The following is a 72,089-nucleotide window of genomic DNA, read 5'->3' as shown; positions in this document are numbered from 1 at the left end:
AAAATTACTAGATGAATTTTAATTAAGCGTTGTGTTATTAAGGCTGTTTTTACTCAAATGGGTAAATGGATACGAAACCAATGGTGTTATGACCCGACTCAACTGAATGCAATGATAATGCAATCCTTTCAATTCGATGAATCCTAACTAGAGTAAGGAGAGAGTTTCCATTCACTTCCAACAATGCAAAAATTGATCACTAAGAGAAAATATAACAAATTCTCTAATGCACTAATTTCATCAAGAAAAACTAATGCAAATCAATTCCAAACCATTTTTTTTATTTTTATTTTTGTGTAAATTCAAATCAAAGAAAATTGATCTAAATCTACGATTGATTTTTCAGAATGTAAACTATGCAATGGTAATCTAAGCGCAATTCACTTGAAAAGTATGCAAATGTAATCTATGCACATTTTTCATTCATATTCTGAAAATGAGAATTCTAGTTATGCAAATGTGATCTATGCAAGAGAATTCTCAAACACAAGACGATTCTAATGTAATCTAAGAACCAATCAAGTGCAAGTCGAGAAAATTGGGTGAGAGTTCCAAAGATCAAAAAATAAAAACACTCAAAGGCGATTAACACTCATACATAATTTAGCCCCCCCCCCCCCCCGGCGAATGAGGGGGAATGTTTTTTGCAAAAACAAAAGCAAAAAGATGCAAAATTGTGAAAAGACTGAGACAAACCTCCAAGTAATGACCAAAGGAAATCAAATTAAGAATTTCTCAAAAAAGAGACTCAAAACACCCAATTGATGAAAGCTTAGAGTAGGAATGCTAATTAAACAAGCTTAGGTGAAGATTTATGGCAGGTAACCAGTGGATCTGGGCAGTAAAAACAAATTAACAACAAAAACTAAGAGGCAAAAAAGGAGAAAATTGAAATTTTCTTAGTTTTGACAGGGTACGCAGGCGACCTGTTTGCACAGGTGCGGGTACGCTCTATGCACAAAGCGACAGTGCGTACAGGTACGCACTGTGCTCCACTCAGAGGCTGCGTACTTCTAGCAAAACAAAGAAAAACTAAAATCTAATTTAACCCTAAGCTAGCCCACCCAAATACACAGTCAGACAGCCAAAAACCAGAAAACAAATAACTTTTCTCAGATCAAAAGTTCATACAAAGGAAAAAACATTCACATTAATGGATTCCCCAGTGGAGTCGCCATTTTGTCATACGGAAACAGTCGTTAGTGCGGACACAACCGACCTCCCTAGAAGACTAAGACTTTCTAGTGACAAACAAGACAAATAAGAGCAATCCTTCACTAAATATGCCTTTACAATATGAGAAATCAAGTGTTTAGATCCTACCTGTAACCCAACGCTGTTGTAGTAGTCCAGCTTCGTTGATCCGAATGAGCTCCTCCTTCCCTTCGAAACCTGCATTCACTAACAATAAAACGATTAAATAGCACCTGAATATCACATAAAATAAAACATATTTAACATATAGACCAAGGAGTATATGAAACAACTCATAAATAACAAATTGCTGAGAAGAATGGACTAATTTGTATTAAAAGGTAACAAAAAGAACCATTACAACCTGAGCCTTGGTGTTGTGCAAGTCCCTCCAGGGTCCACAAGAGTTCTCCTTTACTCTGATCAGCTCACCCACTTCCAAATGAAACAAGCAAAGATGGTAATCTCTCCTCACAAGCTTCTACAAGGAAGTCCTAATTCCAGCAGCATCTACCCTTAGGAATGTTCAGCTTTCAACCTCCCTCCCTTTGGCCCAATGGCTGTATTTATAGTGCTCTAGAGGAAGTTATTCAGGTCCACCATCAATGGGATAAGCCCCTCTTTGGATGGGATAGCTCCCCTCTTGATGGGATAAGTTCCTCTTTGGTAGGGATACATGAACCATCTGGAGGCGCTCCATACACGTCAAACAAGCTTCTAGAAGGCTCTAGAAATGACCACAAGTAACTTTTTTGGAGTGAAACTTGCGCCTTTTGACCTTTACAGGAGTACGCACCCATTGCTTTACATACAGAGCGTATAAGTACGCAGGTATTGTGAACTTGGAGTGCGTACACGCAGGTAAGGCTAAGAGAAACTGCGTACCCAAAGATATATAGATTTTTAATGACTTTCTCTCTTTCTTGAAGTTTGACATGGAGAGCAGAGGTATGAGGCTTGCCAAGGAGGATAGTATGACAGTTGATGGAGCCATACTAACTGCAAATAGTCATGGTGACAAATTTTAGTGTAACAGATAGTGTTATGTTGCTTTGATTCCACAGGTGCTCTTTGAAGCTGGCTAGACGAGGAAGCAAGTGGCAAAGATTTATCAGAAGGGAGAGGAATCAAGCAAGGAACCAAGCGCAAGACAGAGGTTGGTCTCCTTTGTTCCCCTCTTATCTACTTCTCATAAAGGAAAAGGAAAGTAGTTTTATTTTGTTTGTTTCTAAGATAGCTACCAGTCTTAGTGGGACTAGCAGATCCGAGTGGACACTAGATTTCCCGATAACACTCATGCGCTCAGGAAAGTAAAGGGGATGAATGGTGCACTCCTGAAGGATGAATGGTGAGGATTAATTCCTTCAGAGTGCACTCACGCACTCAAGAGACCAAGGAGGGTGCATGGCATAAGTACGATGGTTGAAGGAGGAAGCTTCATGCCTTCAGACTGCGCTCATGGGCTAAAGGATGGTGCATTCCTCGTGTCAAAGGAGTGCTCTCAAGGAGGGAGATTTCCTTCAAGTTGAAGGAGTGTGCTCAAAGAGGACACATTCCTTTAGGTTGAAGGAGCATGCTCAAGGAGGGCACATTCCTTCAGGTCAAAGGAGTGTGCTCAAGGAGAGCACATTCTTTTAGGTCAGAGGATTGTGCTCAAAGGAAGCTTGGTTTTTGAAGGGTGCAATGTGGAGCAAGGAAGGGGAAATATGAATTAAGGAGTGCTATTTTTGCTCTTGGAGGGCACATGACATAATTTGGAACAACGAAGGATCCCAGATCAAGGCTTCAGAGTGTACTCATGCACTCTCAACCTCAATGGGTTTTCTTTGAATCAAAGATTTGTCTAAGTCTGCGATATAGGAAAAGAGGTGAACATGATGATTTTTAGACATAAAAATATGTGTGGCACATACCAAATCATTGAGAAAACTTTGAAAATATTGAACAATGATAATTATACATCAAAATACCATTTCACATGCATTCCCCAAGTAAGACGAGTGAACTGTGTGTGACTGCGACCCAAAAGTGTTGTTTTACAACAACAAAGATGTTTTGACCATGAAAAGCACCTAAATATGTTCTAATAAATACAATGACACTTCAGACCACTCAAGAAAACTTGACACACATAGGATAGCATGAGACAACATTTGATGATCAAGGTGACACATTAGATACAACAATTATAGTAGGCTCCAAAATTCGAATATATCAAAATTTTTGGAGGGTATTATAGCAACAATAACAAAAAGGAAATGAATGAAATAATTATACAAGTAAGAGAGACTAGAGCCTATTGGTTGGGCCCTAACTCAAGGGAAATCATCCCTCTGAACAAACACAGTTGTCAATCAACAATAGGCTTCTCATTAATGCGAAATAGTGCTCAAATACATCAAAAATGGAAATAACAAGTTCTTAGCTCCTAATAGTCTCTATCCTCCTACAACAATTTGAATCATATTGAGCCCTTAGGTTTTCTTATTTATAAAATACTAACTATAAGGAAGTCTCCTCAGAAATAGGGCTACTTCCCTCCAAATGTATTAAAAAGATGGATCTTTCTCCCTATGGTCCTCAAGTTCATTAATTGCTAGTGGATCTTCGAACTGAAAGTGAGTAAATGTAAAGAGTAGGTTGAGATGTGGTTGAGTAAATGTAGGAGACATTCCTCCTACAACTTCTCCAACATCCTTCCAATTTATCTCTACATAGTAAATGCATTATAATGCACTCCTTTCTTGCACATTAACCACATTGGGCCACAAGATATGATAATGGTCTTCTAGTCTTCATAATGACCACATAATAGTCAAAACGATGTAATTAAATGTGAATAAATAAGCAAATATAGACTATATGGACCCTATTATTTACCTATAAACAAGGCCCATCTCTCTCTCTCTCTCTCTCTCTCTCTCTCTCTCTCTCTCTCTCTCTATATATATATATATATATATATATATATATAATTTGAAATAGAGGAAAATTTTTGGATTTTTGGAATATCAAGAACCAAGTTCGTGCTTAGACACTAAGTACCAATCAAATAAGGTAGGAAACAATAAAATTTGCATGACTAATATACACAAGTATAATTAGGGATATAACTTCTTGTTGTGAAAAAAATGTAAATAGGAAGAAAAGCTTGCAATATATGATAAAGTTTAAGGTATTGACCTTTTTTAATGTCATTTTTGTTTTAGAAACACCAAACTGCATTTTCTAGTTGTAAAAACTCAGATTGGTAAGGTTTCGTGATAAGCTCTAATTGTGATGAAAATTTAATATTTAGAAGCATGATGTATAAACTTTGCTCCATGTGGTTTTCACACAATAAGTGGCTCTAATTACGAATTTGTCTCGCATCTAGCTCTAAAAAAGTTCCCTATTTGACTCAGATACACAAATTGTTTATATCCAATTTATAACACCATGAGAAAATTGCATTAAATTGACATTTAAATGAAGTCTTTTGTAAAGAATAAAAAAGTTATATTTTGTAAATGGAAGGATCCTTATAGGACATGGAATTTTTGTTTTTTAAACAAGGGAATAAATTTTATCGATCCTGGAGAAGTTTTCGATATCAATGCTATAATAGTGAGGAAAAACAAAGGTGTGGAATGTAGAATTATTACTAAGTTTATTTATGACTTCAGTAACTTAGAAGCCTCTAAGAGGCAATAATAAGTCAAGTTGGTCTGGTTACAGTTTTCATTTCTTGATATTTGATGGGAATTCTATCTATGAAAAATTTCCTTAATTTAGTTTAGAAGTTTAGATGAACAACATAGGCATTATGAGAATGCATAACATAAATGTTTATATGGTAATAAAACTTAAAATAAGCAATAAAAGATCATGCATAATATAGGAGTTTTTGAAAAAGAGAGAATCAAATATGAAAATGGAAGTGAAGAAAACAAAATGTCAATAAGCAAGGACATGCACTAATATTTTGTAGCTATTGGCAGACAAACAATATGCTGAATGCAAAATTTTATTGTTACATCTTACGGTACAAAATGGAATGAATTAATAACCAAGTGAAATTAATAGGTCTTTCCACACCTCGTCTATAAAGCAATTTTCCATTTTCAAACAACCAAGAAACTGATGATGGGAAGACAATAGGACCATATTTCTTAACTATTGTATGCATTTTATTGAGCTTGGGGAAGCCGATGGAACAAATTAAAGACAACATAAAAAAAATATTATTTAAAATATTTTTAAACATTAAAAACTAATATATTTTATTTTTATCTTTGAATAGATTTATGTATAATAAATTTAAGTTAATAGTTAAATTAGTATACTGAATGATAATTTACATATGAAATATACATTTCTAAAATTAAGATGAATTAATCGATAATTAATTATTATATAAAGATATTTACTTTAACCATGGATTTAAATAATTAATTTTTTTTGAAAAATGACGACATAAGAGAGATATTGATGGTCTATTTACATTAGTATTTTGAAATCACTTTATAAATTAAAAATATATAAAGTTAATGTATAAGGGAAAATTTGTTTTTTCAAATAAAATAATTATTTTATATTTTTCTCATTCACAAGGTTTATTATATTATGTTTATAAAAAAATAAATGTAGAGTTCAAATCCTTCTCCTTGTTTTTAAAATGATATTGTGAATACCAAATGTTTATACAAAATCTTCCTGATCGATAAGAACTTACCTTGTAAAAAAATGAAAATGCTAAACAATTTTATGAAATTTCCAAACAGGGTAATGATAGCAATGCAATCCAATAATTATAATTTAAATGGGGCCTGTAGGTTGACACAAGATCTTTTGAAGTCCTCTTCTGAGTGTGTGTATTGACAAAGTATCTACCACATATCATAAAATACAAATCTTTGAAGTCATAACAGTAAGACAAAGTATCCATTAAGCTAATTCTATATATAATTATATAACTCTTTGCATCATTTTCATCTTCCACATTGTTATGTGTTAGTAAATCATCAGTTGACTATAAATATAGGTCTCGTGTCTTCTTGAAATGAGTGTAGGCTGCACCAACAAATCAAAATGGCATATGGCATTTTTTTTTTTTTAATTAATTTTGAGGGTAGGTTCAACAAGTCCTCTATAACAACTATTACAAGTTTAGGACTCATGCATTCTACCATCCACAAAATTTGATCCCTAGTGTTCTTGGTAGAGAAATTCTCATCAGAAATGTGATGCAAAAGGAAGGCAAAGTTGACTTCCAATGCCTCACCTGGCCTATAATATAACATATATGGCTGCACATCTGCTCCCTTCTGAGAAGTGATATGGAATTCTAGATGGACATCCACTTCAACTGCAGTTTCTCTTAGTCGTTCCGGTAACATATAGAAATCCCTAACAGATCTTGAGATTGAATGAGGATCATCCATCACTATTATCTGTAATTTTGGAGGTCCACAAAATTTTTCTCTAAGTTTGTGGATTAAGGTGACATATTAGCTTCCCTCCCCAATTTAAAAATATATGATATGGGTAGAATTTATATAGTAATTGAGTTGTAGACAATATATCTCTGGTGGGAGTTTCTTTCCATTTCAAAGTATTATACACACATTGGGATGATAGGCCGATGCATGCAACAAGACCATCAACCATATATGTTGTGATTCATTGCATTGTATCCCCATATACCAAGATCACTTGCATAAGATTCATGATCATGGTCAATGCACTGTCATTATCTCCCTCAGGTATGGAAGTTGCACACTTCACTAATAGCTTTCTGGAAGAGCTCACTGCATCAATACAAGACTATGTTGTTCATGTTTTTGGCTCTTGCTGTGATGAAAATGAAAGAATTTGATATTCTAGCTAAGATATACTAGCTTGACTTGTTGGATTTTCCTCATTGTTGTTATGGTAACACTATGATTCACTTGAAATGGTTGAATGGAGAAAAAATTCCTCTGATAGAATATTTTGTATGGTATCAACCCACTCACAATCAAGGTGTCTTCTTTGCTTAAGGCTAAGAGCACTCACAAATGAAAGCATCATCATTATCACTGAGTAGCTCTCTCTCCAACTCATGCATTTTGTGTTGAATCCCTTCTTGGTATTCATCCATTTTAGAATTATCTATGGATACTTTGTGAGAATCTAGTGATTTCAGTTTTGGTATAATGAAATCATGCTTATTTGCAAAATTCTAGTTTGATGCAAGCTTCTGAAGAACAACAAAATTTTATAAATATAGCAAACTAAGAATCTTGTCCACATTGAAGTCTGAGATAGTTGGCAATGATGCAAGATTACAAATAGTGACTTGGTTATAAGAAGGACTAATTCTCAACTGGTGTATATGGCAGGGATATGAGTTCACACTTGAGAAAGAGAAGTTGAAGAGTGAGATAACACAATAGAATCAAAAGACCCCAAAGGTTATATTGGTTTACTATTTTTCATTTGTCTCATTGTCCTAAATAGAGTCTTCCTTTCAAAATCATATAGTGAATGCTTGGACAATAACTCCCTTGTTTGTCTATGAATTTTAGATGTAAGTGGGCAAGTTGAACTCTAGGATTTGATCTCACATCGTTAAATTATAGTTTGCAGTGTATTTTCATCACATTTGATGGGTTTATTGATGGAGTTGTTCTAACTCTGTTGTTTCCACCAACATTAAGGCAACCTTCACTGCCTGAAATCCTAGAAGATTCTAAGGGCATGAGGATAGATATGATCTCCACCCACTAGGTGCCAAATATTTTTCTATCTTCAAATTACTTATATTGACCCATCTACGCATTAACAAGGACACTGAACTCCTACATTCTTGACCATGCAATTTGGGCACTGATACTTGGCACCACAAACTTTTACATTTGTAGAAGGAAATCCTTAATATTGTCAGGACAATAACAATTAAATTCATAGGTAAGGGGCTTTAAATTGAGTTGAAGCAATATAAAACGATTCAAAAATCACATATTGACCAACTACTGTGATCTAATATTGTTAGTTTCCATCTAATTTTCTGTAACAGGCCTACCTATATATTAGCAAAGTATACTTGCACACTAAGTAATTTCTACAATCTAGATTCTCCAAAAAAGAGAACCGTAAGAAGAAAAATGAATCATTACAAGTGGAGTATCCACGAATATCTAAATTCATTTAATTCTACTTTTGGATTTTTGTAAGAGATCAGTAATAAAGACAATCTCAGTCATTTTGTTGGCATCTTTTTAAGTCTAATGACACCTTTGATTTACAACACACCCATAAATCATTTTTAAAACTACTAACTAACATTTAGTTTAGGGTGGAGAGGGGAGGGGAGTGAGGGAGCCGACGGTTAATTTTTTTATTGTTTTTTATTTTTAATTGGTTTTAATTGTTTTTTTTTTTTTTAATTATTAATTTTTTAATTTCAATTTAAGTTTTTTTTTTTTTAATTTAAATATTTTAATTTTTTTTTTTTTTTTTTTTTTTTTAATTTTAATCTTATAATATAATTGTTTTTATTTATTTTTTTGAAAATTTTAAATTTAAATATCTTTTTTATTTTTTTTTTAAATTTAATTTTTTTATTTTTTTGAATTTTTTTCATTTTGAATTTTTTTTTTGGTAATTATTTAACATGTTGTCATGAATTGTCCCCTTGCCACCCCTAGTTGGTTGGGCCTCGGGGTGGTCTAGGGATTTTTTTTTAAATTTATTTATTTATTTTAATATTGTATTTTATTTTCGTAATTTTTTTTTTTATTTTTAATTTTTAATTTTTTATTTGGTTTTTATTTTATTTTACTTTTGTTTTTTATAACTTTACATGGTATGGTTAATTTCTTTTTACATTTTGTAGTTTTTTTGTCTTTTTTCTTCCCAAGGAAAAATCGTAACTTTCCATTAATTTGAAAAATTACATGTAGTAGATGCCCTTGGCACATACATATCTGCTGGTTGAAGCCATTCAAGTAGTGATAAAAAATAAGTTAAGGCTGAGACCATTCAAAAAGAGCTAGTGTTGTACATAACTTACCATGCAGGGGATACTTGATAAGTCTAGTAACAGAAATGATAAATATATATACATAAGTTAGTATAGTGAAACTGTAAATTGTTGATAATAACCAAAAAATTTAGGGCTTGTCTGCCTTAGGATATGCCCTATCAATGTAGGGCTGGTGATAGTCTTGATATTGTTCTTCACCAAACTGTTCCTGTGTCATCCACAGGCCTTTGGGATGTGTCGTAGCCTCCTTGGATAATTTGTCAGCAACGAAGTTACGTTCCCTGTAAATATGTTGATAGGTAACAGAGTTAAATTGTGCTTTTAAAACTTGTATTTCATCCAAAATGTTTTTGAGTGAATGTGCATGACAAGTATTAATGTTATTGAACCAATTTATGATGATTTTAGATTCATCCAAAATCTGTAATTTATTGCATGAGTGAGCCAATGCAAAATGCAAAAGATGGTTGAGGGTGATCAGTTCAGCATAATTGTTTATTCCCTCTCCCAATCCCATTTGAATTTTGTAGTGATGGTGTTCAGATAGATGGATTAAAATTCCACTGCCACACCCTTGTGCTTGGGTTGCGCCATCGAAATAAGCCCAAGGAATGGTGAAATAAATCGTTTCAAGGGATAAAATTTGATTTGTAGGAGAGTGTACCTCATCCAGAATCTCATGATAGGTAGCAATGATTTTTGCAGTTGCATGCAGCCATCTAGCCTCTTTACCGTTGAATATAATCCTGTTTCTAATCAGCTAGATCGACCAATAGATAAGGAGAGGTAGACAATGAGTTTTTGAGTCATTGGTTGTAGCTCTCCAGTGATCCTAATCCTCAAATATCGATTGACCCTGCCATATGGTAGTTTTGGAGAGCATAACTAAGACTTGTATCCATAGCTGAATAATCATCAGGTAGTGTGAGAATAGATGATCATTGGTTTCCCCGGCCTATTTACATAGCACACACCAATGTGGGCCATAACAATATTGATGCATGAGATTTTCTCCTATTGGGGTTTTGTTCCTGAGCACGTTCCACATGAATAATTTCGTTCTTGGTGGTGCTTTAAGTTTCCGTAGCTTTCCCCACCAGTCTAGGAGTGCCAGTGGCTTGCGCGCTGAGTGTAGGATGGGGTAGCCATATTTAGGAGAGCATAATCCATGCTCAGCCAAAGTCCAAATGAGATCGTCAGGGCCTTCTTTGATGTGCACATGGGATTCATTCAGGGCATTGATATACCCTTCCCAATACTACTGCCAATGTTCGGGGATTTCCAATTGTAGTGCTGATAACCAAGCCTATTCAAAGATGGAGTTGTTCTCAAAGTCAGCAACCTGTGCGATTACTTTGATATTCCACTAATTTAGAAATAGGATGAGGTCAGGGGGTAAACGATACATATTCCCACCTCCCGTCCATGGGTCCATGCCTATATGGACCAAAGTGACATCATTTCTTCACCAAGATAGCCCCTCTCTGATAGAAGGCAAGGTATGTAATAATGCTTTCTAGACCATTGATATCCTAGATCGAGGCCAGGAGGGTAGTCGAATCCAGTCCATGAGATGATGTGGCCATATATATTTATGGTAGGAGACTTCAGTCCAGAGGTTTTGTGATGTCAGCAGGATCCATCCCATCTTGGCAGTAAGAGAATGTGCAAATATTGATGTCCTTTAGTCCCCATCCACCCCATTTCTTAGGGAGGGAAATGTGCTTCCATCCCACCCAAGAAAAGGGTTTGCCCTCCTTATACCTGTTCCAAAGGAATCTGCAGCAAATCTTCTGAATTCAAAAAAGGATTCCTTTAGGGATCCAAGCCAACGACATCCAGTAGATTGGAGTAGCCTTTAAGACAGATTTTATGAGGACTAACCGACTAGCTCTGGATAGGAATCTATGGTTCCAGTTTTGTAAACATTTCCCAATTTTAACCACAAGCAAGATCCAATCAGCTATCCTGTAGCAATGAGGATTGATCCAGAATCCTAGGCATTTAAGGCCATCCTCCAGTTGATGGCTCTGAAAACAAAATTTCTATTGTGTGAACCTTGTTCTTATGGAGATGCATTGGAAAGAGTAATGGTAGACTTTCAGTGGTTTTCTTCCATACCAGTAACAAAGGAAAATAGGGTGATAATTTCATTGAAAGTATTGGAGTACCTCATGCTTCCATTTAGGAAGATGAGCACATCATCTATGAAAATTATATGAGTGAGGAAGAAATGGTCAGACATTTTAAGCCCTTGTATCGCCCTTGCCGCTTGGCAGATGCGATGAGTCTCCTGAGGCCTTCCATGAAAATAAAAAAGAAGAGTGGGGAGAGTGGGCATCCTTTGTCGAAGTCCTCTCTAATCATGGAAGAAGTGTGATGTGGAGCCATTTATGATTACATTGAAGGTCACCGAGGTGATACAACACATAATCCAATCGATGAAGGGGGGTGGGAATCCCAGGTGTGTAAGGATCATCTTAATGTATAGCCAACTGACCCGATCAAATACTTTAGCAAGGTCAATCTTAAGAATAGCCCCTTTTAGCTTCTTTTTTTCAGGGAGTGTAGGGCTTCTGTGCTATGCTAATAGCTTCAAGGATTTGTCTATTATGGAGAAAATAAAATCTCTCAGGGGAAATGTGACAGGATAGGATGGGCCTGAGATGATTGGCAATAATGTTGGAAATGATTTTATAGAGGAAATTACATAGCAAAATAGGTCAAAATTCATTGTGTCAGGCCAGGGTAACTCCAGAATGAGCGAGAGAGAAAACTGATAATATTATTCCTTAGCTAACTTATATTTATATACATAAATACAACGGATTAGTTCATCTTCTAGATGACTGTCCAGTTCACCCATCCGTTTCGGATTAGGTGTCAACATTCCCCCCCTTAATCTGAAGGGATGTTAGTGAGTCCAAGCATCATTATGAATCTTTCAAGCTTTTCTCTTCCAAGCGCTTTGGTGAAGATGTCTGCAATTTGCTCGTTTGTGGAACAATGACGGAGATGGATTGTTTTGGCCTCAACATGATGTCGGATCAGATGATATTTAGTATTGATGTGCTTAGTACGATCATGGAACTTTGGGTTCTTTGCCAACTTTATTGCAGATGTGTTATCAATCATGAGTGGAGTTGATTGTATTTGTTTTACCTGCAAATCTTCAAGAATTTTCCTGAGCCACACAATTTCTTTCGTTGCTTCAGCTGCTGCCACATATTCTGCTTCTGTTGTGTAATCTGCTGGTACTGATTGTTTGCGTGATCTCCAGGAGATAGCTCCCGATCCAAGACTCATAGCATATCCTGAAGTAGATACCCCAGTTTCTTTGTCTCCATCGAAGTCTGAATCAGAGTATCCAATCAATTTGAAGTCGTCCACCTGTGTATACTTGATTCCAAGGTCTTGAGTTCCCTTCAAGTACCTTAGAACTCTTTTTGCAGTAGACCAATGTCCCTCACAAGGCTTTTGCATAAACCTGGAGAGGATTCCAACAACAAATGAAATGTCTGGTCTGGTAGTAGTGAGGTAGATGAGACTTCCTACAAGCTGTCTATACTTTGTTGCATCCTCAAATTCCTTTCCTTCAATAGATGTGAGCTTCAAGTTTTGTTCCATTGGAGTAGAAAGGGGATTGCACTCTGTCATGCCAAATCTGTTTAACAAATCTCCAATGTATTTCTCTTGAGAAAGAAATATGGACTTTGGATGTTGGGTTACTTCAATGCCAAGATAGTAATGAACATAGCCCAAATCAGTCATTTCAAAAAATTTTCCTAATTCTTTCTTTATGGATGCAATATAGCTTTCATTGTTCCCTGTCATTAAAAGATCATCTACATATACCACAAGATATACAACTGTTTTGCCAACTTTCTTGACAAATAAAGTTGCATCATCAAGATCAAAATGATTGAAGTTGAGTTTCAGAAGATGCTCAGTTAGTTTTTCATACCAGGCTCGTGGTGCTTGTTTGAGGCCATACAAGGACTTCACAAGTTTGCATACTTTGTGTTCATGTCCTTTCACAACAAATCCTTCAGGCTGGGACATAAAAACATTCTCTTTTAGATCTCCATTCAAGAATGTAGTTTTTACATCCATTTGATGGACTTTCCAACCATTCTGAGCAGCTAGTGCAAAGAGTGTCCGGATGGTGGCCCATTTTGCTGTGGGAGCAAAAGTTTCCTCATAATCGACCCCTTCCTTCTGTGCAAAACCTTTTGCCACAAGCCTAGCTTTGTGCTTGTCAAGTGAGCCATCAGCTTTGTACTTGTTCTTGTAGACCCACTTGCAGCCAATTGGTTTTGTTCCAAATGGAGGATCAACCAGCTTCCAAGTGCCATTCTTTATGAGGGCATCATACTCCTTCTGCATCGCTTCTTTCCATTCATCATGAGAAGCAGCTTCTTTGAAGGAAGTTGGTTCAAAATCTGTAGACAAGTTCAATTCACAATCATAAGTAACATCCATATCAATAGGTGAATTAGAGTTATCTACATCACCTCCATCTTGTCGGTTTGTATTTCTGGTTCCTATTTTTCCAATTTCATCAGGATGAACACTCTCAAGTGTCTTTGTCAGCCACTTTGGGGGACCTTTCTGAGATGGTCCAGGCTGCTCTGTTGATTGAGTTGGGTCTGAATCAAGATTGAGTCTCCCAATTCTATCAATTACATCACTTAAAGCATCATCCGTTGTTGGAGTGTCATGCAGGGGAGATTGTTCTTCAGAAGAAGATTCCACATGTTGATCTAGTATAGGAATCCCCCCTTCAAGATGTGGAATCTGATTATCAAACTCTTGAAATGATTTCGGTTTTGTGAATCTATCCAAGCGATCAAGTTGCCGCTCAACAACACTGCCAGATTTGGATGATTCAAGAAAAATGACATCTCTAGATAAAACAAACTTTTTATTTACTTCATCATAGAGGCGGTATGCTTTAGATGTGTTTGAATACCCCAGGAAGATACACTTACGACTTCTAGCACCAAGTTTGTTTCTATGTACCTTTGGTATTAAAGCATAACAGGTGGAACCAAAAATCCTGAGATGTTTTACCGAAGGAACATGTCCATACCATAATTCATAAGGAGTCTTGTTTCTTATAGCACTAGATGGACATCTATTCTTTATATATGCAACACATAGAACAGCATCAGCCCAAAACATTGTCTTTACATTTTTGAAGAAAAGCATGGATCGTACCATATTCAAAATTGTTCTGTTCATTCTTTCAGCTACACCATTCTGTTGAGGATTATAAGGCACAGTTGTTTGATGTTTAATCCCATGTTGGCGAAGATAGTGTTCAAATTCATTTGATGTATATTCTTTTCCATTATCAGTGCGAATAGGTCCAATATGAGATTGTGCATCATTTTCAATCCACTTATGAAAATTCTTGAATGTTTGAAAAGCATCAGATTTGTTCTTCAATAAGTAAACCCAACACATTCTGGTGTAATCATCAATAAATGTCATGATATATTTATTTCCATTTGTAGAAGGAACAGGCATTGGACCACATAAATCTGAATGAATAAGTTCAAGCTTCCTATGTGCTCTTGAATGTGAATCATGAAAAGACTGTTTGCTATGCTTTCCTAGAATGCAAGCATCACATTGTTTATGTTTTCTAGGAATTGTAGGCAAACCAGCAACACCATTTTTCTTCAACAAGCGGAGACTATCATAGTTTAAATGTCCAAATATAGCATGCCATAATAAACTTGATGGAAGTGTACCTTCTTCATGATGAGAAATATATGAAAAATGTTGTGCATGAGCAGAGGTTCCTTGCAGTTTAAGAAGTCTTTCTTCTTCTATACCCCTCATGACAAGTGAATGGTCAGATGCCTTTCTTACCTCAAGCTTTCCATCAAACATATGAATGGAGTGACCTTGCTGGTGGATGTGGACCAGGGACAACAAGTTTCTCTTGAGCTGTGGGAGATATAGAACATGATCCAGAAGAAAGTCTGGAAGACCAGGCAGTTTAAGCCTGATTGTGCCAAGCCCTGATGGCTTGATTTTTGACTGATCTGCAAAGTATACTGCTCCATCAACATTATCAGTGAAATCTTCAAAAAAATCTTTCCTATGAGTCATATGACAGGTTGCTCCTGAATCAAGCAACCAGTCATTTTTCGAAGAAGTAAGTGAAGCATTAAACAAATCTTCATTTACTCTAATGTTACATTGTGCCTCAATATAGTGAGCAGATTCAGGTGCTTTACCTTTGTCTGTGTCATTAGTTTTACCTTTCTGCTGATTTCTTCTCTGCTCAATCTTCTCCCATGGTAGCTTGCATGTAGAAGCATCATGTGATCCATTTCGTTTGCAGCGAATGCAATGCAGATCTGCCTTTTCTGCTTGAGGATGTCTGCCCCCCCTACCTCTGAAGTATCTTCCTCTTCCTTTTCGTCCACCTCTTCCTCTTGTAGAATCTTGAGCAGGATGCTTTTCTTTATGAGCAAGGCAAACAGTCTCTTCAGAAGATTCAGGGATTGTTTTCTTTCCAAAGGCTTTCTCTCTTTCAGCAAACTTTTTCACAAGAGAGTCAAAGGTTATATCTTTAAGTTTTCCATTTGCTTGTAAAGACTCAAGATAATTGGAGTAGGTAGGATAGAGTGCTTTGAGAAAGGCAATAAGAGAGATATCCAGCTCAACCTTAGTGGATTTAATATCATGCATTATAGACTTTATTTCAGATGCAAGAGCAAGAGGATCATTATTTTTCAGTTCAAGAGTGAAGAGTTTAATCATGAGCTGAACAACTTCTAGTGCAGAAAGTGTATCATAGAGTTCTTTCAGCTTTTGTAAAGCTTCAAAGGCAGTGGAATAGGATGAAATATGACGACTTACTTCTTCATTTACAGATGCTGCGATCAATGCATAGGCTTTGCTGTTCTTGTTTTCCCAAATGGCGAGTTCTTTATCTGATGTAGGCTGCACAGGGTCTTTGTCTTCTTCTCCGACACACACTCCTTTCCACAACTCATTGTAGATGAGGGTGTGTTTTACCATCCGAGACCATTTTGAATATTTCTCCTTGCCAGTGAGAACTATTCCTACCATAGAAATGATTGAATGCATTCTGTAAAAAAAATATCTCTGCTAAAAAAAACTTCTGTTGATAAAATACTTCTGCTGAAAAAAAATTCTTATGCCACAGCCTTATGCACTTTATTTTCTTCTAACGTTTGCATCAACATTTCTTATATCATTGCAATATTACTATGTTTTGAATGTATTCACTTCAAAACGCATAAAGGATATATTACTTCAATATATATCAAGCAATACTACAAAATATTCTGGAAACACAACAATGCTTTGAATCATATAAACTGTGTATATCATGAATACAACAAACTGCTCAACCACTATACAAAAAACGCATCTCCACCCTATACAAAAAATGGCATACGAAGTTTAAAAAATCAATTGCATAATACCAACGCCCTTGCAGTCTTTGTAATACCCAGCGTTACTGGCGACCGTTGAGGCTTCTGGTTAACATTCTTCACAGCAATCGCTCAATTACTTACTGACAACAATCCCTCAATTCCCTTTGTAACAGCCCCTCAACTCGGAATAGCTTGATTTCAAAGTCCATTTGAATTCAGAAAACCAGTGAACGTGGCTCTTTTTTTAAATGCAGCGACACACACCTGCATACAAGCATGGCCGATATCAACAAACACGACGTTCAACGGATCATTTTCAGGCAGATCAGTCTTGTAAATGCCGTAAGCCAAGGCAGTGGCTTTGGTCTCGTGCATCAAGCGGAGAGGATTTAGGCGCAATCTCTGACTGGCTCGAACATTAGTTGGCACGTCTATCTGATATTGCTCCTTGAATTTATCAGCAAAATGCCTGGAGCAATGAAAAAAATGGGAAGCAGAAGTGTATGCGATACGGCGGTATGTAACATACAACACAACATGGAATACAACCAACCAAACTAGGAGCGGGATATGGATGCGGAGTATGGGAATAAACCACAGTCAATGCAGCCACGAACAAACTCAAGCCCACTCAAAACAATGACAAACCATTCCAGGCCAGCTAAACAAAATTGAATTGCGTTTTGGGTATATCAATCGGTGTTTGGGCAAAATCAGAGGTTTGGAGACAGTGAGGGAAAAAAACGTTTATCATGCAGATGCGCAGGACAATCAATGAGAGGCAGCGGTGGAGAGGCAGCGAAACAGATGAAACGCAGGACAGAGGCAATCAATGCGCAGAGAGAATCAATGTTAGACCATGTCAGCCCAGGCAGAGGCAGAGAAACGCAGGACAGAGCAGCGCATTGCTCAGGGCAGAGGCAGGAGTTACAACTAATTTTAGATCCTGGGACCTGTGCTCTGATACCATGTCAGGCCAGGGTAACTCCAGAATGAGCGAGAGAGAAAACTGATAATATTATTCCTTAGCTAAATTATATTTATATACATAAATACAACGGATCAGTTCATCTTCGAGATGACTGTCCAGTTCACCCATCCGTTTCGGATTAGGTGTCAACACATTGAAAGATGAAGGAGAGTAGGGTTTAGGGATCAAAGAAATGAAAGTGGTGTTGATGGCCTCATACATATGACCAAAAGTCTTGCATTCCTCCACCACCTTGAGTAGGTCCCTACCAATGATCTCATAAAAAGCAAGGTAGAATTCAATTGTCCAACCATCCGGTCCTGGACTTTTATATTTTTTGAACCATTTCAGTGTACTTTCCAGTTTCGCCTGAGTGACAGGGGAATTGAGGTTCTCGGCCTCTTCCACGTCCACAAATCTGGGGAAGTGGCCTGCAATTTAGACAATTTCAGCTAGGGAGGCACTGGGAGGGCCTTATAAAGATTTTAGAAGTGAGAATTCCCAAGACGAGAGAGCTGGTTATAAGTTGTTGATGTGCGCCCATCCTCCATGGGCATATTCCAAATGGTATTTGACTTTCCTTCCCTTGGAAAAATTTTGAAAGAATTTTGTGTTCTCATCTCCTGCTTTTAGCCAAATAGCTCGACTCCAAAGTTGCCAGGTTTCTTCCCTCTCCCTTAGGATTTTTACCTTTATTCTTCCAAATTGATGAGATGAGTCTTTGCCTCTGTCGAGGTGAACCCTCGTCCCTATTCATCTAGTAGAGTGGCCAAAGTCTATTCAATAGCTCTAAGGGTTTGGTCATCCCACTCTCTTTTATCCTTATCCCAAATAATGGAACGTCTCTTAATCATAGTGAGATTGGTACATAAACCTTCTGCCAAGTTTCTCCTCGAGGATGGTGGATTTGATAATGAGAAATTATAGACTAGATAAATATAAAAGGGGTATGATAGCCAAGTGGTGTTGAATTGATAAGGAGCCCTTGGTTTCTAAGAGGGGTCAGTGATCTCCAAGTAAATTGGGGAGTGATATGATAATCCTCTAGAACCAACCAATTGTTTGAATAATGATAGTCTTTGGACTAGTGTGTCCTTGATGAGGAAGCGATCTAAACACCTGGCCAGGGCAACCTCCCCAATTCTACGGTTGCGCTAGGTGGGAAGAGGCTTTATCACAGGGATATCCGTCAAATGATGTTGTTCAAGCAGCGGCTCTATAACATTTGAAAGTAGATCCACCTGAGCATTTGTCCCCCATGATTCCCCATATCGAATGGAGAATTTCAGGTTGCCACCCAAAATGATATTTTCAAAATTTGTGAGGGATAGATTAAGGAGGTGGTTCCAAAAGGCCTCTCTATTTTGACATGGGCCATATACATTGAATATCTGGAGATCCATGCCCAAGTTCGATGAGAAAATATCCATTCCAATGAAACCAGCACCAGGCAAGGAGACCTTGAGGTAAATAGATCGAGGGTTATATCCCAGGGCCAATCCACCTTATCGTCCCTTGACATCAAGGGATTGGAAAGTCCAACCAGTTTTCAGGGAGCAAAGTATACAAGAGATATGTTCAACCGCACCCAAAGTTTCTTGTAGGAAGATAATGTCTACAGTCTCAGATTCAAACAATCGTCTGAGGGCTAGATTTTTGGGAAAGCTAGCCAGACCCTTGTAGTTAAAAGAGAGCCACTTCATGGGGGAGATTTAGGAAGGGCGTTCAGAGCTCTAAGTACCTAGTCAAGTGATGATTTTCTTCCCAAATCCACTTGCACCGTCACTAATTGAATGACCTTTGATAAATGGGATTTGCGTCCTCTGGTGGATTTGAGGGCACTTGTAGGGTGTGTCAATCCCAAACCAGTGGATTCAGAGTAGACCATTGAGAGTGGGAAATTTGGGCGGAGATTGTAAGGGTGGGAGGGGGGGGGGGGACCGGGAGGGAAGATGATGATTCGATAGTAGAGGATAGAACTGTGGGAGGGAAGGATGGAGGTGTAGTTGAGGGGACTAGAAGATGAGAGACGAGGGGGCAGGGGATGGAGGTCAAGTTGAAATCCTGAACCGATGCAGATGCACTGTGCAAATGAAATGTAGAACAAGAAGGAGAAGATTCAAATACAAAGTTAAGGAGAGGAGGAGTACCCAAGGAATGAGCAGTCTCAACAGCAGCCCTCGATTGGGTCATCGACGGGGAGGGTGGATGAGGAGCGCTCGAATTCAGCATTTGATTTGGTGTCCCCTTCTTGGTCATCGGTGAAGAAGCTAGAGGAGTCTGCACTAGAGCAGATGCAGGTGCCCTAGCAGCCTCACCTTCTTGTACCTTAGTAGAGTCCAAGTCCTTGCGAACCAAGGGACATTCCTTGAAAATGTTCCCTACCCTGTGGTACCTGTGACATCTGAACGAGACTCCTTCATAGTCTAGGATTTGGATCCTAGTGAAATTCTTCCATTTCTGGGTGATTTTCTCCTCTAAGCCCTCTCTTGTGTCAAGGTGGACCAAAATGTAAGCCAGAGACTAGTTTCCCAATTTGCTATAAGTCCTATCGTAGTCCAAATAGGTGCCCAACACATTCCCAATATGAACAAAAACATCCTTGGACCAGTATTGTAGAGGGAGCCTGACAACCTCAACCATAACAGTCTAGCATCGATCTGTTCTTTCTCTGGGTCAAATAGCGGGCTACAACATTTAAGCATGCCCGAAGCCATTTAAATGTGCCAATATCTAGCAAGTGCCTAGTTTGTATACTCCTCTTGCAAGAAATGGAGCGCAAACCATACATGAGCCAGAGTCTGCACCTCAGGAAGATCTGTAAAAATGTTGCCCCAAATCTCCTTGATCGAGAGTCTGAGCTGCTCGGCTGAATAGGCATGAACCCTAACCCTACCCACTAGTACCTTACCAGTCGTAGTGAAAACTTCAACCATGTTCAAACCTTCCCAAAATTTGAGGGTGAGGTCCTTACTAGAGGCCTTCACACACTTAATCTTTCTCTGTCCCGATCTAGGCGCAGTCAGGTGGTCCCGCGAGGGTCTGGAGAGCACTGATTCTTCGGTTGTTGATTATGCGTAGAGTTCTGGACCTTAATGACCGGGGGCTCAAAGCAGCTGGATGGGATGGTGGAGGCTGTCACTGTAGCATAGGTGGAAGGAGCTATAGGCTTAGGTAGGATCTGCCTAGGCTCAGAGATGTGACCAGCCTTAGAGGAGAGCTCGAAGGGTGGTGAGTGTGATAAATCTCTGGAAGATGAGGGTTTGAAAGAAGGGGATGATGGTGAGCATGCAGTAAGCAGGTGGAGGGTCATTGGCGAGAGCAGAGGGAAATCAAGCTCTAGGGAATCAATGGAGAGGGTGGTGAAGGGGAGGTCAGATGAATATGGTCCAAGGAGAGTAATGGTGGGACGTGAGACAAATAGGAGTAGTTCAGAAGGATCCGGGTGAGCAGGAGAGAAAAACCGGCATAAGGTTAGGGCTACAAGAAAGAGGGACATAGGGGTTAGGGTTAGCGGAATAATCCACCTCTTCTAACTCCATGTTTGACATAATGCAATAGTCCCAGTGAAAATGAAAGGCAACAGTGACAACAGGAAGCATAGACTGCAGCCAACAGATGATAGAGAGTGGTAGGGTGCACCTGCAGAGGTCAAACGGTTAACAGTGAAAACAGAGCAAAGATATTTGTAATCCTTGTTCGGAATGACCACCTGTGTTAGGGTTTCCTCCATCCCTCCCTCCCCCCTTAACCAATTTTTTCATAGGCCCTGAGGGCCACGTGGCACCTCCTGATTGGCCAAACCAAAAAATCAACAACCAATGAAATTCTACCACCTAAACCTATATGACTTGCGACATGTCAACACGAGATTGGATTGTATGACCACTGTACCTGACTAGTCATCCTGCTAATGTCAACATCGCATCACTATATGGTTTGCCCAGTCAACAACCTAGTCAATCTTACCATTTGAATTTTTATTTGTTTGCCAAAAACTTCAGAACGTGATAAATTTCACATACAGTGTCAGATTGAGGTGATTTGAACATCATTGGAATTAGAAAGATGAGGTATATGATTTGGCATTGGTTTCAAGAGATTTTGAGCACTTTTATTTTGAGCATATTTTTGATCCCCTAGATCATTCCTCCCCACTAAAAGCTTTTAGACCACCAAAAGTCTATTATTACACAACAAGTAAGTGAGGGTACAAATCCCTCACTTTCCTAATCTCAATCCACCTTGATTTACTTAGATTGGTACCTTTGAGCCCCACTTAAGGATACTCTACATTGCCTCTACGTAAAGTCCTAATTCTCTTGTCAAGGATTATGTCTTCCTATAAGTCATGTAAATATTCAGGAGAAAAATATTTAATGTATGGAATTTGAACATTCTGGTCATGATCATAAATCACTGGAGGCTGATATAATCTCAAGTTTTCCACATTCAAAACATAATAAATTTGCATATAAGGTGACAATTCTAATTTGAAAGCATTGTTACCATTCATCTCCAAAATTTCGAAAGGACCATATTTAATTGGATTGAGCTTTTTACCTTCACCTTGAAGTCTTTCCTTGCTGATATATAACCAAACTTGATCTCCCACATGGAAATCATGATCAATTCGATGCTTTTCATGCCCTGATTTGTACTTTTCTTTGCTTTTGTCAAGATGTTCTCATAGTCTTTGATGAACTCGTTGAATTTCTTCAACGAAATTCTTGACTTTTTCCACATCACTATGTCCATCTACTGCAATATCTTTACCAAACATAAAATCCATAGGATACTTTTTAAAATAAGCCAAACAAGCTTCAAATGGAGATACTTGCATAGAGGAGTGCTTGAAATGATTGTAGGCATGCTAGATGTAATGAAAATGCCCATCCCAAACTTTAGGATGCTTACCACAATATAGATGAAGGAGATGCACTACTATTCTGTTTACCACTTTTGTTAGGCCATCAATTTGTGGATGAAACATTGTGCTCATCTTCAACTTAGTGTCCATAAGTTCTCATAAACTTGACCAAAACTTATCGACAAATTGAGAATCTCGATAAAACATTATAGAAGTGGGAAACCCAAAGTTAATCCATACATTTTGGAAGAACATATTTGTGGTCTTTTCAACTGTAACATGTTTCTTGCATGGCATCAACACACATTTTTCTAAAATGATCCACAACAACATGTAGATAATCATGACTTTTTCTTGACATTGGTAGTCATTCTACAAATATAAATACTTTCCCAAGGCCCAGAAGTGGGAAACCCAAAGTTAATCCATACATTTTGGAAGAACATATTTGTGGTCTTTTCAACTGTAACATGTTTCTTGCATGGCATCAACACACATTTTTCTAAAATGATCCACAACAACATGTAGATAATCATGACTTTTTCTTGACATTGGTAGTCATTCTACAAATATAAATACTTTCCCAAGGCCCAGAAGGAATTGGAAGTGGAGTGTACAAACCCAATTTCCTATTGCTAGGCTTGCTAGTAGCACACATGGAACATCCTTTTACATCTCTTGAAATAGTTTCATTGATGAGAGGCCAATAATAATACCTATGAGATTGTGCAATTGTTTTTCCTACACCAAAGTGACCACCAACAAGAGGAGTGTGGGCTTCCATTATGATATTGACTCTTTCACCTTGTGCAACTCATAACTTTCCAAGATGATACAAAACTTGTTATGAACATGATAATCCAACTCTTCAACATGATTTTCTTGAATCAAAGTTGCATAAACATCTTTAAAATAGTCATCTTGAGCATATTGTTCAATAAAACTTTGATGCATGATTGAGTTATGTTTAACAATGATAGATGAATTAATAATAGGCCTTGATAACATATCAACAAATTTGTTGTATATACGTTTCTTCTACCTAATTACAAAATCAAATTTTAGTAGGAATCCCATCCACCTTAAATGTCTAGCTTGTTGTAGTTTGGTTTGCGATTGTAAATATTGCGAAGGTTGATGTTCAATAGGAATAACCGTTTCTTTACCCATCAAATAATGCTTCCATTTCTTCACGATTTGTACCAAAACATATAACTCTTTATCATAAATTGGATAGTTAATTGTTGCATTGGTAAAGGTTTCAAAACGATAAAAAATAGGTTTACCATGCTGCATCAAAATTGCTCCCATGGCGTAATCTCTTGTATCAGTTTGAATCTCAAATGGTTGCTTAAGATCTGGAAGTGTTAGAACTGGTGTTGTACTGATTTTCTCTTTCAATGTGTCGAAGGCTCTCTGCTACTTTCCTTCCCATTGAAAGACCTGTCCCACACTTTTCAAAGCATGTAATTGTGCAAAAATAAGTGAGAAGTTAGCTATAAATTTTCTCAAATATTGGGTTGCTCCCAAAAAGCTCCTAACTTTTGTTACATTGTTCGGTTTAGGCCAATTCACGATGGCTTCAACTTTTGAGGGATAAATATTCAATTCACGTTTAGGTGCTTATAATACTAGTGTAGCCTCATATTGTTATTATTAGTGTATCTCCCTTATTGTTATTGTTGTGCTCTTACATTATTATTGTTATGTAGGCTTTAATTATATTGTGACCCCATAGTATCCTATATATAGAAATGAGGTATTGTCTTTTATATCATCCAAGAATTGTTCATTCATGTAATGTAAAGGAGGTTTACCCCTTGAAAATGATAAATTTTAAGTTGTCGATCCATATTTTTATGAGTTGGTTGCATAACATTTGGTATCAGAGCTTTGGATTCTAGGGTTTCGCTTCTCCAAAGAGGTCATCTTGGAATTTTCACTATAACGTTTTTTCTACAAGGATTCTAAAGAGGAAATTTGGACCATGTATAACAAAAATCTTGGTGAACTTTGTGTAAAAATTTCATATCTTGGTTCACTATATTATCAAAGATATGATGTGAGGAAGTTAGGGTTTTTGTAGGCTCCAGAATTCAGTGTCAAACATGTGACCTAGGTAAAACTGTCATAAATTTCTTTCTGAGTACTGGATTTTAATTTTGTAAAAATTAATTAAAAGGGAACAAATTGTAGTTTTTCGTATATCATTTTCATAACTGAAGGTCAAAGAAATGACACATGGAATTTTGTACAATTTCCCTCTACTGAACCAATCTATAATTAGGCCATCATGGGATATTAGGTATGACTCTTTCTTGAGGACTCCAATATTAGGCTGACTTGTGAGATTGGAAATAAGACTTAGAGGGATACCAAAGGATGATATTTTAGACCTTGGAGATCTAACATTATAGAGCTACAATAAATTCAATATTGAGCTCCTACAACGCAAGAAAAAGGTGTGTATTTGTTTTAAATTTGCATAGGTTTTTTTTGAAAAATCAGTTTCAAGTGATTCAAGGGGCATAATGAAGTATAAAGATCATTGTTTGATTCCGAAATGTCTTGAAACAAGAAAACGGAAACACCTAGTTAGAAACCAGAATCTCTACTATGACGCATGAAGAAGAGGAAGAAATTCAACATGATATATCAAAATTACGAGACCAAGTGCAACAAATTTCGCTCTCACAAAGAGTAACCAAAAATGAAATGGAAGATAAGATGGATGGTTTGGATAATGGTTTAAAATCAGACATGGAAGTTGTGAAGGATGGATTAAAAGCACACATGGATGTAAAATGGAAGGTTTGAAGGAAGGTTTGACAAAGTTGCTACAAGAAATGCTTAGGAATGATGAAAGGTATTTGATGAAACTAATGATGAGAACAAAATGAACATTAATCATGATTTTAGAGATTCCAAATTTGGATTAAAGGCCCACCATATTCGAAATATTTCTATGAGGAAGTTTGATGGCAAGGATTTGGTAACATGGATATACATATGGAGTAATATTTTGATCTCCATAATGTGAAACAGATATTGTAGTTTTATATTTAGAGGCCAATCAATTTGTATGGTATTGATGGATTTTTTCGTAAACCACTTATCACTTGGTAAATTTTTATGGAGGAAATGATAGAACATTATGAGGATACAAAGAGCAACACCTTCTTTATCTAATTAATAAATCTCAAAGAAAAGGGTTCAATGGTGGAGCACATTGATGACTTCCAAAAAATGAATATCGGGGTAAATGATAGTCCATAGGATCATAGGATTGATGCCTTCATAGGGACTCTAAAGGATAACATCCAACATGATGTTCACGTTTTAGAACCTGATTCATCGTAGAAGGCACTTAGGGTGGAAAGAAAAATTGAAAGCAAAATTATGGCAACAAGGAAGTCTACCACTCACAACTATAAATATGGAAGTGTTTCTACTCCTAGCCTTCCACAACCTATAAGGTTGAAACCACAAAAATTGGAATAAAAAAGAGAAAAAGGGATTTGTTATAGTTGTGATAAAAAATACACTAAAGGTTAGAAGTGTGCTGAGAAGAAATTATTTTAAATAGATTGTGAAGAGGAGGAACAAAAGGAACAAGAAATGTCAAAAGAAGAGGATATACACCAGGAACCAACCCCAGAGAAATAAGAAATGAATTCATATGGAAATATATTTTTAATTGGGATATTATAACATATAACCTTCTTTAAGCATGAAACATGGTAAAATGAGTGCATTGGGAAGATCTAGGAAGCTCCAATTTGTAGGCCATAGTACTAATATTTTGCAACACCATGTAAGGACCATAGTAATTTGGTGATAATTTACTATCCTTCTTAGCTTGCTTGAGGAACATTTGTTTGTATGGTTATAGCCCTAAAAATACCCAGTCACCTACAACAAAAATTATTTCACTGTGATGCTAATATGCCTATTGTTTCATTTGATTCTACGCCAAAGTGAGTTTATCCTTTAAGAGTTGGAGAACTTGTTGTTGATGCTCGAGGTGGTCTTCCACTGCTTGAACCTTAGAATTTTCTCTTAAATATGATGTGATGGACAATGGATGATATCCATAAAGTGCCATAATATCAAGCTAACCATGGGGGAATATGAGTTGAATAGTCCAATGCTTTCCATTCCAATAGGTGGTGTTGATGTTGTACTAGGAGTCTAATGTTCAGAATCTTCAGGGATGATAACTTTTAACTTTCAAGAACTTTAATTGAAATTTTTTTGGGAAGGAAAGGAAGTTGACTTAAGGGGTATTGTATGGAAACCAAGAAAGATAATCAACTCTAATGTCATGATAGCTTCTAAAGAAAGAACAATGAGGCATAACTGCATAATTATGCTCACTAGAGGTTCAAACATTTAAATTGTGTGTTTTTCTAAATCTCCAAAAAGTCTTGGACAATCATTCCAAGGTATTTGAGACTCCCAAAGGCCTCCCATCTATTTGTGATCATGATCATGCTATTCATTTGATTCCATGAAGTGTTCCTCCAAACATCAGGCCTTACATATATCCCTATGCCCAAAAGAGTGAAATTGAACGTATGGTTGCAGAATGATAGAGGTCGGTATAATTCAAACTCATTAAAGTTCTTTTTCTGCTTCAATAGTATTGGTGCACAAGAAGGATGGATCATGGGGTATGAGTATGGATTATAGGGAGCTCAACAAGCTCACTATTAAATATAAATTTCCCATTCTTGTCATTGATGAATTGTTGGATTAATTAAACAGAGTAATTTACTTCATGAATTTCGATCTTTTTTCAGGATCTCATCAAATTAGAATGAAGGCTGAAGAAATTTCAAAAACAACATTTAGAACTTGTGAGGGTCATTATGAATTTTTGGTTTAGCCTTACCAATGCACCTTCCACATTTAAAGGTTTGATGAATTCCACTTTCAAACCCTTCATTAGAAAATTTGTGTTAGTATTTTTTGATGATATACTAATCTACAACAAGTCTTGGAAGGATCATGTTCAACTTGTTGATAGGGTGCTAAAAATATTGGAGGAGAAACAATTATATACAAAACTTTCCAAATTTTTATTTGGAGTACAGGAGGTGGGATATCTAGGTCATCTTGTATCTTATGAGGGTGTTAAGGTAGACCCTAACAAAATTAAATCCATTAAGAAATGGAAAATCCCCACAACCATATATCATCTTCAAGGATTTCTTGGGTTGAAATGTTATTAGTGCAAGTTTGTTAAGAAATATGGGAGAACAAAAGCACCTCTAAAAACATTACTGAAGAAAGATGAATTTTCTTGGACTCCAGAAGAAATGAAGGTCTTTGAACATCTTAAAGAAGCGATGTTCCAAGAACCAGCCTTAACTACACTAGAGTTTAGAAAAACATTTATTGTGCAATATGATGCCTCAAGAAATGGAATTGGTGCTATTTTAATGCAAGAATGAAGGCCCATTACTTTTGAAAGTTGTCTGATCAAAGAAAAGTATTTACAAAAACCTATTTATGAGAAGGAAATGTTGGCAATACTACATGCACTAAAGCAATGGCAACCTTACCGAATGGGAAAACACATCAAGGTAAAAACAGATCATGATAGTCTTAAATACTTTTTGGAACAAACGTTACATTTAGAAGAGCAACGAAAATGGGCCACAAAGATGTTGGGTTATGACTTCGAAATCATCTACAAAGAAGGGAAGAAAAAAGTTGTTGTAGATGCACTCTCAAAAAAGGATGAGGATGTGGAAGCATTGCTTTGTGCCATTTATATTATCCAACTTGATTGGATAACCAAAGCAAGGAATGATTTGAAGAATGAATAAAAAGTGTGGACACTCATTCAAAAGTTACAACAAGATCTCAGTACATATGATGCATTTAGCTGGAAAAATGAATCATTATGGTATAAAGATCGCTTGTATATTTGTAATAATTCCCAACTCAAACAAAAGAATCTTTTGGAATTGCACACCTCTCCCTTAGGGGGCACTTAGGATTTTTATAAACTTACCATAGGGTCAAGAATGAATATTTTTTTGGATGACCTTAAATCTGATATTAAAAATTTTGTGGCAGAATGTTTGGTTTTCCAACAAAATAAAGTTGAGAGAATTAAGATCCCAGGTCTATTACAACCTTTAGCCATTCCAAGTCAATGTTGGGAGGAGGTCTTAATGGATTTTATCATAGGTTTACCCAAGTCCAAAAGAAAGAGTGTCATCATGGTGGTAGTTGATAGACTTACCATGTATGCACACTTTTGTGCATTATCTCATCCATTTAAATCCAGTACAATTGCTATTGCATTTATGGAAACAATTCAAAAGCTACATGGAAACCCAAATATTATTGTAAGCAACATAGATCCCATTTTCACTAGAAATTTTTGAACGAAATTATTTTCTTGTCTGGGTACTCAATTAAATCATAGCTTATCTTATCATCCTCAATCTGATGGGAAAACTGAGATAATGGACAAATGTTTGGAAGGATATATTTTCTTCTTTGTACTAGATAAACAAACACAATGGGTCAAGTGGCTAGCTCTCACTGAATGGTGGTATAACGCTTCCTTCCATACCATAGCAAAAATGACCCAATTCATGGCACTTAATGGATATCATCCACCGCCCATCACATCATCTTTAAGAGAAAATTCTATGGTTCAAGAAGTGGAAGATCACATCTAGAATCAACAACAAGTTCTCCAATTCTTAAAGGATAATGTCACTTTGGCGCATAATTGAATGAAACAACAGGAAGATCAACATCATAGTGAAATAAGTTTTGATGTAGGTGATTGGGTATTTTTATGACTACAACCATACAAACAAATGTCCCTCAAACAAGCTAAGAAGGATAATAAATTATCACCAAAGTACTATGGTCGTTGCAAGGTGTTGGAAAATATTGGTACTATGGCATACAAATTGGAGCTTCTTGCATCTTCCTGAGTGCACACAGTTTTCCATGTTTCATGATTAAATAAGTTTATAGGTGACAAGAACTTGACGAGGAAGGAAAAAAATAATTGGAACCTGAAGCATTCATGGAAACAATAACCCGATAGGACAACACTTTTTTGAAGTAGTGGGGAATGTTAGGTCCCTATAATACTAGTGTATCACCTTATTGTTATTTTTAGTGTAGCACCCTTATTATTATTGTTGTGCCCATGTAGTCCCCATATTGTTATTATTGTGCCCCATAGAAGCCCACTATTGTTATTATTGTGCCATTGCATTATTATTGTTATGTAGGATCTGATTATATTGTGACCCCTTATACTGCTATATATAGAAAGGAGGTCTTGTCATTTGTATCATCCAAGAATTTTTTATTTATTTAATGTAAAGGAGGTTTCCCCCTCGAAGAGGATAATCTTTAAGTCGTTGATCCATATTTTTGTGAGTTGTTTGAATACAATTCACCTCGTCGAATATGACCCAAATAAACCAAAGCGTTTTTCCCAAATTCACACATATGCATCTTCAAATATAATTTATCTTTCTTCAAGACATATAAGACTTGTTTCACATGCTTGACATGCTCTTCATGAGTCTTACTGAAAATTAGAATATCATCTAAGTATACCAATAAAAAATCATCAAAGAATGGTCTCAACACATCATTCATAACTCTCATGAATGTTGCAGGTGCATTGCAAAGCCTAAATTACATAACTGGCCATTAAAACAAATATTTTTTTGACTTGAAAGTATTTTTCCAAATGTCATCTTCAAAAATCCTTATCTGATGATAACCACTTCTCAAATATAACTTAGTAAAGTAAACAACATCCTTTAACTAACCTAGCAAATCATCAATGTGAGGAAGATGATAGTGATTCTTTACTGTAATTTTGTTCAAAGCTTTAAAATCCACACACATGTGCCATGTACCATCCTTCTTTGGAAACGAAACAATAGGAGACCCAAAAGGAGATGTGTTAGGCCTGATGACCCAATTTTCAAGCATCTCTTGAATTTTCTTCTTGATTTTTGGAATCTCCAACATTTACATTCTATACATGCCAATGTTTGGAAGTGATGCATCCTACTACAAACAAATCTCATGTTGGATTCCTCTCTTAGGAGGAAACCCTTAAGGTTCCTGAAAATTCTTGTCATGTGTATTAAAAAATTCAACCAAATCATTCTTGAGTAAAAAATCACTTCCTTTGAAAGCTTCAGATTCAACATTATCTTTAACTTTAACCATCAAAAATACAAAATTCTTACTAGAATTTACAAGTCTTTTCATCTGACTAGCACTTACAAGAGAAAAGTTCATCTTCTTGCAATGTTCTCTAACAATATACTCAACTCCATATTTAAAAAGATAATATTTGTTCTCGTGACAATAGAATATGTCTTTCTAGTCATATAAGTATGGACTCCCTAAAACAATTCTTCATATGTCAAGTGGTCCAACGTCAAGCTTTACCTCATCTATAAAGTTTGTAGTGATGGTGAATTTGCATTCACATTTTCTTGTCACTTGAAATTTGGCATCTTCACATACCCAACCCAAAGGGTAAGGTTTAGTATGAGGTATAGTTTCTAAGTTTATTTTCCAGACAATAGCTTTAGAAATAAGATTGACTTGGGATCCACTATCAAACAAAGCATCAACTTTTGTATGTTTTTATAATGACCCTAATATGAAAAAGATAAGTTCTTTCTTTATCATTTTGAGACTCAAAAGGCTTACTAGAAGAACTAGTACTTGCATTAGAAGCTTTATATTTTAATCCCACAACTATGATATTGGTTTCATCTCCTAAATCAGATCCTATAATTTGTTGAGTTGTTGCAACAGTCTTTTGTTTCCCCTTGTTATTGAACTTCTTTGGTCCCATTTTTGGATGTAGTTTCCAACAATGGTCTTCATCATGGCCTTATTTTGAGCAATGTTTATAAGCAATTTTCTCTCCCTCTTTCTTGACTATAGAATTATTTTTTCCTTTTCCTTTAAACTTCCCATTTGCTTTATCTCCATATTTGGATGATTTCTTGTTAGTCTCTTGAGGAACATTCTTGCCTCTAGCTTCTAAATGAGTTCCCTAAGCACATACTTCATATAGATTGGTGGGATTAAACATAAGTATAGTATCTCTAAAATAACTATGTAATTCACCTATGTATTTAAGGAGAGTGTCTTATGAAGACAAATCAACACCCAAGATTAAATCTCTTCTTCTAAATTCTTGTGTGTAACTTCGGACACTCTAACCTTTAGCTTGTCTAAATATTCACCAATCCATAATTTATTTTTGCATATAGGCTAATGGATAAAATTGCCTTCTTAATGCATCTATAAAATCATTCCATGAAGAGATACTATCACCATTTTGTTAAAATCTTCTTGAGTTTTTTCCTCCCACCAAATGAGAGTTGCACCTTCCAAATGAAGAGAAGCATGTTGGATCTTTGTAACATCATCCTTAATCTTTGAAACATACAATATACTTCAAGTTGAAGAACCCAATTATCCATATTTTCAGCATTCACTTCCCCATTGTACATAGGCAATCCAAACTTGACATCAAGCTTAAGCAAATGAAACTTAGCATGTCCTTTTGGAGATCGATGAGCAGTATGTCTAGGTGTTGAAGAATGTGAAGCATGAGTTGAGGATGGAGGTGAAGATGGAGGTGAATGAGGAGGTGGAGGTGGAGGCTTTCTCCCATCACCATCATTAATTTTTTGTTGATTGAACTCTCTCCTTGCAACCTTGTTGTCTTCTCATTGTACAACACTTTCACCATCTTACACATATAATAGAAATCATTTATGAAAGATCTATCATCTTCATACATTAGCTCCTATCCTTCTTCATGTGCCATAATTGGTGGAGTTCCTGGAGTCTGTGACTTCCTTGAACCAATTTGAGGGTTTGGTTCCTCAAGCACTCCTTCTCCTCTTCTCAACTTAGGCATTATAATCATTCAAAATCACTTGCAAACATAGTTAAACTTTAGAAAAAACCATGATATGATAAACTGATCTGAAGTTACAAATTGAAGGTTTCTTGAAAACGTTTGCAAGCTAGTTTATGTCTTGTGGGCAATAGATCAATTTGCAAAAGCACATAAAATTATTTATTTTAGTTAAATTTTGTAGATATAACTAGATAAAAATATACAATAAGAAACATCACACAAACAACAATTTGGTGATGGAGTTCACCCCTGCTAGGCTACGTCTTCGGGTCGAACTTCCAGTGTTGGCCTGTTGTATGCTCAAAATGTAAATTATATCAACATACAACTGTCAAATCACAAAAATAGTGTTGCCATTGTGTACAGAACACACAAAACCATTGTGTAGGCTCTTCTTGGGCTAAAAAAGGCTAAAAAATGACCAATTTAGGCCTATTTCTCCATTTCTCTACTATCTATCTTGCAAACTCATAAAATTTGAAAAACTAGCAATTTTTTCCTCCTTTGGCATATTCTCCAGGTGACAATTTTGGGTGGCTGTAGTGGAAATTCTGCTGAAAATCGAGCAAATTTTTGAAGATTTAGTTGGGTGTCCATAGCCAAACTTCCACCCTTTCTCATGGTAACATGGATAGTAATATGGCTAGTTGTGTGGGCTAGAGGCCATGCACCTACCTGAACTTTGCTATTTGTTGTGTGAAAATCCATGTGACCGTAGATTGGGCCACACACCACCGCCCTGCTCTAAGCCCTCCACCAACTGTATTGTTAAAGAGTATGGGACTTGGGGCCCAGGATAACTGTTTGACCCCTTCACTTCCACCTCACTGTTGGTTATGTGATATGGCATAAAACCTAGGGCTGGGGCTATGTGCCCCTCCCCCTCTGCCAATGCCAAAAACCTTGTAATTTAATTATAATTACACCATATACATATAACAAGTAACATATGTGGTCTAATGGTAAGACGCTTGGTTTGCATTCCAACAGTCATGGGTTCAACCCTCGCTGGGATTTTCCTGAGACCATCTCACTAGAATCCAAAACCTTTTGGCAATCCAGAGGTCAACTGAGAAAGAATTCCATCACACCATCACTATTTGTAAATGGAAATCCAAGGCTATAAACCACTTTCAAAACCCGATAAAATCCATGCTACTGAAAACAATGAAACCAAATACATACACACACATACCATGCATGCCAAAACCATCTAGGAAATCATACAAGAAACCTTTTACCTACAAGTATTCATAATGAAGCTGCTTGATCTAACCTTTCCTTACTTGATCCTTTCTTTCCTTGTCCTTTATTTTCCTTCCTTTTCTTACTTGATTTCCTTCTCTCAGTTCTCTTCTCCTCTATGAAAACCAATTCTAAAACTGAATGAAAAAATGCTACAAAATGATGCTCTAATGTGTTTTATTATTGATGCCTCTAATTTCTTCATTTTTCCTTAATTTTCCTTAAATTTCCTCCTCACATGCAACCTATGACCTTTCACCTCCATTTTCTACTATTTTCCTTTATTTTCATAAATAAAATGCCAATAATACCTTTTTTCCTTTTCAAAGCCTTTTCCATTTCCTTTGTGGATTTCCCTTAGCCATAATACATAACAAGTGATTCCCACTAGGATATTTTTCCTAAATTTCAACTTGGAATAAGTGCCCCTTGACATTGGTCTTATTTTTGTCTTTATTTACTTTTATTACATGAACTTTTAAACCCAAGTTGTTACAGACACCTTTTTCTTAGGGGAAGACTGTCCTTGGTGTTCTATGACACCTACAACTAAAAAAACTTTTGAAAACCAAAAAATATTTCCCATGGATATTTATAAATGAGCTTGTTGCAGTATTTACAATGAACAACCTTCTCAAAAGAAAAACCATGATGACAAACATGATAACGTAATAACCATACCACTTATTGGAGCATGAGTTGTTTCCTCTGCAATATGCATTGAAGTTCCAGCTCTAATTCTCCTTTTGGTTCCACCATGATGCCAAATTGGCACATGATCCAATCCTCAAGGAGCTCTTCTTGTGATTGATGTGAAAATACACATGCTCCCCAACCTGAAACTCCTTAAATTCCCTGTGTTGGTCTGTATAAATTTTCTGTGTGCCCTATGTTGCCTTTAGATTCATCTTTATAACCTGCATCTCCTGTTCCATTTCTACCAACATATCTGGTCCAATAACTACCCTGTTCATTAGATCACTCTAGTTAATGGGAGTATTACAATTCCACCCATAGAGTGCCTCAAACAAACTCATCCTTAATGACTCCTGATAACCATTGTTGTAAGCAAACTCGACCAATGGAAGGTACTCATCCCATCTCCTTTGCTGGTGTATGACATACATCTTCAACATATACTCTAGAATCATGTTGACCCTCTCTGTCTGTTCATCTGTATGTGGATGGTAAGTTGTACTGAAGGCCAAATTTGTCCCCAAACCTACAAACAACTCCTTCCAAAACTTGGAAGTGAACTTAGTATCCCTATTCTACGTAATCTTCTTTGGAACACCATGTAATCTCACAATCTCCCTGATGAAGTCCTGTGCCACCTCACTAGATGAATAAGTATTATTCACTAGAAAGAAGTTAGGTACCTTTCTCAACCTATTGACTAAAACCATGATAGAATCATGCTTCCTCAAATTCCTCGGAATACCTATAATGAAATCAATGGAAATGACCTCCCATTTCCATTATGTAATTAGAATAGGCTGAAGAAACCCACCTAGATGCTTACACTCTACTTTCCCCTACTGACAGTCCAAATATCTAGCCACAAACTCTACCACTTCCTTCTTTAGATTCGAGCAATTGTAGAACTTTTTTTTTAAACATCTTTTGATATCTTGGGTTTATTGATGATGGATTGACATGAAACTCCCTTAAGATAAAATTCTTGAGTGCACTGTCATACGACACATAGATCTTGTCCCTCAATCTAACCAAACCATCTACTATGAGATGATAGTCCACATCCTGATCACCTATAACCTGTTGTAACCTATGCCTAAGATCTCTATACCTATCATCCTATTGGCTTCCAACTCAATATCATGAGTCACATATTTATAGTAATGCTCATTCAGCTTCCTAGACTCATAACACACCACCTATCCCTCCTGCATCAAGACCCCACCAATTCCTCTCTTGCAGGCATTTGTACACACCACAAACTCTTTATTTGGATCTAAAATCTTAAGAACTAGAGCATTGGTCAACAATAACTTCAATTGCTCAAAACTGGACGTACACTCCTCTATCAGTTCAAATTTCTTACCTTTCCTTTGAAATGATGTAATAGGATATGAAACATGTGAGAAGTTCATGATGAACCTCCTATAGTAAATTGCTTGCCCCATGCATGATCTGACTTCATCCACTTTCTTAGGAGCTTCCCACTCCACGAAAGCCCTTATCTTTTTTGGATTCACTGATATTCTTTCCTTTGAGACAACATGTCCCAAGTAATGTACCTCTGTTTGAAAGAAGATGCACTTTCTAAGCTTAGCATACAACTGATGCTCTCTTAGCAATCTCAATAATTCTACTAGGTCCTTGACATGCTCTTCCTCATTCTTAGAATATATCAATATATCATCAATGAACACAATCACAAAATTGTCAAGATAAGGGTGCAATACACTATTCATCAAGCACATAAAATTAGCTGGGGCATTAGTCAAACCAAAAGGAACCACAACAAACTCATAATGCCCATACTTGGTCTTAAAAGCAGTCTTGTAGATGTCCTCTTCTTTGATGCATACTTGATGGTATCATGATCTCAGATAAAACTTCGAGAACACTGCTACTCCCTTCAACTAATCAAATACGTCATCAATCCTTGACAATAGATACCTATTCTTGATTGACATCTTATTCATCTACCTATAATCAATACAAAATATAAGATTACCATCCTTCTTCTTCACGAACAACACTAGTGCACCCTAAGGCGATACACTTAGCATAATGTATTCGTTATCAAGCATTTCCTTCAACTATAACTTCAACTCTACTAACTCTGGTGTGCTCATCTTGTAAGGTTCCTTTGATGCTAGTGTTTCCCTTGGTATGAACTCAATAGAAAATTCCACTTCCCTGTGGGGAGCAAACTTTAGAATCTGTATTGGAAACAAATCCTGAAACTACTATAATATAGGGTATCTCTTGAATATTTCCGCATCCTTAACATCCTTACTCTTTCACTGGAAATATGGATTGCAAAGAGTACACACCCCTTCCTACAACTATGCTTAACCTTTGTAGCGGTGACCATCCTCACTGATGTACACTTCTTCTTTCCCTACAAGATTCTCTCTTCCCCATTATCATCCAGGCACTCGACAACCTTGTCATAAAAATATACTTTGGTCATTCGAAGATACAACCAATCCATATCGAAAAGCATACTATATGATCGCAGTGGTAGTACATTCAGATGTCTTTCTATAAGCATACCATTCAACTCAAATGGACAACATCTTACCTAATAATGAACTAACTTCTTAGTACCTATAACAAACTGCACCAACCAAGACTCTACGTGGACTTATTTTCTCAAACCACACTTATCCAATAGGTCATGATTAACATAACAATAATTAAATCTAGGGTTAATCAAAATAGAAACAACTTGACCACAAAGCTTACCTTCCATCCTAATAATGGATGTCTGGCGATCTACCTGCTTGTCATCCACAACTACATAATTTTGAGGAATGATATGCCCAACATTGCCAACTTTCCATGCCTCTTGATCACTGTAGATCTGAGGCCTACCACCCTGGTACAATGGAAAATCCTTCTTGTGATTATATTTTCCACATATCCAACACTGCAATGATCCCCTACCATGATCTCTAGTTTGCTTCTCTCCAGGCTATGACCCATGTCCCTTCATAACTAAATTGAACTTCTTGTAAGGAGAAACATTTTCTTTCTCACTTGCATCCTGAGGTTTTCCCCGCTTCGGTGGCCACTTTCCTTTAAGTTTCTCATTTCATTTCAAATCACGCTTAGGATTAGTTTTGTGCTTTGATTGCTCATAACAATTATTTAACTTCTAAATGGCCTCCTCCAACAATCTAGGATCATTAAACTCAATCTGTTCTTTATATGCTACCAGAAATCCACCAATGAATCTTTGAATCTTAGCCTTCTCATCCTTGAGGTAAGGCACATACCTCAAGATCTCTAGGAACTTTCTAGTGTACTCATCATCTATTAGAGAACCCATCTACAACTCATAGAACTCCTTAGCGCTATTGTGATAATATCTCTCAGATAGGTACTTCCTCTTGAAGAGTCTCTTGAACTCATCCCAAATCAACCCTTCTACTCAAATTCCCTTAAAGTTCTTCATATATTCCCACCAAATGTCTACTTTTCCTTTAGGATTGAAGGTGGCTATCTTGGCTTTCATGTTCTCTGAATAACTATGCAATCTGAAGAATTTCTTCATCCCAATCAACCATGCCTTTGAATCTTCTGAATTCTTCATCTCTCCATTGAATGTAAGAGGCTTGACTTTCTTGAACTCATCAGGAAAATACTTACTCCTCCTATAAGGATGATGACGGTGATGATGGTGATAATGTCTCCTAGATGAGGAACTAGAATGATACCCATACATATTAGTCCTCATGTTGGCTATATCCAGTGATCTGCTGCCTCCCACTATATCCCCTTTATCTAACCTGTATCCAGACTGAGAATTTCTACCATAGGTTCCATTAGGTTTCTCCTCCTGCTCTTGATTGATCCTCAACTGTCCCTGTCTCTGCAATTTTGACAAGCTCTGGAGAATTGCAGCGTTGAATTTTACCTGCTTTTCCTGAGCCCTTGCAATTCTTTCCTATGCCTCAACCAACCTTTCATTGTATGCTTTAGAAAATTATTTTGATCAATGCCCTCCGAATCCTCAATATGTCTTTTATACCAGGAGAATACTCGTCATCTTGATGCCCAACTGATCTGTAAAGAGAGTCATGGGGATTGTAGTATACCATTTTTCTTACTATCTCTGATGCTCTTGTTCCTACAAGTAGGCAATGTCAGATAAACTAAATAGATGCCGAAATCAAAACCATATCTCATTGACATTTAGGGGAGTCTTATCTCATCTGCAAAATCAATCCACATTAGAATGTATCATGCTAATATATACATAATCATAATCAAATCAATATAATAACATCATGCATGACCATACCAATTGTGTACAATGACCCCATGCATGGCAACCATAACCATGAAAACATTAGATTTTACCAAAAGAGAGAATAGCCTACTCTGATACCACCCTATAACCGCCTCCTCCCACATTTACCTACTTTCACTGTTTACCCGGGGAAAACATGAGCTGAGGGTCACTATGATAAGACTCAACCTCGTATATGACCTTAAGAAAATGGAGTCGACAACTTAAGACCTTATTGACTTCCCTTAGGTGCCAAAAGACCTCCAAGAGTAACCCAACCCCTCCAGGTGTCCAACCCCTAAGTTAACTCTTTGTTTCACTGAACTAGAGTCTCAGTCACTCTCTGGAAAATGCATGTAAGTGACTTTAACCCTCCAGTCGTTCCCATAGGCTTGCTTCCAAGCGACTATTGAATTTTTCAGTAAATTCTATGCCAGTGACCCTGAACTCTGAGCCACTTTTTCAGGGCTAAGACTCTGGCCCTTTCCAAAAACTCAGTGAAAGTTCCATAAATAATGTATCACATAGAAACATGGATTTTAAAACAAAAATTTGAATAAGGACTTAACCTGAACCCTCTGAACTAGTACATGCATTCCTTCAAACACATGGTAAACATGCAATCTATAGTCATGAATGCATATATGAACATAGGGATGTGAAAGTTATCTGAGGTTTAACATGAAGGATTTATGCATTCTCATCATAGCTATAATAACACCAATTAGTCCATGCATTCATTAACCATACATTCATTGAATGAAATGTGATAGGATTCATACTTATATCTATCATTTAACCATACTTATAACCGACATATAACCTCATAGAAAATAATGATCAAAATCCATTATAGCCACATAATAACAAGTACATTTACTTATTAAATCCAAGATAAAATTAACTCTTATTAACCATATACAAAAGCCAACCAAGTCGGGGACTTCCACGTACGACCTGACCATAGATTGGGCTGACCAAATATTTCTTTCAGCCAATCACCCCCGTGCCATATTCCAAGCATGAATGTGGGATCTCATGGGATAAACCAATCCATAAAAAACCAATGGAATCCATAGTTTAAACCACATCCACCCTTACCATACCGTGATCTCACCTAAATCGATCCCAGGATTACAAAACCAAACCAAGCTTGGATGCCTTAGAATTGTTTTACAATCCCTTAAGGAATTTCCCTCTCTCCACTCAGTTGTTGAGGGCTTCCTAGAGAAGACCATATCCACCCCAAAACCTTGGGATTTTCATTAGAGACCACCTCACCTAGACCCAAAACATTTCATTAATCCAGAGCTCAACTGTGAAAAAATCCCATCACACCATGGCTATCAAGAAATGGAAAGGAAAGGCTATAAACCATTGCCAACACCTAGAAAAATCCTTGCCACCAACAACAATAAAACCAAATACACACATGTACAATCCATGCATGCCAAAACTAGCTAGGAAATCATACATTCAACCTGTTACCTACAAGTATTCGTGGTGAAGTGACTTGGTCCAACCATTCCTTGCTTGATCATTGCTTTCCTTGTCCTTCCTTTGATTGCTTTATTTCCTTCTCCTCTTGGTTCTCTTCTCCTCTCTGAACACAAATTCTGAAAATGAAATGAAAAAGGGTTACAAATTGATGCTTGAATGTCTTTTTATTATTGATGTATCTAATTTATTCATTTTTCCTTAATTTTCCTTCAATTTTTTCCTCACATGCAACCTGTGACCTTTCACCTCCCTTCTCTCCTATTTTCCTTTATTTTCATAAATAAAAAGGCAACAATAACTTTTTTCCTTTTCAAAGCTTTTTCCATTACCTTTGCCAATTTCCCTTAGCCATAATACACAACAAGTGATGCTCACTAGGATATTTTTCCCAACATTCATCTTGGAATAAGTGTCTCTTGACCTTGGTCTTATTTTTCTTTTATTAACATTTATTACATGAACTTTTAACTTGGGGTTGTTACAAATTCGATGCGGAGGAATATGGTAGGCCGCTTGAGCGAGGAGATAGAGTAACTTTGGTGAGCAGAGAGCTCTGCAATCCAACCAAAGGCCCGCACCTTCTCTTAGGCCCTTTACTTGAGATGTCATGCAAGGAGGTTCCTATGTGCCCAAAGCACCGGGAAACCTTTGTGGACTTCCACCTCCTCCATGGAAAGCAACTCCCTATAAACGGACTTAGGAATTCCATAATCAAACATCGTAGCAAATTATGGTGGCATTGTCAAAGGTGGCGGGGAGGTTCCCTTGACGTCTTCCTTTGTCAGGGCCCTCCCCCTCTCGTTGTCATAGTTCATGGTCTGATGGAAGTAGAGAAGAGTCGCAGTGTTAGAGCCAGAGAAATCATTGAGGATAATGAAAAAGGGTGAATAAAACTAGGAGAATAGAACATCCATGGTTATAAACATTTTATTGCAGGGGCTTGGGAGCATAGGAGCCCGATATGGTGACAACTGGAGCTTTTGAAGAGGAGTAATGACTGGGTTTGCCACTTGGTGGTGGATTTGATAGCTGATGATATCCGGCCTCTTCTCCTACTGTCCTCCACTAAACTCAATAAGTCATGACCCAGAATGTCAAAAAAAGAGATGTAAAATTCAATGGTCCATCCATCAGGGACAGGGCTTTTATCCTTAGAAACTTGGCAATTATATTAATGACTTTGATATTGCGTTATTTATAGAGATTGAACCGAGTAAAAATAATATCAATAACATAAGCTTAACTTAATTAACATAATTTTATAAATATCTTAATTTAATTAACATAATTTTATAAATAAAATAATTTAACTAAATAATATCGTTCAATAATATATATATATATATATATATATATATATATATATATATATATTATAATAATTAAGAAACTTGGCAATTATATTAATGAATATGTGGGATTTGTAGTGATTATATCATGGTAATATTATTAATGATTTGTATTAAAAAAAGAAAATCAATATATCGATATATTAATTATTGATGTTTATTTTATATATATATATATATATATATATATATATATATATATATATATATATATATATATATATATATATAATTTGATTTGTGTTATTTCAAAATAACATATTACATTATATTATTTTTCACAAAATACTTATTACAAGATAATAAATATATTACAGTCACTTATGATTTATCATAGTTTTTTCCTTTTCTTTTCTCTCTTACAAATATTAATATATTCGAAGGAGTTGTCAAGGGGAAATGAATGGGTACACTTCCATGATGAGAGGTCCTTAAATATTTGCTACTTCCTTACCACTATTCCAGTGATTGGATTTGTGGAAACACTAGTGCCCTCTCTTTGAGGAATCCATAATTATGTTTGAGTCTATTTTATTTTCAGTCGAGGTGAGGACTCCCTCATCTGAGAGATGGGATGGTTCTACATGTGGTAGAGCTAAGTTGATAGGAGTTTACTTGGAGGTATGACTATTGTGATGCTCCATGTTTTCCTACTTGGAAGCCAAAGGGTTCTTGTGTCATTTTTTTTCTTTTGCTTTTTTCCAATCATGGTTCTTTGTCTTAGGATCTATGCAACGAGAAGGCCTCTGGGGAAAAGGGCCGGCACTGTGAAGGTGACTAGGGTGTTTACATCTCCTACATTGACAAACCATGTTCTCGTAGTTCATTGACCGTGAATAAACTCTTTCCCTCCACTTGAGAAGGATTTTATCCAGCAAAACTTTACTGAGATCTAGCTCCACACATATGCTTGAAAATGTGACAATGCAGTACTTAAGCCTTTCAATATTCATTTTAATGAATTGATCTAGTAAATATTTGATATTGACTAAGATGTATGGTTGAAGAAATTGACTGGGTAGGTTTGGTAGCCTTACCTAGACTAGAGTGGCAATAGTTTTAGTAGAGAGAGGATTGAAATCTAGAAACCATGGTTGAAATTAAAGCCCAACTTGTCGCCAAAACCAGGGACCCTAATCAAACACTTACTAATACTTTCCTACATTTATGAAAAATACTATAAAGAATCCTTTTGAGCACAAATAAAATTTCATAAGTGGGGACCAATTCTAATTCACCCACTCCCAAAGAGCATATGTTGAAGGTTAAAATCCATTAAATTGACAAATAAGTGCTTATCGTCTATCATCTACAAGAGAAAAGTTGGGTACAAGATCATCCACTTAGGGAGAAGGAGTTTCTTCCACCTCATTTACAAAAAAATCCTTTGGTAAGATATCTGTGAGGTTCTGAGGTGAAAGCCCTAGATTTAGGGCATCCTTAAAGGATTTGGGTCAAGAAGAGGTTGAGGCACCCTGCCTTTAGCTCCCCCCTCTAATATTGAGACTAGATAAACTGATTCGTATTTGGCACTACCATACTCATGGAGTGATCTCTGATCTTGAAGTTACCTACTTGCATGAAGGAGCCAAAAATAACCAACAAGGATTCCTATCGAGTCCTATATTTTGGTAGTGAAGATACTAGATGTGTGTCTTTGACTTGCAGTTATAAATATATACCTAATATTGGTCTCGCAAAGATAATCAAATTCATTTATTTTGAGGTGACATCCTCATCACAGATGTAGGGAGAATCATGTAGCAGAAACTCCATCTCTACCTACATTAGGTAACAACCTAGGGTAGAAGCGTATTTAATACCAATGTGATATTAGCATTAAGGTTTTGAGAGATCGAAAACCCAGCTAGCCTAAAAATATTTATTACATTGATGAAGGTATCTTCTATACCCTTGAGGCACTTGATAGGTGGAAATATTATTTAGTAGTTAAACCCCAATATTTCAGAGCTAGAACATCATATGCTTTGGCACCTTTCTTTTTCCAACTTCCACCAATTCCCTTGATGGAATCAACTAAGCCGAGTTGCTTATGAGTAGCGATGATGGATGATCTCTAGATAAACTTTAGTATTTCTCCTTTGTATTCAGATTTAGCTAAGTACATGACCAAAATATTTACGGCTTGCAAAGGTGTTGGTAATGAGTCATTTATCTCAAAGATAATGAGTTGGTTACTTCCATGGACCTCGCTCTTGATAATGGCTGCCTCGTAGGTTACTAGGTAGAAATTGTTCCACAAGGAGAATAAGGTGTAAGTTTCACTTTGTACGAATCAAATGCAAACTTTGCAATGAAGGTTTCACAGTAAGGATTATATTAATTATTGATGTTATGTGTGTATGATTATGTTTATTGGTTAACAATGATGATTTTACCAACTTATATATATACATATATATATATATATATAGAAAACACCAAGAGTGATTAAATTTTCTGAAGTGCAAACCTCTTTTGGAGTATAAAATTTTAAGAAGGGCTTGCACTTCTAGAGAGATTTGATCCCTTTTTATGATGGATAAATATAGGGTTAAGATGGATCTATGTTGATTTGAACTATATATATATATATATATATATCAAGCACTAAGGAAGATTAAATTTTTTGAATTGCAAACCTCTTTTAGAGTATAAAATTTGAATAAAGACTTGCACCTTCAAAGAGATTTCATCACTTTCAATGCTTTATATATCTACGGTAACATCGATCTATGTTGGTTATACACACACGATGTCTGAGATTCCATGTTGAGCATAAAAGGAATTATACGTCTCCTTCATTTTGAAGGACATACCAATAAAATGTTTTAACCATAAGATTTTGTATTTTATTTTCAATAATTTCACACATCATACAAATAGTTGAGATTAAAATATTTTATTCAATATGGACATTGAATTATTTTATTTATGACTACATTTTCCATATATATATATATATATATATATATATATATATATATATATATATATTAAATTAATTACATATATTCTTTATTTTGAGTAGCAAATCAATAAAATGTTTTAACCATAATTTTTTGTCGATTTTTTTATTATATATTATACACTTTATTGACATTGAATTATTTTATTCAAAATGAGCATTAAATTTTTTATTTATAAGTACATTGTCCACATTTTTTTTTGGTTATTAATATATTTTTTAATACACACCTTATTCATAGTGTAAAGTAGAAAGCATATATCCATAGAATATGATTTGTCTCTATATATATATATATTGATGTTTTGCTTTCTTTTGTTTTTCCTTTTTTCCCTTGTAATTAATATATTTTTTAATTTGGCATGTCAAATCCATATTAAACATTAAAGAAATTGTACTTCTCCCTCATAACATGAATTGGAAAGCACCTATCATTGGAATCATAAATCTTTCTCTCTCATGACACACACACACATTTGAGATTGACATATTTTACCTAATGTCCACATAAAATTTTGTTATTAATTATTTTTAAATGTCACATATCCACTTCTTATTAATAATCAAATAAATTGCACATGTACAACATATTAAGAACTATGAAGCAATTAAAATATCTCTTTTTATATATGCTTGTATGCGTGTGTTTATTTTATTTTAGGTGTATATTAAAATATTTTATATGTTCAACATATATATATATATATATATATATATATATATATATATATATATATATATTATTTTTAATAGTAAATTAATCACACATCTCCCTATTATTTGTTGTTATTATATATATATATATATATATATATGTATTTTTTTTTTTACTTTCAATTACTTATCTCTATCTATATAAAATTGATATAAAATTATGTTATTTAATATGGACATTGAAATATTCTATTTATGATTCACACTATTCTATTTGAACATAGAATGGATTACACATTTCCTTCATAATTAGGTGTAATATTTATATTATTTTATATTTCTTTCATAATGTGTGTAATATCTATATTATTTATATTGCACGTGTTAACTCTATATTGACTAGTGGAAGAATTATTGGTCTCCCTCATACTAAAAAGTGCAAGGTAATTATGGATGGAATTAGATATTTTTCTGTCTCAATTAATTATCTCCCTTATTATGTAAAACGATATAAAATTAAGGTGAAAATTGAAATATTTTATTTATAGTTGATATTGAAATAATTTTTGCTTATTAATATTTTTTTAATTTGCTAATACAAAGAGTATTTTATTATTTTTAAACATAACATTACAAAATAATATCTCAACAATACTAGGTTGTAAAAATCCTCTCAACGCAATAAACAAAAATATTAAATTAATTAATAATATGCTTTTTATAAAAAAGATAATATAAAATATAGAAAGTCAATGAGAAATAATTTACTAGCCATACAATTTCAAAATTCATTTTTAATTTCATAATATGATGAAGTCTATTTCATCATTTTTAACAGTTGGTTTTTTTGTATTCAATGAAAATCAATAGAGAATATGTTTGCAAGCAATTATCCATATATTCCGCACATGCAATTTCGAAAGGGTTCATAATTATACTAAACAAATTTAATGTTATTAATTATTAAACGAAAATAATATTTTAATTAATTAATACATAATTGATAGAGTAATGAATGTTAGGAGATTTACTTGTGGAATGAAAACCATGAAAAACTTTTTTTATTGGTGATTTTGGAATCATTATGTTATTTTGGTCTAGTTGAATGGCGCTAATGTGTGGGAGATGATTTCTACTTAACTATAGGTTCATTTGCATTATGTATTTATATGGTTGACCACTCTGAAGCCCTCAATTAACTATTTTTACTAGTAAATCTCTCACTTTCGAGAATTCTTTAAGGAAAAGAATACCTCACACCCTAATTGGATATGACAAGAACATTGAAATTCTAGGATAAGATTAGTGACGGGCCTCCAAATTAGACACAAATTAAGGCCCATATAACCTTTTTTAGGCACATAAGGGTATATTAAATGTCTCCTTCTACACTTAATACTGTTTTTTCTAGATTTAATATGTTCTTATCAAGGTTTAGAGATAATTGCATATTATGTGCCTAATATCATTTATTTTTGCAGAATATTGAGAGAATACTGAGTAAATTCTGAATGAGATAATATAGGGAATTCATCCCTACTATAGGATGGACCAATATTGGATAATAAATGAATAAAATATCATGAAATTATTGACAAATTCTAGAGCTCCACTGATTGAGAAGATATAGGAATGTGTTTCATGCCATTTAATGAACATCTCTAGTGTTGGGAACCAGATCCTCTTTTTGAGGGATTTTGGAGGGCTAAACTACTTAATTTTAAGGAGTATGCTTCCTAATCACTTTTTATAAATACCAATTCATATTCATCATTGAATTACTTGGATTGGTTTACTAGCTCACAAATCTAGAATTTCTAGAAGTCTCTTGTAGCAAAACAGTAGTAATTTTATGCTATTTTTTAGCATGTGTTAACGAGGCTATTTTGTGTGGATTCCACTTGGATTAAATCCTAAAAACATTTAAGTTAATAAAAAAAATTAACCCATATTATTTTCACTTGATTAGGTTAGGAATTCGTTAGGTTAACTAGCTCACTAATTCTTGAATTTCCTGTTTTTATAATAAATTATTCGTATTTTTTAACACATTTTAACAGAGGTTTTTTTGAGTGATTCCACTTGGAATGAAGTCCTAGGACATCCTTGTTAATAAAAAAAAAATTCCATCTCATTTTCATTTGATTTTCGTAGACATTCGACAAGTTATCTCAAGGAGTAGCAGTCCTATAGTAGTCCTGTCGTAGTCATGTAGCAATCCTGTAGCATGGGTAAACTTGACCCAATTTGTTCCAAAATATTGGTTTTTGTCTCTTAGGCTTGAATAATAACCCCTAGGCTCTGAATCCATGATTGAGGAAGACCCGATACCACTTTAAACTTGTCTTTTTCTCATTGCAAACACAATTATGTAGTTAAGGTTAGGTGGAAATTTTCTAAATTGAATGGTAATGATGATTATATTATGAAATGCATATGAAATTTGTTACTCCAGCCAAGTACCTTTGAACACAGTGATTAACGGGGTGATTTTCCAATGCAAAGTGTTGAAAATGCAACAATAAAAATCCTAATTTAATTTTGTCCTTGAATTAAGTTGTAGTTCCAATTAACATAACAATTTGTAATAGTTAACTAAGTTATTTTGACTTAGTTGGCTTGTAACTAGAGTCATGTAGTGTCTCCTACTTTTTAGGAGCCCTAGTTGAGTTTATTTTGAGTTGTAATTATTAAATTCAATTTAACTGAGTTAAATTCAATTAAACTATTTCTAATTCATGAAGGAATTAGTGGGACATCCAGTAATGAGGTGTAACTTGTAGTAGTGGGCTGTAACCAACATGATCAACGAGTAAACTAAAGATTCACTCATAATTAACTCATGCATGTCCAATCAGAGAAAGACCAAGTTGATATTGGAGTTCAAGGAAAATGTAGTATTGATTGTATAATCATCTGAATTGTATAGGTGGTGCATCCAATCAGAGGAAGACCTCTGAGGATTGGGAAATTCATATTTGTGGAATTTCACAATTAAATATGGGCTAATTCCTAAGGGAACAACACAAGGAAATAGGAGTTTGTTAGGCAACAAAACTAGCTAAGTATTGGCTTGAACTGGTTTGTGAAGCGATGAGATAGATTGAGATAGTGCAAAGGTTACTCGGGCTTGAGAAAAACATTGTAATATTCTCATATTTTTGATTAATGATATATACAGTTAGTAGGGGTTTTTAGTTGTGGCTTTCCCCAGAAAATTATTGTGTTATGTGTGATTGAATTATTTCTCTTTTATGCTTCATGATTTCATGAAATAATTATTGTTTCCGCTGATGAGTAGAGTGGATTCAAGTAAATTGTTTTAGCATATTCCAATTTGTAGTTTAAAGCTATAATGAATTTCCACATAGTATCAAAGCTAAAATCGCTATAGAAGAGGAGAATACGAGTTTGTCTTTTGCAAGAGAAATCAAATTTGCTGTATCATACTTCAGAGCCAAGAAGATTTTTTTCTATGGATTGAGACTCAAATATAACCTTGAGGGTATTCCAAACTATATTTCTTGAAAGGAAAAGATGGAGGTAGTGTTGGAAGAGAACGAACTTAAGGAATTCATAGACAATGATATTCCTAAGCCACATGATGCTTAGGATCTGGCAGTGTGGAGAAAAAGTGTGGAAAATGCAAGAAGGATTATCCTAGAAGGAGTTCGAGATCATATTGTCATGAACCTCCATAGTAAGGAAATTCTATTTGCAATGTGGAAGGCCTAGATAAACATATTTCAAATCAATAATGAGCACAAGAAGTTGGCATTGAAGGACGAGCTCAGAAACATCAATATGGAGAAGGATGACTCAATACCAAAGTACTTGACCAAATTCACCGAATGTCGGGATGAGCTTGGAAGTTTCGGTGTTATAGTTGCTAAAGATGACTTGGTGAGACTAGCACTTCTAGGACTTCCCAAGTGATGGAACAGATACCAGGACTTAATTAATGAGAGGGAGAATCTACCAGAGTGGGAGCGATTGTGGTCTAACTTAGTGCAAGAAGAGATTCAACAAAACACCAGAGATGGATCCTCATCCAAGCATGATGATGAGTAGAACTGTGCCTTAGATCTAAATGTGAAGAAAGGGAAGGGGAATTCATCCCATTCCAAATCACATTCCAGTCAGGGTGGCAAGAAGAAAGATAGGTTGAATATTAACTTTTTTTTATTGTCATGAGTTGGGACACTATGCCACAAAGTGTCCACACAAGAAGGCTAATAAGAAGCCTTAAGAATGAGTGATAGGGGAAGCTCTTGCTTCACAATTTGGACTGGATTTCACCCTCATCACTTGCATGGTGACATCGGTGATGGGTAGTGTGTGCTTCCTGGATAGTGGAGCCTCATTCCATATAACTGACAATAAAGAGTTATTTAGTGACTTGGAGGAGAAGGACCACCAGATGCACATCGAGATGGGAGATGATGGGAGGTATAGAGCGAACGGAATTTGTACTGTTACCTTTTAGAGGGAGTCTAGTTCACCAATCACATTAAAAGATGTCATGTATGTTCCAGGTTTGAAGAAGAATTTGGTTTCAGTTGCCATGTTGGAGGACCATGGCTATAATGTGATATTTAGCAAGGGAAACTCTTTTCTTCATCACATAGCCTTAGGATAGGTGAAGTGGATCGGGGTTCAATTGAAGAACCTATACAAATTGGATGTAGAATACTGCGCTGCTTTGAGCACAAAAGCAGAGAAGGTGTAGAGCCAAGACATCGGTGAGTTGTGGCATAGAATATTGGGTCACTTGTACCATGAAGATTTTAAGATCATGTAGAAAATTTCTTTAGGACTTCCCAAGGGTACACTAGAGTATAGAGACACATGAGAAGGGTGTACATTGGGGAAGTACACCAAATATTCCTTTCATGATAAATACTGTCAAGCACAAGCGATCCTTGATTGAGTTAAATTAGATGTGTGTGGACCATTCTCGATAAAATACACATTCAAGCACAGTTATTATGTAATATGTTTTGACGATTTTTCTCGTAAGTGTTGGATTTTCTTCATGGAGACGAAAGCTCAGATGTTCACTATTTTTTTGAATTTATAGCACTTATCGAGAAAGATACTGGAAGGAAAATTAAAGCTCTCCAAAGCAATAATAATGGAGAATATATGTCGAATGAATTCAAGAAATTCTATGCATAAGAAGGCATTCAATTGGAGTTAATAACACCTCATAAACCACAAAATAATTGGGTGGTTGAAAAGAAGAACAAAAGTATTATGGGTGTTACATGAGAGATGTTACATGATCAGGGCCTATCGTTACACTTGTGGGCTAAAGCATGCAATACAACTATTTATTTGTAGAACAAAAGCCCTCATCAAATTCTCGGGATGAGTTCACCAAAAGAAGATTTTTTAGGTAAGAAAATAGATGTGGCACACTTCAAGATCTTTGGTTCGTCAGTCTGTTTTCATGTTACCAAGGATGCACATAAAAAGCTAGAGACAACAACTGAGTTGGTTATATTTGTGGGGTACACTAATACACCTCACAAATATCAAGTGTATCTTCCATCCAATAGGATGACAGTTGTTTGTAGATGAAGAGAAGTCCATGATATGTTCCCTTGAGAGGAAGCTTTAGTTACATGTAGACGTGGAGCTTTTAGCTCCGAAGGAGGAACCTAAGGATGATGTGGAGCATTCACATGCAGAGGAGCAGAGAGTGGAAGAACCCAATCATGCAGACACTTACATAGATGGAAGGAAGTGCATCAGAGAGGTTGACATATCTATTATTGATGTTAGAGATAATGTGGGAGCACCCACATCGTAATGCAGACAAAGGAGGTCACTAGATCAGTACACTGGCTACATGGCTTTGATGAGCGAAAGTGTAGAGATTGAGCCATCCTCATTCGAGGAAGAAGTGAAACAAATAGTATGGATTAATGCCATGGTTGATGAGTATGACTCCATTATCAGAAACAATGTTTTGGAAATGGCCCCAAGACCAACAGAAAAGACAGTGGTGAGTTCTAAATGGCTTTACAAGGTAAAGTAAGCATTAGATGGGAGTGTGGAGAAACACAAGGCTGGAATTGTGGCCAGAGGGTTCTCTCAGGTGGAGGGAATTAACTACGATGAGACCTTTTCTCTAGTAGAAAGGTACTCATCAATTAGATCTATTCTACCACTATCATCCCCGAAGGTATGGAAGATACATAATATGGATGTGAAGACAACATTCCTCAATGGTATGATTGAGGAAGAGGTGTATATTGAGTAGTAAGAAGGATTTGAGACCTTCAATAGAGAGTCACATGTATGCAATCTCAAGTGAGCATTGTATGGACTAAAAACAACACAGTACGCTTGGTACATGTGAACTGACAACTATTTCACTGGGTTAGGTTTCACCAAAAGTGAAGTAGATGTGAACCTTCACCATATTGTGGTCGAACGTAAATTATTTATTATAGTATTATTTGTCTATGATTTGATTCTAACAGGCGATGCAAATTTGATAAAATAATTCAAAGAGGATCTTGCAAGAAAATTTGAGATGAAGGACCTGGGACTCATGCATTAATTTCTTGGTCTGGAGTAAGGCAAGGAGATGAGGAACTATTTGTCTCTCGGGGAAAGTATGCCAATGCGAGACTAAATAAGTTCCACATGGAAAGAAGAAAACCCATGGAGACTCCTCTAGCAGGGAATTGGAGGAGGATGCTACTTGAGGTGAATTAGTGGAGTCTACTATTTATAGAAAACTTGTGGGTTCACTTATGTATTTGGTGAACAAACGACCAAACATGTGTTTTGCAGCTAACCAACTTATTCCAGCCATGGTTAAGCCAACCAAACTTTATTGGAAGGAAACTAAACATGTGTTGAGATACCTCAGAGGCAATACTCATTTTGGTCCTTAGTATAGATGGGAAAAGGGAGTGAAACTTCAAGGCTTCGCAGATGTAGATTGGGCAGGGAGTCCATCCGACAAGAACAACACATTAGGGGGAATCTTCAATATTGGGTCAACAATAGTTTCTTGGTACAATAAGAACTAGAGATTAGTTACACTCATTTCAGTAGAAACACAGTACATGGCTTCTAGTCAAGTAGCTTATGAGGCTATCTAGATGGGGAAGATTCTTGTTGGGATTTTTTCAGTAGATGGATCCTATAGTGATTTACTGTGACAACCAGAGTTGTACAAAACTCTTTGAGAATCTAGATTTTCATGATCAGTCCAAACATATTGGCATCTGGTATCACCATATATGATATTGTGTGCACAAGAGAATCATGTTACTAGAGTACATTCCTACATAGGAGCAAGATGCAGATATTTTGACAAAGGCATTGTCAAGATTCAAATTCGATTTTAATAGAGGAAGGATCGGGGTAATAGATAATCCATTTCTTGTTGAGAGGGAGTGTTGAAAATGAAACAATAAAAATCCTAATTTAATTTTTTCCTTGAATTAAATTAGGAATTAAATTGTAATTCCAATTCTCATAACAACTTGTAATAGTTAACTAAGTTAATTTGACCTAAATTAGGTTAAACTAGTGCCAACTTATGAAGCAATTAGTGGGAAATCTAGTAGTGGGGTGTAACCTACACTAGTGGGGTGGAAACATCACTGATCAATGACTAAAATGAAGATTCACACATAATTAAATCATGCATGTCAGATCAAAGAAAAACCCAGTTGAGATTGGAATTCATGGATAGTGTACTATCGGGTCTATAATCATCCGAATTGTACAAGTGGTGCATGTAATCAAAGGAAGGCCTATTATTAATGTGCTATTCATATTTGTGGAATTTCCGAATTAAATATGGGCTAATTCCCAAGGGAACAATGCAAGGAAATAGGAGCTTGGAAGGACACACAATTGGTTAAGTATTGGCTTGAGTTGGTTTGTGAAGTAGTGATATAGAATAAGATAGTGTAGAGGTTGCTCAACCTTAAGAAAAGCATTGCAATCTTCTCATATTTTCTGATTAATGCAATATATAGATAGCAAGGGATTTTAGCTGTGGATTTCCCTAAAACATTATTGTGTTATGTGTGATTGAATTCTTTCTCTTTTACGCTTCGTGATTTCATCGATCAGTTATTGTTTCCACCGATGAGTAGATTAGACTCAATTGAATTGTTTTAGCATATTATAATCTACAGTTTGAATCTAGAAGGAATTTCTACACAAAGTAGATTAGGCATATTTCTTTGAATTCATGTTCTTAGGATTTAAATTACAAATTATTTTTCTTACATAGGATTATTTTCTTTTCAAGGAAAATTTTCAGATTTTACAATTAGACTAATGATTTAGATTGTTGCAAGTAATACAAAGTTTACATTTTGCAAATAGACAAGTACTGTTCATTATTGTAATTAGCATAACCTTTACATTCCTACAACTAGGGTTAGCACTTACACTTGAGCAAGCATCATTTCCATTTCTTACAAATAGAGTAGCATTTCCATTTCTAGAATTAGTCTAGGAGTTGATTTTATAATATTCACTTCATTGCATTAGATTAACAAAAGAAGGACACATTATATTTTACACATATAGGGTCGACACCTCCTAAGTTTGTATGAACCACAGGTTGATAATTTAAGTTGGTAGCCTCGGGATTTGCAACATTATTGTTGCAATACTGAAGCTCATCACTTTTTGGCGTTGTTATTGGGGAGGTATGAAAGTATGGATCACTTTATTCCCTATTTGATCCATTTCTACAAAAACAAAAAAATATTCATTAGGCATACTTCAATTCAAAAAAATAAAATTACATTGCATTAACATTCTTGTTCAATTTTTTTATAAAAATATAAAACAAATACTTCACCAACACCAACCCCCCTCATTTTATCACATGGTGCAGTAAGAACCACATCACCATCCACTTTTTCATGAAGAAGAAGAAGAGGTGACAGAGAAGGTAGAAGAAATGGATGGATATGATGAAAATGAGGAATATCCTCTTGGATTTCCCATTTAAGATACTGATATTAGTGTTCATTTGAAGAGCATACCTCCAGATTTCCTTCCCAACTTCCATGGTATGAGGTCAAAGGATCCAGAAACCTTTCTCTTTGAACTTTAAATCCTTTGTAGATATTATGATTACTTATTAAACACTTAAAAATAGACATTGTTTCCAACAACATTGAAGGATAGAGCTCTCAAAATGGTTAATGAGTTTAGGGACTAATTCAATAAGATCATGGAATGATATGTAAAAGATATTTCTAGAAGAATATAAATATCACGTTCTTAAATAATAAATATTTAGGATGGCTAAAAAAGAATATGAGATCACTTAGGATCTAATAGAGAGATTCTTATATATTGTTAAGAGGGAAAATTTACATCATTTAGGATTTGACACACTAAAAACCCTCTTACTTAGAAAAATTAGGGATGACTGGATTGATCTCCTTGATCTCATGAGTAGAGGTTATGTATACCAATGATCATTTGAAGAAATTTGTGAAATATGCAAGTGCATATCAAGAGGAGGGGAAGGAGTAAGTAAATCAACATCAAGATTGGTAAGTCAAGATGAACCTGGAAATTTGCTTGATAAATTTAGAGTAGAAATTCTTGGCAATCTAAGTGAGCAAGTAGAAATTTTAAGAATGAAAAATTAGAAAAAGGAAGATGTTGATATTTGTGTTATCCATGCAAAATCACATGCTACTAAATATTTCCCATCATTACCAAGGTTGAAGGAATTTCATCAAGAAGACAATGGAGCAACTCAATCATCAAAGAAACTCTGTTATGTAGCTCAAAGAATACCATGGAAACCTAGTCAACCTGGTATGATGTAAGAACCTAATTCACAATTTCAAGGTTATTCATATCCATCTCAATATAATTAGAACACACGCTTTCCTGTGCAACATTTGTCATCTCAACCCCAAAACCAATCTTGGAAACAAGGTTAGAAAGGATCTTATGGGATAAATCCACAATATCCTCAATATTTTCCTTAATATCCTCCACACCCAACTCCATGTTATCCCTACCATCGACCTCGACCACAACCACAACCTCAACCACATCTATCTCATATACCCTCTCCTACTCAACTACCTATACAACCATTTCCGAACCAAAACAATTTAGTAACTCAACCCACTTACAATGTTGAGGTATAGTACTTCCAAAAAAATCCTCTTGATATGAATGGTATTCACTTTAGATTGGGAAGTGTATTGCAGCAAAGAAATTATCTTGATGCCATTGAAGAATAACATCTAGAAGAAGAAGATATAGAGGGGACCAAGGAATCATGGACCACATTTAATGGAGAGCAACCATTGGAGCTCAAGAATGAAGAATTTATGTTATTCTTATCATCAGATTCTTTATGTGCTGAAAGTACTAATCAACAAAAAGAAGAACATTTGAGTATCGTGGTAGAAGAGGACATAAAAAGTAATCAAGTGTGAAAGTAAGCCAAGAGCATCACAACTATATTGAAATATGGTTCCAGATAATCACTAAGTTGTAACAACACACTCTTCTTCAATAATTCTTGATCTCATCTCATTCAAAGTAGTTGGTATCTCATATTCAGGTACATGCCAAAGCATATCTTTCGAGCCTACACATGATTTTATCTATTATATTGATATAAACATGGATCCATTGGAAGTATAATAATACTTGAAAGAGATTTTATTTTTTCAAATAGAGTAGGATATGAAAAAAGAAAAAAACAAGAGGAAAATAATAAAATCTCAAGTGAAAACCTCTTTTGAGGCACCTGAGATTGACTCACTGATTGAAACCTCCTTGAGGTGGTCAATGGGTTGGAAAGAAAAAAAAAAAGGAAAATATCCTTTATGAAAACCTTCTTTGAGGCACCTCGGGAGACCTACTAGTTGAAAATCTCATTAAGGCAGCTAGTAAGCCTAAGAAAAATGAAAAGGAAAAAAAATATTTTCTCCATGTATCTCCCTATGATGAATGTAGGTACTCTCCAACCTCTGCAAGCAACAAGAACAATTTAACATAAAAAAAGTGGAAATTGTTGATCAAAAACCTATTCAATGTAATTCAAAGTTATGCTTTCTCCGATTTTACCCAAATGCTCCAACGAGACCAAGGACATGCCAATCCGTCATGCACATCCATTTCCACAACATTTCCTATCATTCCCAACACTTTCCCACTCATTTACCTTGTTGTCTTGAAGTGTTATAAGAAATTTTTGTTTTTTTATAGGACTACCAGAATACACAGGGCATATTTTTTTTTTACCATATCTCTAAAACCATACATCTTTTTGTTGAGTTGTTTCATGGGGAGATGCATAAGGATTATGGTAACATTCTCATGAAATTTCAGCAAATTCCAGTGCATGGTTTTCAAGAAATTGACCTCCATCACCTACATCCATTTTATGGGGAATGCATAAGGATGATGGAAAAAATTCAAAACATTTAAGGTCAATCAAATCAACCATTTGAGAGATATGGATAAGCCAAGTTTGCTACAAGATTGTACTAAAATGCTATAGGATTGACCATAATTACTACAGGAATGTGATTGATATATAAAAAAGGGTTCAAATCTTATGTTTTTCATCTAGGAATAAGAGGAGGGGTCCACCACAACCTCATCATCCATCCTCGACACCATTTGGCCTCTCTTCCACCCAAATATCCACCTATGTCCATCAAAAATAGCCATTTTCACCCCTTCATCCATCCCTTCCACCAAAAAAAATGCCTTTGATCCTTGTCAACATATTACTCATGAATTATCAACATTTTTAAAGGTATAACCTAAAGGAAATAATGATCCTAGGAGGGTCTATGTGACTGCTACAAGAAGACACACTGTCCTGTAGCAGAGTGCACATCCCCTATCAGACCACAACTACAACATCAAATTTAGAATTCAGTCACCATGAGAACTTGAGGACTGCATTTTGGATCCCTCAGTAGCCATATGACCTCGTATAAGCTGTTACAGGATTCTTGATCACCTATCAAGCAACATTACCTGATTCCGAAAGCATATGCACAAAAGACAAAGGACATGCATCATCGATTTTCTGCCAGTAAAGAACATAACATGTTTATATTCTTCTCAAGAAATTGCAGAATGCAAGGGAGAAAAAGAAAGGACCTCGCAGAAGACACTAAGAAAAAACCCCACCCATGTCCAAATTGTCCATGCAACCATCAAAGGATCATCACTAGCAGCTTCAAAACCACCAAACGAAGCTTCAACAACCATATTAGTAGCTCCAATATCACCTACAAAAACACACCAAGGGTAAGGCTCAAGTATGTAATCCTCTAAACCTTTCCTACAAAATTAATTTAGCTTAAAAAACATTGCAAGTGTATGAAGGAAAAGGTTTTTTATAGCCAAAATTAGAGGCAAAGCAACCTCGGTCTTATCTAGCAATTAGCTTCACTTTTCCACCAAGAGACCCATATGTGTGGGAGAGGAACATGACAAAAGTGAAAAAGAATTGTGAAACTAGGTTGATACAATTGAGTCACGATAGAGAAGAAGAAGTGTGAAGGAGAAGGTGGGGATAACTCAGTTAAAATCAAAGCACTCTGAGTTTATGCATTTAAAAAAGAAAAAAAATTGAAAAAAATAAAATAAAAAATAAAAAATAAGAAAAAAAGAATAAATAGGTGGATGCACCACCTCCTGGCATGCAAATAATAATTGCTATATGATTTTGGTTGGCTACTATAGGAGTACCAAAAGTGCTACATGGATACCAAAAATGCTACAGGAGTACCAATAGTGCTACATTATCATGTGATCAATTTTATGCTAAAAAATGAAAGTCCCTAGAAATTCTTGAAACTAGCGCTAAATCGAAGAGCTTGCCGATTTGAATCAAATGCAACTTGAATCACTCAAAACTGATATCGTATGCTCTCGATATCACGTTTTGATCGTTTCCCGAAATAAACAAAATTTGACCAGGCTTGTTGACTGGGCAGTTGACTAGGCTGACTATATTGCTGAATCAGCAGGGTGACCATATAGGTAAAATCCAATGAGAAGATGACAAGTGGCATCATCTGATTCTTTGGTTGATGGGTTCATTTTATTGGTGGATGAGTTTTTGAGTTGGACCTATGAATGGGAGCCATGTGGCCCAATGGGATGCTGCCATGTGGCATCTTGGTTTGTTATCAGTCAAACTACCTCCAGGGGAGTCGAACACATGACATATGGTCTAGCAACACAACACCTTACTGCCATGCCAAGGGTGTTTCCTAATAGCTATGGGCGCATATAGCTATTTAAATTTTATGTCATTGAATATTGGGGGATGGGGCTAGGGCTAAGCTATGGCCCCTGATCACCCCATGCCCACGGGACCATAGGAAGGGGAGCCAAGGGCACAGTCTTAGCCCCAACCCATGCTTTCGACCTTGAATATTTAAACCATAGGACTATACGTCAAATAACGAAGATTGGAACAGTTGGGGTAGTGTTTGGGGTTGGCCCCAAGGTCATATGTGACCCTGATAGGACCACGTGCTAAGTTTTGAGGGGCTCGACTGAGGTTTGCAATGAGCACGAAGGTAAGTCCCTAACCAATTCCATATGGCCTTTAACATGACTATGCACCAACAGTTAAGGGATCTAACGGTTAAGGCAAGTCATTGGCCTGACCCTCGGCCCCGTGGAGCATCAAATGACCATGGCCCGAGTTTTAAGGGGCTTAACTGGAAGGGGAAGGTGTTAAGGCCCAAGCCTTAGCCCTATGTTGTTAAAAATAGCAACAAGAAATTCCAATTTAATTTTTCCTTGAATTAAATCAAAATCCTATTCTCATAGCAACTTGTAATAGTTAATTAAGTTAAATTGACATAATTGACTTAGGAAATTCTATTTGGAACTCTATCCAGGGTCATGTAGAGTGGTCCCTAAATTTTAGGCGCTTAGGTTTAGTTATTTGAAGTTGTAATTAGATAACTCAGTCTAACTTAGTTATAGTAAACTAAACTAGTTCTAACTGTTAGAGGAACTAGTAGGAGGTCTAGTAGTGGAGTAGTGCACTAGTGCATCACTGGTACCACACCAGTTAACCAAAGATTCACTCATAAATAACTCATGCATGGTAGTTTAGAGGAAGACCCAGTTGAGATTAGAGTTTCAGAATAGTGTACTATCAATTGTATAATTTTCCGAGTTGTACATATGGTGCATTCAATCATTTGAGGACCTATGTTTGGATTGCGCAGTTACGAAGAGTGGATTTCCCAATTAAATACTAGCTATTTCTCTCAAGAATTGTGCAAGGAAGTAGGGGCTTGGTAGGCAGAAAAATTAGCTAAGTGTTGGCTTGAGCTGGCTTGTGAGGTAGAGAGATGGATTGTACTTGTGCAGGAATTGTTTGGGTTGAATCGGTGTTTTTAGCAGTTGCTTTCCCGATAGAAATATTGTGTTATGTGCGATTGATATTCTTCCTTTTCTTCTTATTGTTTTCATTGATCAATTTTACTTTCCACAGATGAGTATAGTATATTCTTGTCTTATGTTTTAGCATATCACATAAGCTATTTAATCTACATAGTAGAAATCTACATGATATCGACGCTGAAGGCAGTATAGAAGAGGAGATTTTGAGTTTTGTGTGTAGGTGAAAATGAATTTGCAAGTTCATACTTCAGAGTTAGCAATATGTCATTCTACGACCTGAGACTTGAGTATGCCTTAGAGGGCAGTTCAAATTACATAGCTTGGAAGGATAGGATGGAGGTAGTGTTGGAAGACAATGGCCTCAAGGAATTCATAAATCATGAAATTCTTAAGCCTCGATCATTGGATGATAAAGATATGATTGAATGGAGAAAGTGTGTCGAAAAATCGAGAAGGATTATCCTAGAAGGAGTTCAAGACCACATTGTCTCCAGTCTCCATGGTAAGGACACTCCATACTTAATGTGGAAGGCATTGACAGACTTGTTTCAAAATAGCAGTGACCATAGGAAGTTGGCACTAAAGGACAAACTCAAAAATATCAAGATCAAGAACGGCGACTCAATGCCGAAGTACTTGACCAACTTCACCCATTTTCAGGATGACCTTGGAAGTGTCGAGATTATTGTTTCTGAAGACAATATGGTGAGCCTAGCTCTTCTAGGACTTCCCAAGAGCTGGCATAGTTACCAAGACTTTATTAATGGGAGGGAGAAGCTACTATATTGGGAGCAACTGTGGTTGGATTTGGTAAAGGAAGAGATTCAGAGGAACACCAGAGACAGATCCTCATCAAAGGATGATGATGAGGATAATTGTTCCTTAGAGGGCAAGGAAAAGAAAGAGAAGGGGAAGGAATCCCATTCCAAATTAGATTTTTGTCAAGGCGGCAAGAAGAAGTACATTTCAAAAATCAAGTGCTTTCATTGTCATGAGCTGGGAAATTTTTCCACAAAGTGTCCTCTCAAGAAGGCTGGTAAGAAGCCCTCAAGAGGAGTGGCAGGTGAGGCTCTTACTACAAAATTCAAACTGTACTTTACCCTCATTGCATGGATGGTGTCATCGATGATGGATAATGTATGGTACTTGGGCAATGGAGCTTCTTTCCACATGACCGGTAATAAAGATATCTTCAGTCCTAGAGGAGAAGGATCTCCATATGCATATTGAGATGGGTTATGACAGGAGGTATAGTGCTATTGGGCTTGGTACAGTTACCTTTCGGAGGGATTCGAGTTCTCCCCTCACTTTACAAGATGTTATGTATGTTCCTAGTTTGAAGAAGAACTTGGTATTTGTTTCCATGTTAGGGGATAGAGGCTCTGATGTGATCTTTAGTAAGGGAAAGGTGTTCCTTCATCACATAGCCACATGACAGGTAAAGAGGATAAGGTTTCGAGTGAAGAATCTATACAAGTTGGAGGTAGATGATTGTTCTCCCTTGAGCATGAAAGAAGAGAAGGTGAAGAGCTGAGGCATTGGTGAGTTGTGGCATAGGAGGTTGGGTCACTTGCACCATGGCACTTTTAAGATCATGCGTCAAACTTTCTACCGGTCTTCCCAAGGGTACACTAGAGCACCTAGAGTCATGAAAAGGATATACATTGGGAAAGTATACAAAATATTCCTTTCATGACAAATACAGTTGAGCAAGGTGATACTCAAACGTGTTCATTAAGATGTGTGTGGACCATTCTTAACAACATCCACATCCAAGAACATGTATTATGTTATATTTGTTGATGATTTTTCTCATAAGTGTTGGACCTTCTTCATGTAGAAGAATGGTCAGACTTTTGCAAAGTTTTGTGAATTTAAAGCACTGGTCGAGAAAGATACTGGAATGAAAGTTAAAACTCTTAGGAGTGGTAACAGTGGAGAGTATGTTTCGAATGAGATCAAAATATTTTGTGCATTACAAGGAATTTGACAGGAGTTGATAACACCTCATAACCCAAAACAGAATGGGGTGGTTGAAAGGGAGAACAGGATTATTTTGGGAGTAGCACGAATGATGTTGCATGATTAGGGACTACCATTACACTTGTGGGTTGAAGCATGCAACACAATTATTTATTTGCAGAACAAAAGCCCTCATTGAATTCTTGGGATGAGTTCACCAAAAGAGGCTTTTTCAGGGAAGATACCAGATGTGGGACACTTTATGATTTTTGGTTCATCAGTCTACTACCATGTAACTGAAGATGCACAGAAGAAGCTTGAGCAAACATCTAAGTTGGGGATATTTGTGGGGGACACTGAAATACCTCACAACTATCGGGTGTACCTACTCACCAACATGATTATAGTGGTTTGCAGAGATGTAAAATTAGATGAAGAGAAGGCCATGAAATGTTCCCTTGAGAGGCAGCCTCAACTACATACAGCTGAGGAAATTCTAGCTCCAAAGGAGGAACCTCGGGATGATGTGGAATAGCCACATGAAGAGGTGCAGGAAGTGGAGACACGCACTCTTGTAGAGTCTTCCAGAGATGGGAGAAAGCATACCAGAGAGGCTGATAAGTTATTGCATGATGCTAGAGAGAATGTAGGAGAATCCACATCACAACACAGGTAGAGGAGGTCACTAGAGAGGTACATTGGGTACATGACTCTAATGAGAATATGTGTAGAGACTGAGCCATCCTCTTTTGAGGAAGTAGTGCAACAACTAGTTTGTGTTGATGCCATGGTTGAGGAGTATGAATCCATTATCAGGAAAAATGTTTTGGATGTGGTTCCAAGACTGGAAGACAATTCAGTGGTGAGTTCCATATGGCTTTATAAATTAAATCAAGCAGCGAATGGTAGTGTGGAGAAACACAAGGCCAAATTTGTGGCTAGAGGTTTTTATCAAGTAGAGGGGATTGATTACGATGAAATTTTTTCTCCTTTTGAAAGGTACTTAAATCAGATCCAATTTGGCACTGTCAGCATAGATGGGATGGAAAATACATTAGATGGATGTAAAGACAACATTCCTTAATGACATGAGTGAGGAAGAGGTGTATATTGAGAAACTTGAAGGTTTTGAGACCTTCAACAGAGTGTCACATGTGTTCTAACTCAAGAGAGCATTGGGTGGGTTGTAACAACCACCCCTTACTTGGTGCACTAGGATTGATCCTGATAGGTGATGATAAGTTAATCGATTCTTGCAAAGAGGACCTTGAATGAGAGTTCAAAATGAAGGACTTGAGGCTCATGCACTACTTTCTAGGCATGGAAGTATGGAAAGGTGATTAGGAAATTTTTTTCTCTCACGGTAAGTGATGAGCCTCATTATTGTAGCAAAAATGTTGAAACTCCCAAGGTTACGGACTTTTAATTATCAACTCGGGGTTCGTACAAAATTAATAGGTATTAGCACTATATGTGCAACATACAATGTGTCCTTCCCTTGCTCTCATGATGTAATGGAGTGCATGTATTGAAATCAAACCCTAAACTAATTGTAGAAAATGAAATGGAAATCTTAACCTATTGTAAGAAATAAAGTACAAGGAAAGAAACATATTCTAATTGCATAAAGATCATGAACTAAATGTAAAGAAACCTAACTTAAACCTATTTATCACATGTGATTATTTAAAATAACTAAGCATAGAGTCTGATCTAGGGAGTATTAACTGTTATGTGCATGTCTGAATCTAAAAGAAATCCTTTTTTAATCTTTTTGTTTTATAAATGAAAATGCTAATCCTCACTTGTTCTTTGGCAGGGGAGACAGGTATGGAGGAAGAAGGTTAAAATGGTCTTGATGGCATGGAGGTCAATTAGAGGCCTAATCCAAGTTTCAATGATGTTTTTTCTCACATCGGGCTCAAAATAGTCCACTACAAGATTTCCTATAGGATGTACTAGTTCTCCTACACGATCCCCTGTTTTACTACAGGATGTTATAGATTTACTATAAGAAATTATAATACATCGAATGACCAAGAAAATAAAATCCAAATTGGATGGGATTTGTTTTTATTGACTAGGATATCTTAGGTCTTCATTCCAAGTGGAATCACTCAAAAACACCTCTGTTAACCCATGCTAAAATGTAGCAAAAAATTACTAGTCTAAAAATCAGAAATTTGAGAACTAGTGAGCTAGTAAATCCATGAAATGCCTAACCTAATCAAGTGAAAATGAAATGTGGTAATTTTTTTTATGAGATAGAATATTTTTATGATATAATAAAAGTGGGGTCAACTTGATTGACGCTCGTTAGCATGATCTAAAAAATAGTAGAAATTTACTGCTAGTTGCCACAAAGGAGTTCCAGAAATCTAGATTTCGGAATAAGAAGGCTAATACAAGTAGCTCAATGATTACTATGATCTTCCAAATATTTTCCAAGGATGAAATGATTCTTGGTATCCTGCAAAAGAACTTTTTTTTTTCCACAGGAAAAAGCGGTAACCTGTCATTAAAAAATGAAAAGTTACACAAAGCATATGCATTGAAGCATTTCCATAAGATGTCCATTGGGCTCGAGTGCTTTCGAACACAATGCAACGTAGCGAAGATATCGTGAATTTAGAAAGAATGAAAGAAAGGAAAAGAGAAAGGAGCAAAGGACAGAAAAACTGGTTCCCGGTAGTGAGTATGAGGACTCACACCTCAAGTTTTCCTCCCCTTCTTCTTTTCGACCTTGCACCACTCTCCTTGAGTGGGCTGGATCGAAGCTAGGACTATTTGTGTTTCTGCTTTCCGTGGAGTTGTGTCCTTGTCTGAATCTGAGGTATCTGAGGGGTGATGTCGTTTGATCCCTCCCATACTCAGATCCTTGCTTGTCTTCTCTGCCTGATTTGAATGGAGCTGTGAAACCTTATTGGTTGCTATGTTTTCCTTTTGGGTCTCCTTTCCTTGGGGAGGCTCAGAATTCTCTGTGGGGATAACTTACTCCTCTGCTTTTGATTCGTCGTCCTCTGATTCAGGAGGGGGAAATTGCCATCCTTTCCTCTGCTTCCCTTTCTGCTTCTTCTTGATGTTTTCTTTCTTGGCTTCCGGGCATGTACTTTGCAAGTGGCCTGTCAGCCTACAGATCCTGCATCTAAAAGCAGTGTTTTCGTAATCTAGTCCTTGCAGACAGTTTTGTTGTTTGTATACCAGCCTTATACTTTCCGGCAGTCCTTTACTTAGATCTACTTCCACACAAATGTGTGCGAAGGTGAATATCCTCTCATCAGTCCTTTCCAGATTTGTTTTGATATATTTCCCTATGTTGTTCCCAATTCCTTCCAGCACACGTTCACTCCAAAAGTGAGGGGGAAGGTTATATAAGCGGACCCAGACCGGCATTTTGGAGACAGTCATTTTGTTTGGATCAAAATATGGAAACCATGGGGTCATAAAGAGACCCGATGTTCCCCAAAACCAAGGCCCAGCTCTGATGATTGTATCTCTGACTTCCGGGGATGCGAATCTAACAATGAAAAACCCCTTGGAGCATAAATGTATATCACATTCCATGGTCCAATTGGTGAAGATCCAGTGAAATAGATCCATTGGCTTTGGCCAAAAACTATTGAATCGGCAGATTAAGGCCTGCGTTTCATATGAATTAACAAAATATTCAAGTCCCGTAGAATCAAAGTTGAGGGTTGGGGTTTGCCCTAGCTGATCTACTATGTATGGCCTGGGTGTATATCCACCTTGATCTGGAGGGGACCCTGGATCTCTGTTATCCTATAAAATGTTTTTTTAAGAGGAGCCTCCCTTGGATTGATGCTGAGATTCTATCTTTTTCCCCTTCTCTCCTCCTGAGGAGATAGGATTTCCTTGGGGCAGAGCCCCTCCTCTCAACCTAAGGTTTAAAGCAATGGTTGTTTCTGGGCTAATATCATAGCTTTTCAGGGTTCTGCTATCCTGAAGGGACCACCTACCACTGACCAAATGTTGGATCTGAACAGGGTATCCCATCAAAGCCCATATTTGCTATTTCAACTGCATTATGGTGCTTTCTACATGTACCCACACTAGACTAGTTTTCCCCACAAGGGTTTTAATCAAAATCTGAAAACGAGTTGATGTTACCTGTTGCCTGGGTTCTGGCTGTGGCCAATAACGTAGATCTTTTCTTCTTGTAAGCCCTGTCTTCGCAGGAACGATGCCTTGAAGTCTGTGTGCTCTGGCCTTGTCAGCGATCAAGTTTTCCTCCTGCCTCACGACCGCTGCAGAGATCTGGAAACTCAGATCTGGGCTGATCTCCTTAACGGCTGCCGTCCGGTTCATGCAGCTGACAGAGTCGGTTTGGCGGGGGTCGATAGGGAAGGCTGAATCAGCTAAGCCACTACCAACCAATCTACCAATCCCCTTTCCGTCACGGCTTCCAGCTATCATAAGACCATATTCATTGCTGGGCCGCTTGGCCGCAGAGGCAAGGGCCGCAGCTGCGGATCTGTTCCTGTAGGTTTCATGGCCTACGGAATCGAAAAATGGAGAAACGTCGGCCCACGCAGTCTGATCGCCAGCCAGAAATGAGGTTAAGCAGTTGGCTTCTTGCTCGGCCATGGCTTTACCGGTTGCTAAGTGCAGGTTCTCCTAGTTCTACCGAGGCCTGTTTATCTTAGGGCTCAATTGCTTTGCTTTGGTGCATGAGGTTCGATGGTGTGATCCCTCCTGCAAAAGAACTTATGTCAATCATTTAACCCAATCTTACAACAAGAAATCATTAATACTAAATGTAGAAATAGAAAGAAATAAAAACAAGAGATGCATGTGAATAAGTGAAAAGAAAACAAGAAAATGATATAAAAGAGACCTGAGGCACCTGGGATGGCCAAGCCCAAGGAAATTCAAAAAAATATGGAAGAGAGCAATATTTAGAAGCTAAACATGACACCAATCTTCATTATTTTCATCAATACAATTACAACCCTGCAAGAAAATACAATGGAGCTGCAAAAATACAAGCTCTCTCCACAATAACACTAATGAAAATATATCCCTAGAGGAAAATTCGACTTGGTACTAATAAAAAATGATTAGGAATCATTCCCCATGAATGGAGGAAGCTTTTCCCACCAAAATCCCTTGATTAGTGCATCTGGTTCCCAATATTAGGAATCTGTATTAAATGGCAGGGAACACATTCCTAGATTTTCTCAATCATTGGAATTCCATAATCTGTGCCATAATTCCATAATATCTTGTTGATTTACTATTTAATAGTTATCCTCTTGTAGTAGGGAGCAAGTCCCTAAATTATATCTTACTCCAAATCTTCATAATATGCCCAATATTCTCATAATATTCCACAAAAATAAATAATATTAGGCACAAATATGCAATTATTCATAAACCTTCCTAATGAATATATTAAAGTTAAAAATACATTATCTAATGTAAAAAGAGAGGTTTAATGTGCTAAAGGATGGTCATAGGCCTTGATTTATGTTTAATTTAGAGGCATGGGCCTTAATTTATGTTTGATTTAGAGGCCCATCATACCCCGCTGCTGAAAGTGTTGCTCATCCTCAGAGAAACTTAGTGACCTCACTGTTCCTCCTTCATGGCACCGGTGGCCTCTCCCTTTTGTATTAAGAATCTTGGTTGTAAGTTTTGGCAAGACAAACTCAAAAACATATTTGTGCAAAGAAAAATCATTGTTTCTAGAGACCATTAGCTTGCCTTCTTCCCCTTATTCAAGATGGTTTCTTGAATATTTTCAATTTGAAAAGGTCTTCCACATCCTTATCAACCTTTTGATACCTTGTTCCACCATTTGGACACCTCTAACACCTTCAAAATTCCTTTAGATGAGAACTAGGACATCCTGTAGTAATTCCTGTCAAAACTACAGGAAGCCTACAGGAAACCCTGTCAAAACTATAGGAAACCAGTTTTGAGCATAAATGATAGTCTGAGGTTAGGGCAGGCCCTCAACTTGGCTCCCATGCCTTTCTCCCATTTTTCGGCCCTGGATAAAAGCTAGAAAGAGATTGGAGATATCTTGGAAAACCTCTTTTCATCACTACAGTTTGAGTTCTATTTTGATGGTGAATTCCTTGTTTATTTTTGTTGCCTTCTTCTTCTCTTTTGTGGCCTAGGTTATTTCCTAATGGCCTTGTAGTTCTCTTTTTTGATTAGTTCTCTCTTAGGCACCAACTTTTTTGGTTTTAGCACCATTTGTTCCTTTCTTATTTCTTGTAGCAACATTCTGTCTTCTTGTAGCAGCCATTCCTTCTCTTTCAAAGTATTTTAACTGTATGGTAGTGATGAGAAATGATGTAGAGAGTTTGGAAGATGATGTAGAAATTTTGAATAATATGACACTTATTCATAGAGATTATCCTGATTATACACTATTTGCAGAATGCATGCATAATACATAACCTCCTCTACGTTGATCATCAATTTGCAGAATCAAAACATTCACATGCGCACATTGAAACACATCAATAACAGATATCAACACAATATGTAACCGGGGAAAGCATATATCTGAAAACCCCCAAATATCTGTATATTATAATGATAGAGAAAATGTAACAATACATAGTACAATACTCCTCACAAGTACTCAGTACTATCTCCACCTGTTACACACAAACTAGCTTAGATCTGAATCAAGTTATAGGTTCAAATCTCCTCTGCTGTCTGCCTGCCTCTACTGCACAAACCAAAGTGAGAATAGATCTGATCCAAACTCGTTTTCCCTTGACTTGTACCATGCAATCCTCATTGGCAATCTCAATCATTGATTGTGCAAATCTCATGCACAGCTATAGTCACAACTGATAGTAGTCTGCACCTCTAACACCTATCTCCACTGAATTGTCCATGCACTGAGTTAACTGATGTATTCTTTAGTTGCTTTATGAGTTAATAATTAGTGAATTAATTAATAATTAATTCACATCACCCATCACTAGTGTATTCTGCAGTTAGACTAAATACAACTAGTTCAACTAAGTCAAACTGAACACAACTCCATCAACTCCTCAATCAACTCCACCAAACTCAATCACTTGAGTTCTAACTGAAGTCCATCATGCAATAGCTCAACTGACCCATAAGAAAAGCATATTTCCTTCTGGCAGTTGCATGTGCCACATCCGTAGCTCGAACTGAAGTGCTCCAAGAGGATAAGATAATGTTTATAGTCCAAATATTAATAAGAGCTAATAATATTTGATTGTTCTATTTTTAGCCTCGTAGTCTAAAAAGAGACTCTGCCCATATGTCTATAAATAGAAGTCCATATATTTTACAAACATGACCAATCATCCACAAATAGCATCCTGCAACTCATAGACCATGATCCATATGTCTAAAAATAGACATTGCGCCAAAAATAGCCTGCGAGCCTACTTAGTGAAGGCGACTCCTTTCCACTAAGGTCCATCATCTTGTTGCATTTTCAACACTCCCTCTCAACAAGATATGGATTATCTGCAACCCCTATCCTGCAACTCTGGAATGTTCTGCATGTAACACATTTGCCCGGTCCACTTGCTCCAACAATACTTGGAACAAAAACACTCCCAACTGACCACTCTGTTGGGCTAGGAACATACGCTGATGCTGAAGCTCTACCTACTGCTGACAAGTGCTCCCTCTCTGACATATGTGCTACTGCAACATCTCCATGCATCTCGCACCATTGCACACTTCTCTGTGCCACCTAGCACTGTGCAAAACACTTGTGCCTCTTGCATTGCTACAGCTTTCTAGCTATGCGTTTTCCTGGGATTCCCTACACTGTCGCTCTCTCTGTCGCTCCATCCGCATCTATCTCTACCCAATTAGTCAGTTCCTGCTACTCCACATCGGGGCTCCTATAGCAAGGTCTCATCTAAGAGGTTGGGTACCTCAAGGATCCTCCCCCTCCTCCTTGGGATGATCACTCTATATTGCCCCACCTCCTACCTAGAGGTATAGCTGTATGTGATCCCTCAGCCCACCTGGCTCGAAGTTTCCCCCTACTAGAGGTCTCTGCATGAGTAGATGTCTCTACTCGATCTCCTCTCATCTTCCCTTGTTGTGGCTGCTCCACAACCTCCTAAAGCTACTGCACCAATCGTGGCTCCTCCATAATCGTCTGAGACTTCTTTTGGCTCTACATGTTGAGAGGTAATATATGCTCCCTCTCAACCACCAAGTCTCCATCAGTTGCCTCGCTGCTGAAGGCTTTGCATGCATCTTGAACCTTAAGAGCATACAAGTTCTTGACCTGTGAACCAATCTGCTTCACCTGTCTAGTGATGATGTGTCTAAGGAAAACCTTTCCCTTACTGAAGACTACATCATAGCCTCCGTCTTCCAGCATCGCAATCGACCCCAAGTTTCTCTTCAGTCCTGGTACATACTTGACATCGGTCAAGGTAAGGCGATCTCCATGCTCCCTCTGAAAAATAACCGTGCCTACACCTGAGACACTATACTTCTCATCATTACCCATCGCTATGAGTATCTGGAGATCTTTCTCCTCCAAAGTACTGAACAAACTCTTATCACCGGTCATGTGGAAAGAAGCTCCACTGTCAAGAAACCAACCACTTCCCACCATGGATGAAACCATGCATGCAAAGAGTGTGAAATCCAACTCAAACTGTGAAGCAAGTGCCTCACCTTCAGATCCTTCCCCGGATCCCTTCTTGGATTTCCTCCGTGGACAATTTGCAGCATAATGGCCCACCTCATGACAACGAAAGCATCGCACTTTCGATTTGTCAACCTTCTTCCCATCATTGGAAGAACTGGATTTGGAAAGAGAACCCTTCTCCTTCCCCTTCTTTGCTTTGGTAGCCAAAGCGCAATTTTCTTCATCAGATTCCTTTGATGAAGATCCGTCCCTGGTATTCTGCCTGATCTCCTCTTGCACAAGATCTAACCAAAGTCTCTCCCATCCTGGCAATTTCTCCCGACCATTGAAAGAGTCCTGATAGGAATGCCAACTCTTCAGAAGACCAAGGAGAGCCAAGCTCACCAAGTCCTCATCATCGACAGTCACCCCCACACTTCCCAGCTCATCCCGGCATTGGGTGAACTTTGTGAGATACTTGGGCATACTGTCTCCATTCTCACACTTAATGTTTCTGAGTTTATCCTTGAGCGCCAACTTCCTTTGGTCACTCTTGCTTTGGAATAAATCTGTCAACACTTTCCACATCAAGTATGGAGAAGCCTTTCCATGCAGGCTGGATACAATGTGATCCTTCACGCCCTCCAATAGAATCCTTCGACACTTTGTTGTCTTCTTTTGCCAAACCTCAACGTGAGCAGCATCAGTAGGCTTTGGGGCCTCAGCCTCTATGAACTCCTTCAACCCATTTTCATCTAACACTGCCTCCATCCTGTCCTTCCATGCAATATAATTCGAGCTACCTTCAAGGGCATACTCCAATCGCAATCCGTTGAAAGACATTTCAACTTTGACACCAAGAAAACACTGCTACAAATTTGAATTCCACCAGCTCAAAACTCAACCGCTTTTGATCTAAAATTTGTGAAAACAAAGTATTTCTCATACAAAGATTCACTGTATGGGCTTTTACTAGATATTTCACCTTCCAAAAGAAGGATGAATCCAGAGGCTTCCTGGCTCGATTACAGACTCTGCCTGAAGAAATAAAATGTAATCACTTTCTGAATAATAGATCTGATGATCAACTCTGCTCTGGTACCATGTAGAAATTTTGAATAATATGACACTTATTCACAGAGATTATACTAATTATACACTATTTGCAGAATGCATGCATAATACATAACCTCCTCTACATTGATCATCAATTTGCAGAATCAAAACATTCACATGCGCACATTGAAACACATCAATAACACATATCAACACAGTATGTAACCAGGGAAAGCATATAGCTGAAAACCCCAAACTATCTGTATATTACAATGATAGATAACATGTAACAATACATAGTACAATACTCCTCACAAGTACTTAGTACTATCTCCACCTATTACACACAAACTAGCTCAGATCTGAATCAAGTTACAGGTTCAAATCTCCTTTGCTGTCTGCCTGCCTCTATTGCGCAATCCAAAGTGAGAATAGATCTGATCCAAACTCATTTATCGTTGACTTGTACCACACAATCCTCATTGGCAATCTCAATCATTGATTATGCAAATCTCATGCACAGCTATAGTCACAATTGATAGTAGTCTCCACCTCTAACACCTGTCTCCACTGAACTGTCCATGCACTGAGTTAACTAATGTATTCTTTAGTTGCTTTATGAGTTAATAATTAGTGAATTAATTAATAATTAATTCACATCACTCATCACTAGTGTATTCTGCAGTTAGACTAAATACAACTAGTTCAACTAAGTCAAACTGAACACAACTCCATCAACTTCTTTATCAACTCCACCAAACTCAACCACTTGAGTTCTAACTGAAGTCCATCATGCAATAGCTCAATTGACCCATAAGAAAAGCATATTTCCTTCTGGTAGTTGCATGTGCCACATTCGTAGCTTGAACTGAAGTGCTCCAAGAGGATAAGATAATGTTTATAGTC

The sequence above is a fragment of the Pinus tabuliformis genome, chromosome 7 (genome assembly GCF_031772625.1).
Source record: "Pinus tabuliformis cultivar Carrire ecotype Pingquan chromosome 7, CPIR1, whole genome shotgun sequence".
Lineage (NCBI taxonomy): Eukaryota > Viridiplantae > Streptophyta > Pinopsida > Pinales > Pinaceae > Pinus > Pinus tabuliformis.
Note: the sequence above shows the minus strand (reverse complement) of the source record.